This window comes from Leptonychotes weddellii, chromosome 6 (assembly GCF_054177405.1).
Source record: "Leptonychotes weddellii isolate Sample4059 chromosome 6, ASM5417740v2, whole genome shotgun sequence".
In the NCBI taxonomy this organism is placed as follows: Eukaryota; Metazoa; Chordata; class Mammalia; order Carnivora; family Phocidae; genus Leptonychotes; species Leptonychotes weddellii.
The window spans coordinates 86,194,775-86,257,288 of NC_138374.1; the positions used below are offsets into that span (position 1 = coordinate 86,194,775).

Consider the following 62,514-nt stretch of genomic DNA (forward strand, 5'->3'; position numbering starts at 1 on the left):
ATCAATTTTGGCAAACATCTTCCAACATTGCTGTAGCAATTCTATGCATCAGGTTAGAACATTTAGTTCCTGGGGGGGGGGGCACCATTCTAAACTAATTTGTCCTACAGGATTTACCAGAAAACTATAGTTTAAAATTAACATCAGTCAAGGTGTTTTATTGAGAGATTTTTGTCCAAGTGAATGATCACTAGCATCTGCTTTGAATTTTTTTTTCCCAACTAGGATTATCATAGCCCCACTTTAAGGCAGAGTCTTGTCCCAATTGTTTAAAATGCACATTCACTGATCCACTCTAGAACAATGAAACCAAAATCTTGGGGCGAGGGTCCCAGGGCTCTGCATTTTAAACACTTGTTTAGTCAGTCTGCAATTATTTTGACATTATTTGACACCTCTTTTAGGAAAAAGCCTTTCTGACAATGTCCTGCACACATGAAAATTTGAGAATTTTTTGGTGCCTCTTTCTTTCTTTCATAAGCTGGAGCGACCCCAAACTGTTTTCTGAAAGAGATTTTGGCTCCAGCTTCTAGGTACTCTTTTATTTCACCCTCCGCTGAGATGGAGTAGGGCACCAGCCAGCTGTGTGTCTGGATGCAATTCTAAATTCTCTTCTCCCTTTTAGTTATTAAAAACACAACAATCTTCTTTTTATCAATAACACTGGTTCTTTTGAGGGATTACAAACTCATAATCTGTCTTGTTCGGTTTTATAAAATCCCAGTCAGGAGAAATAAGATGGGTGGTGGTAGATTTCCTAAGAAAATGCAGTCCAGGGGTGTCTGGGTGGCTCGGTCGTTGGGCGTCTGCCTTCGGCTCGGGTCGTGATCTTGGGGTCCTGGGATCGAGCCCCACATCGGGGTCCCTGATCGGCGGGAGGCCTGCTTCTCCCTCTCCCACTCCCCCTGCTTATGTTCCCTCTCTCGCTGTCTCTCTCTCTGTCGAATAAATATTAAAAAAAAAAAAGAAAGAAAGAAAATGCAGTCCAATCATTCTTGTAGCTATTCTGAATTTTATCCTTGAAATGTATCAGAGTAGCAGAGAATTGCCTCCTTGGATTATATTGTGTCGTCCCCCCACCCACACCGTTTGGTTTTGTTTTTACTGAACTATTCGCTGGAGTTACACTATCAGCCTTACCTTGAACTTCGTTGTAAGAAACAGCTAGAGGAAGTTTGTTACTGTAGCTAAGGCAGGGGCTTGGTGAGGGTGTCTCCCAGTGTAGCAGCGCGCCCCTCCCGAGAACCCATGGGGAGAATTTGTCCCGCCCCAACATCAGAAAGCACAGTCCTTCCAAAGAACAGTTGTTTGTTTTCACCTAATGAATATGATAAATCCAATTGCTAATTACTTGTTCCTCTTTGCCTTGGTTTCTGAGAGATTCCACAATGAAATAGCTTGTGACCCACTTTGAGCAAATGTGCATTACTTTGTGCCGCTCTCACCCCTGACCTTTTATATTATTACATGTTTTCCTACATCCTATCTCCCAACTTATACATTGTGTCATTTGTATGGCATGTGTTTTAATAAGTGACTGCTAATCCTCTGTGGAAAGAGCAGAAAGCGATGGGTAGATGGAGGCAAATCCAGACCTTTTCGCTCCAACTCTGATTTTCTCTGTTACATCAGTGTTTCCCTCGTTGCATACCCTCTCCACCAAAACACACATTCAAAAAGGAAGAGGCAATTTTTTTGAATAACATAAAAGGGAAAGACAAAAATGCTATGATTTATAGGGAAATAGAGCTGTTTCTAAGAGTAGTTAGGGAGAGTGCAGAGGGGAAGGGGAAAAAAGCAAATGAATGGAAAACAAGAAAAAGAGAAAAGAAATGGAAAAGCAAGTATAAAGAAAGAAAGGGAACATGTAAAGAAGTAAGGATCATTCTCAGATTGGAACAACAGAAGTTTTGATTTTCCAGGCTAGTACAGGACATCAAGTCACTCAGCAAGCGAGTATTCCAAGATCACTCCCCTCTGTTCTCTCCTGCTAGTCCTAGCAGTTAATAGTCATTTGCCTCTGGGTCAAGTTATGCAGCTTTAGCGATTTGTCATCATTTCTCCCCAGAATGTTTCAAAGACATAGAAGGAAAGAAAGAAAGAAAGAAAGAAAAAAAAAAAAAGTAAAAACTAAAGGGCCTCATAGTTCAAATGTATGTTGTTTTTCTGACGCACGAGGGCGCTGTTTCTACAGTTTACAGTCTTGTGAGAACCTAGGTCTGGAAATTGGGGCTGAGAGCAGTGAGAGAAAAGGAGTTGGCTGTGTGTTCTAGGGTCACCAGATTTTCTGGAATGGGTGGGACATGTTCTAATGTCCAGGGCTGGCCTTCTGCTACAGGGCTGCTGGCTGGAACCTCCTTCAGATCAGAAACCAACTAGCTGTGTCATGTGTCTCTGCAGCCACAGAATTAATGTATCAAAACACCACTTCTGGGGTCTGACCTAGAATCAACGATATATGGAGCAAGTTGCTTAAACTCTTCTTAGCCTAAAAAGGGAAGTATCATCTCCTAGAGCTGTGGGGGTGGGGATTAAATGGGATGGAGGATCTATCTAAAGCGGGCAAGACAGCACATGACACATTAGAGGGACTCAGTAAGGAGAAGCTAACACGAGGTGGTACTTAGTAGTGCTGACATACAGTGGTGCTCAATACATGTTTAAGTGAATGAATGAATGAATGGTGTAGAATCGAAAAGATTTGGAGGAAAGCTAACACTTTCAAGCTTTCCCCATGTGGAGTCAGCTGGCTGAGTCACCTCAGAGAGAAGCAACCAGTCTAGTAAGTGAGTGGTAAGCACTCATAGCTCTGTCAGTCTTTGCTTCTCATTTGACTGGCAAGAAAACAGGGGTCAGAGGGGAAAAGTGATGCGCCCGAGGTTTCAGAGCTGATTAGTGAATCCAGATAAGACCCCAGGTCTCCTGAGTCCGAGCACAAAGCTTAACCCTCAGGGAGCCACCAAACAGGCTGGGGCCTGAAGGGTGGGAGGAATGGGGACTGGGGGGGATCTTAATGGACTGATCCTAGAAACCAAATAGGCTCTTGACTTGGTTTGACAGTGCTTGTGAGAGGTACCCTTACCCAGCAGTGACCCCACCCAGGAGTGGAAAGAGCCAGAACCACAGAAGAACCTCATGCTTGCACTGGGGCCCCCCATGGTTGGCCTCTAATCTGAGGGATCTGCAGAGAGAGCTCTCACTTCCCCAAATGTGCTTCTTCCTGTGTCACAAGGAGACCTTGGGTCACCTCCTTCCTTTGTGCAATGAGATCCAAAGAGCAGTTTCTGCCTCTGCTTCTTTTCTTTCCTGTTATCACTTTCTGTAGCTTTTCCAGGACCCAATCCTCAGGACGCAGCCCTGCTCCAGCCCTAGTTGGCTTTCTCTAGGGGAAGCTGTCCCTGGCTTCCTGACCTCAACAGAATAACAGAATGACTCATGAGCCCTGGGGTCCCTCCCTTTGCCTGGGTAAAGCAGGCTGTCCTGGGCAGTCCAACCCCTCTACTTTTGATCTATAGCAGGAAGCAATAAAAGGCACCTTCCACATGCCCGCTGTAACCATATTTTCCAAATTCAAGAGCAGGACTCATTACTGGGCACGTGCCTTTCTCAGGACTTCTGAACAAAAGACATAAAACAGGGCCATTTCAGAAAATCCAGGATGGATGGCTGCCATGCACAAACATCATGGGAAATTCTCTGCTTTGGAGGATGCCTGCCAGAAGTTGCCATCTGCTTTTGCCACGGATTCAAGACTGAGTGTGACTCAGATACCAGACATAGCGGACCATTGGTGAACTCCTGCTCAGGGCCTGCCAATAATCTGGGCATGAACAGTTGTGTCCAGAAAACCCCTTTCCTTGATGTCACTTGTTTGTTGTATCTGCACAAAGACCCTAGTCCCATGAAGGCTTTGCAAGGTGCTTTTACCTTCAACTCTTGGAATGCAGTGATGATTCTTTTAAAAGTATCAATCCAACAACTTAAGTATGTCCAATAAATACTTGGACATAATGACCTGTTTCACATGTCAGATACTGTGCTGTAAACTGTCAGAGATGAAATGGTGAAAAATGCAATTTTTTAAAAGATTTTATTTATTTGTTTGACAGAGAGGGAACACAAGCAGGGGGAGTGGGAGAGGGAGAAGCAGGCTTCCCGCCGAGCAGGGAGCCCGATGCGGGGCTCGATCCCAGGACCCCAGCCGAAGGCAGACACTTAACAACTGAGCCACCCAGGCACCCATAAAATGCCATTTATTCTGACTCTTCTGGGTCCTTGTGGTAGATATGAAATCATGCTAGTAATGCCCAGAGGATGATCCAAGGACCGACCAGCTGATTGCTACCCTTTCACACTCAACTGTAATAAAAATAATTATGGCATTATAGAAAGAGAGCCAGACTTGGTGTCAGAGGTCTTGGGTTCAAATCTCGACTCTTCTACTAATGTTGTGTAGTCCTGAGCAAGGTAGTCCAACCTCCGACCCCTCCTCTATCAACAAGGAGTCATAAGCTCCCCTGGCAGTGAGGTTGGGTGAGGGACCAAAACTGGCAAGTTGTTTATGTGCCTGTGACATAAAAGATGCTGAGAAAACATTTCCTTCCTCCCATCCTTCCTTCCTTCCTTCAGGGCCTCAGAGACCAATCAATAAGATAGATTCTGCTATCGCTAACACACATTGTAGACCATCATACAAGCTCAGTGAGGGTTGCAAAAACATGCCAAGGCTGCCTTCTGTGGTTTGCTGCCTGTGGGGTAGGGGGAACCGCTCAGACTGGCAAAGCTGGGGGCCGCTCACTGGTTTCCTCCCCCCCGGTCCTGTTCAGGGGGTCTCCACCCAGATCCACTCTGGGAGAAGTAACTTCCTGGGCCTTCATCGGCCACACGTGATTAGAGCTCGGAAAGAACCGGCGGGCAGGTTGGCGACGACTGTCCCTCAAGACGAAGATAGGAGCCCCGGAGCCTGGGGAGAGGTGCGTGGTCACAGCGAGGCCAGGCTAACCGGGTGAGGTGACATACCATAGGACATACAATAGTATCCCCCTGTGAGGGGAAATGCAATTCCAGGAAATTTCAGATCCGTGGTTTCAGGTGTTTTCGCCCTAAACCAAGCAGGTCAGCCAGCACCAAGTGCTCACAACTTCAAAGCAATAACAAGAAGCCACCTCGGGGTGTCCCAGGGCAGTAAGTAGCATTCTGCTTTTCAGGTGACTGTGTCCCCTACTCTAGGTTCTCAGAGAAATTAGTGTGTTTGAGCCTCTCAACATCCCAGTGAGGTGGGCAGACTAGTTATCATTACCTCATTGTACAGCGGGGGAAACTGAGATCCAGAGATGTCGCAAAACTTGCCAACTCTGAGAGGCAGAGATGTGGCTCTAAGCCAGATACTCTGACTCTAAATCCAGACTTCTTAAAGAAAACATAAATGGCCTCTCAATTCATGCAAGAGCTTCCCAGAGTTATTGCGGTCGGTAGTGGTTATCTGTTCTGCCCAGGGTCTATTCTCTTTTTCTACAGCAATGGAAGTTCTTACTGCACACTGGCAACTCAGCTAAAGACTACATTTCCCAGTTTCCCTTGCAGCTACAGTTGTCCATGTAAATTATGTTTGGGCCGACGTGAAATATAAGTAGAAGTGATATGTGCACTCTTCCAGGCCAGCCCCTTAAAACAACAGCCTGTGCTCTCCTCTGTCCTGATGGCGGGGACACGGAATGTGATGGCAGGACCGAGGAAGCCATTTTGGAGTGTACCACCTCTGAACTACTCACCTGAAATTTGACGTGAGAGAGAAATAACTTAGTGTAAGTTATTGTATTTTGGTCTGTTTGTTACAGCAGCCTCACGTCTACTCTAACTCACCTCCCCCACCCCTACTGTCCTTTGTCTAACTAGCCCACCTTGGAAAAGCACACCAGGCATCCATCAGCCCACACCAAGGAGTCTGGACTTTGATAACCAGAGAGAGAGCTCAGAGGAATGCTGACACAATCCAGGGGTCTTTTTACAAGCAGTGTGGATCAGTGAAACCTGGAGAGAAGAGAGCCTTGTGGCATTTGGGAAACACAACAATGATGGCCATTATTTGGCTAAAGTGCTGAACTCATGAGCAGAGCCTCTGGGCTCTTGGCATGACCTTTGGGGTCAGAGGTGCCTGGGCAAGAATGGCTGGTTGGTTTGAGTTCAAGGCGCCCCAATTCCAATAGCTTCAGTCTTCACCAAGAAACCTGGGCAAACCTCTCTGTTGGACAGCCCAGGGACTGCCACTCACTTGAGCTGCTACCAAGTATCAGGAGACGCTTTCAGAACAAATCAGGAACAATTAGACATTGTGCACACAGGTAGATCGCAATCTATGTCCAAATCCCACAGCCAGTCTTCTGGGATATCAGTTTATAGTCCCTGGGGAAAGGGATTGCTTCCCTCGGGGAGGTCATGCCTCAACCCAACTAATTTGAAGCCAAGTTCTTGCCGGTCACCTGTCCCCACATAGCTCTTCTTGAGCAGTGGGGCCAGGAGAACCAGTCCCACTTGCCCATTTCTTATCAGGGGCTTGTCCGTCTTCTCCTAATCTAGAACAGTCTAGGGCAGGTCTGCAAGCACACCGGTTAGAGGGAGAGGGAGAAGCAGACTCCCCGCTGAGTACGGAGCCTTACTGGGGGGGCTCGATGGGGCGGGCTCCATGAGGGACTCGATCCCAGGACCCTCGGATCATGACCTGAGCCAAAGGCAGACACTTAACTGACTGAGCCACCCAGGCGCCCCCCAAACACTCTTTCTAACTAACAAGGGCAGTCTCTTTCCAGGAGGATTATCTACCTGGGAGATCGAATTAAGATAACAGTGGTTTAAGCAAATCAGACTTGCATTTTAGGGAAATGATTCTGAAATCGAGTTACCAGAGAAAATCCAGGACCCCCCAGTACAATTGGAACGTTAGATGAACTATTGCACGTTGCACATTGAGACTAAAAATTATTCGTTGATGATCTGAAATTCAAATTCATCTGGACCTCTGTCCTATGTTTTTGTTCAATAAATCTGGCAATCCTCCTCTGAAAGTTTTAGTTATTCTCAGCAACTCCAGCTTACCCCTGCATGCCAGTCCTAGCTAATCACTAAGACATTTGTAAAGTCTTTCAAACCCTCGCCTCTGTTCCAGGTTAGGTCTTTATCATGTCTCAGCTGACGTGGCCAGGATCCCCTGATTTGTTGCCCTGTCTGCAAACATATTGCCTCCAATTCCATCTGCGGCCAGAATCATCATCCCAAAATGCAATTCTGACCCCTGCAAAACAGCCTCTCCCGGGGTTGCCCCTTCTCCCACCGAGGTCCAAGGTCCTTAGCATGTCCAAAGCCAACCCCATTCTCCTCCACCATCCCAGCCGTCCAAGGCTTTGCTTTTCCCTCCCTAGAGTGCACGCTTTTATGTATCCTCTGGTTTGCTTCTGCTGACCTCACAGTCTGGAAAAATCTGCTTTGGGTCTCTGTCATTAGTCCCAGTGTCACCTCCGCAGCACCTCAGCGCTCTCTGCACCTGGCAGAGGGCATCTGGGGGGCACTGGCCACACCACGGACTCTGGATCTCAGCCATCCAGTGCAACACCTGAGAGGTGCGGTGGGGAGGGGGGCGGTCCTGACTACGGCAGGAGGAGTCTGGGGACCCTCAAGGCACTAGGAGGATAGGAAGAGAGAAAAGTACTATTACAAAGTAGAAGATGAAAAAAAGAAGAAACTTGGCCATGTTGCTTCTTCCTCCTCCTCTTTATTAGAGTCACCACGTATTGAGCAACAGAAGCTGCACCAGACACTGTGTGCACATGATCTTAGTTAATCCGCGTGACAGCCTGCAGGCTCACCACCCCCGATTCTCAAATGTGGAACTGATAACAAGAGATGGGGTCGCATGATTTGCCCCCGGATACCTAACTAGTCAGGGAAATAGCTAGACTTAGCACCCAAGTCTTCTTACTGTATGTCTGGCACTATTTAGAGAACTCTGCCACCCAACCCCCCCCCCACTCCCTCCCCACCCCCGCAACGCCTCACTGTCCCAGAAGGAGGTCCCAGACAACAAATCATTTCTTCTTTGCTGGCCGCATGCTCATTATTTTGTACATGACATCTTCATTTGGCTTGGTGTATTGAATTGGTGATGATCAGGAATTTGCCATGAATGTTTTCAGAAGAAAAACAAAATAGAAAAAAGAATGGGTTCTTTAATTGCTACTGAGGCAAACAGCTGGGTAAACAGGGCTGATGTATTTTGCAAAAGGGAAAAAGCAGGATGGAAGTCTGGGGTAGAACTGGAACCCTTTCCCTGACCCCGGTACTATAGAACATTCCACGCAGCATTTTCCTCAGAAGAGACTTGCTGTCAGAGTCAGGAACTTAGGTGTTTTTAGACCTTAAAATTATCTTAAATTACACCATCACTTAGGTCTCTCTTGGAAATTCCAAACACTTCAAAGTTTTTTTTTTCTTTTCCTATTTTTATTTTTTATTTTTTAAAGAAATTTATTTATTTATTTATTTATTTGCGACACACAGAGAGAGAGAGAGCAGGGAGGGGCAGAGGGAGGAGGAGAGAGACAATCCTAAGCAGGCTCCACACTCAGCACGGAGCCCAACGGAAGGCTTGATCTCACGACCCTGAGATCACGACCTGAGCCGAAATCAAGAGTGGGACACAAATGACTGATCACCCAGGTGCCCCTCTTTTCCTATTTTTAAAAATTACTTTTAAAATTGAGTTTTAGGGACGCCTGGGTGGCTTAGTCGGTTAAGCATCTGCCTTCGGCTCAGATCATGATCCCAGGGTTCTGGGATCGAGCCCCATTTTAGGCTCCCTGCTCAGCAGGGAATCTGCTTCTCCCTCTGACCCTCCCCCTTCTCATGCTCTCTCTCTCTCAAATAAATAAATAAAATCTTAAAAAAAATTTTTTTAATTAAAAAAATAAAATTGAGTTTTATATACCCTAGAATGCACAAAGCACACTGATCTTTTTTTAAAAAAATATTTTATTTATTTGAGAGAGAGAGTGAGCACAAGCAGGGGGAGCAGGGGGAGCAACAGAGGGAGGGGGAGAAGCAGGCAACCCACTGAGCAGGGAGCCTGATGCGGGGCTCAATCCCAGGACCAGAGTCAGACGTAGCTGCTCAACCACTGAGCCCCCCAGGCGCCCCCAGAGCATGCTGATCTTAAATGTCCAGGTTGATGGGTTCTTACATATGCACACACCAGACCTCAGATCAAGATATAAGACATTTCCATTTCCTCAAGAGGGTCCCTATGCCCCTTCCCAGTCAAACCACCACCCAGGGATAGCTATTATTCTGGCCTCTGTCAGGATACCCTCACTTAGTTTGCGTATTCTTGAACGTCACAGCTGTATTCTGTGTCTGGTTCTGCTCAGCATTATGTGTTTGAAATTCATCTGTGTTGTTGTGTGTCAGTCATTTGTTTCTCTTTACTGCTGAGTTATATATATTTTTTTGTATGAATGATACACAATCCGTTGATCTGTTCTTTGATACTTGGGTTGTTTCTAGTTTTGTACTATTATGGATAAATCTGATGTGAACATTCTTGTACCTGTCTTTGATAGATAGAACCACTTATTTCTCTTGGGAGGTTAGCTACGTTTGGGTTGCTTGGTCATGGAGCTGACTCTCAAAGTTTTAAGGAAATGAATGAAGTAACTCTCCCCATATCCTCATGAAGGAGACGGCCCTTAAGCCAACCTGTACAGTAGATAAAGGTGTACTTATTGATCTCAAAGTGTTCAGTGTCCCTTCCGACATCTACGCCAAGACCTATTTAGGATACCTAGTCAACTTGAGTGGGTTCACTGTCTTCCGGTTATTGTGGAAATTTGTAAGGATAAACAAACCCAGAGAGAATAATGCTATGAATTCCCACGTGCCACACTCTTTCAACAGTGGTTAGTGTATTCCCAGTCCTGCCTTGTCTATCCCCCTAACCATTTTTTTTCTGGAATATTTTAAAGCCAATCTTGGACCTCTGAAGTGCGGTGTATATACTTCGGTATATACCTCTGACACATAGAAGCCTTTGTATTTAACATCACTATCAGACCTAAGAAAAGTGACATAGATTTCTGCATATCATCTGTGTTCAAATTTTCCCATCTGTCTCAAAACCATTGGTGTGTTAGAATCAGGATCCAGCAAAGTTCTGCACATTGTATTTTGATACTTCTCTTAAGTCTCTTTCAATTTAGAACAATTCCTACTTTCCCTTTCTTTACTTTTTTTCAAATGTCATTTATTCATAGAAGAAACCAGTTCATTTGATCTATAGAAAATCCTATTCCAGGTTTTGCTGATTAAGTCCTCATGGCTCATACATGAACCATATGCTGTATTTCCTGTAAACTGGGAGTTAGAACTAGAGGCGTGATTAGACTCTGGTTGAATTTTTAATGACTTTTGCAAATGTCACATCGTAGGGGGCCCTGTGTCCTCCCTATTGCATCATATCAGGAGGCACGTAGCGTCTTGTCTCCTACTTTGAAAGATGCTAAGACTTAAAACATGCATCCCTTCCCCTTCCATTCCTCCCAAGGCTTTGCTCACTTTCTGCTCTACTTTTGTCCCTCCTTCAACACCTGTCTGTCCCGCCCCGCCGACCCACAGACACACACTGTAATCACTGTCCTACACTTTATCCACCCCATGGAGGCTTCAGTCCGTGGCTTCAGCAGTTCATTTCATGGCGCAGTCAGAGAGATTGAGGTAATGTGCACCACTATCACCACTTCTCAGCCCAATTTGTGGTTGAGAATCCTTGAATCTGCATCTTAGAGCTACCTAGAAAAAGCAAGCTGCTCAATTCTATCGAAGCATGGATGCTCTGGGGCGCCTGGGTGGCTCAGTTGTTAAGCGTCTGCCTTCGGCTCAGGTTGTGATCCCAGGGTCCTGGGATCGAGCCCCGCATCGGGCTCCCTGCTCAGTGGGAAGCCTGCTTCTCCCTCTCCCACTCCCCCTGCTTGTGTTCCTTCTCTCACTGTCTCTCTCTGTCAAATAAATAAATAAAATCTTAAAAAATATATATTAAAACAACAACAACAACAAAACCATGGATGCTCTATAGCATCTCCATAAGAGATTGCTTGAGATTGGCTTCTCAGTTCACTCGTTTTCACTAGTGGAGGACATGCCCCTTCTTATGAGACACCACAGTTGGAAGCCTAGTTGTTATAAAGGTGTTTTCCTGGTTGGTGCTAAATATGCTTTTTTTAAGATATCTTTACTCAGTCAGTCATAGGCCTGGTCTTTGACATAAACCCCCAGGTGTGGCACCAGTGAAGGTAATTTATGATTAAGCATGTTCAAGCATGTATGCTTCTACTCCCTCCCCACCCCGACCTTTTTTTAGTTTTAATTGTGGTTAAAATAAAAACAAAATAAAATTTACCCTCTTAACCATTTTTAAGCGTACAGCTCAGTGGTGTTAACTATATTCACATTGTTGTAGAGCCGATCTCCAGAACTTTTTCATCTTGCAGAACGGAAACTCTATACCAATTGAATAACAACTCCACTCTCCCTGTCCCCTCCCCCAGCCCCCGGCAACCACCACTCTACTTTCTGTTTCTGTTGAATTTGACTTCTCTAGGGACCTCATATAAGTGGAACCATATAGTATTTGTCTTTTTGTGACTGGCTTATTTCACTCAGCATAGTGTCCCCAAGGTTCATACACGTTGTAGCAGGTGACAGATTTTCCTTCTTTTTTAAAGCTGACTAATATTCCATTGAATATATATATCCCACATTTTCTTTCTCCATTCATTTGGTAGTGGGCGCTTGGGCTGCCTCCACCTCTTGACTAATTGTGAATAATGCTGCAATAAACGTAGGTGTGCAAATACCTCTTTGAGATCCTGTTCTAAATTCTTTTGGATATATCCCTCGAAGGGGGATTGCTGGATCATATAGTAACTCTATTTTTAGTTTTTTGAGGAAACTCTATACCATTTTGCACAGCAGCCGCACCATTTTACATTCCCACCAGCAGTGCACAACGCACATCCTCGCCAACACTTGTTTTGTATTTTGTGTTTTTTATAATTGCTATCCTAATGAGTGTGAGGGGATATCTGACTGTGATTCTAACTTGCATTTCTCTAATGGTTAGTGATGTTAAGCATCTTTTCATATGCTTGTTGGCCATTTGTGTATCTTCTTTGAGCAATGTCTATTCAAGCCCTTTGCCCATTTTTTAATTGAGTTATTTCATTTTTTGTTGTTGAGTCGTAGGAGTTCTTTATACATTCTGGATATCAAGCCCCTTATCAGATATATAATTTGCTATTATTTCCCCCCATTCTGTAGATTGCCTTTCACTCTGTTGATTGTTGCCTTCAATGTGCAGACATTTTAAAGTTTGATGTAGTCCTATTTGTCTAGTTTTGCTTTTGTCGCCTGTCCTTTTGGCGTCGTATCTGATAAATCGTTGCCAAATCCAATGTCACGAAGATTTTCCCCTGTGTTTTCTTCTAGGAGTTTTGTGGTCTTAAGTCTTACGTTTAGGTCTTTAATCCATTTTGAGTTAATTTTTAAATATAGTGTAAGGTATGGACCTAACTTCAATCTTTCACATGTGAATATCCCATTGTCCAAATACCGCATTTGTTGAAGATGCTGTCCTTTCCCCATTGTGTGGTCTTGGCACCCTGTTGAAGATCACTTGACCACATACACAAAGGTTGATTTCTGGGCTCTCTGTTCTGTCCCATCGGTCTATGTGTCTGTCTTTATGCCAGCACCCGTTTTGATTACTGTAGCATTGTTACATGTTTTTGTTTTTGTTTTTGCTCTTTTTAAAGATTTTATTTATTTATTTGACAGAGAGACACAGCCAGAGAGGGAACACAAGCAGGGGGTGTGGGAGAGGGAGAAGCAGGCTTCCCGTAGAGCAGGGAGCCAGCCCGACGTGAGGTTCGATCCCAAGACCCTGGGATCATGACCTGAGCCGAAGGCAGAGGCTTAAAGACTGAGCCACCCAGGCGTCCCTGTTACATGTTTTGAATGCAGGAAGTGTGAGCATCCAACTTTGTTCTTGTTTTTCAAGAATTTTTTTTTTTTTTGGCGATTCAGGCAATTTGAGATTCCATATGAATTTTAGGATTTTTTTCCCATTTCTAAAAAGAATGCCATCGGGATTTTAAAAGGAAGTGTATTGACTCTGTAGGTAGCTTTGGGTAGTATGGACATATTAGCAATATTAAATCTTCCAATGGGCAAACACATAATGTCTTTCCATTTATTTGTGTCTTCTTTAGTTTCTTTTAGCAATGTTTTGTAGTTTTCAGTGTATAGGTCTACCACTTCCTTGGTTAAGTTTACGCCTAAGTATTTTTTTTTTATGCCATTGTAAATGGGATTGTTGTCTTAATTTCCTTCTTGGATTGTTCATTGTTAGTGTATAGAAATGCAGAACTGACAACAGATCTGTGTATGGATTCTCTAGATGTGGTTTTCAGAGACATAAGGGACTATACCTGTATTATGAGCTATGTTAAGTTTTAAATGATTGACAAAGCATCCCCAGTCGGTGTGACTGTAAATCATTTGCCTCAGGTACTCCCTTTAAAACCAACCCTGACAGGGGTGCCTGGGTGGCTCAGTCAGTTAAGCATCTGCCTTCGGCTTAGGTCATGATCCCAGGGTCCTGGGATCCAGCCCCACATCGCATCAGGCTCCCTGCTCAGCGGGGAGTCTGCTTCTCCCTCTCTCTCTCCCTCTGCTCCTCCCCCAACTCGTGTTCTCTCTCTCTCTCTTTGTCAAATAAGCAAATAAAGTCTTTTAAAAAATAAAAATATAAATAAATAAATAAATAAAGCCCTGGTAGTTTACATGTATGTTTAATGGGCCAGCTACTATCATGGATGGGGGACACTCTTCTTGGGTCTGTTGAGGCAGAAGAACCTGGAGAAAGAATAATCACCAATAACCACCTTCGTTGTAGACATGAGGGTGCTTTAGAGACCCCAGTCTCTGAGTTTAGAGCTCTTTTCCCTCTAGACTTGAATGAGAGTCAGTAGAAGGCAAAGAAAACAGGACAGAAAAAAAAAGAATGCCCTGATGAGTCTTAGAACAGTGTTCTGTGAACATAATTTAGACATTCAGCAAGGAAGGACTGGTGAACTGCAGCTACCAAAGATTAAGAGGACGAAGTGGGATCAAGGTGCGTGTGTGAGCCGTGTTGTGGTTTCTTAGGTGATAAGCTGACAAGCGATAAAAGAAGGGAGAGAAGCTTCCTGAGTGAGAATAAGTGTGAGTAAGGCATCTGCCGAGTAGACACTCTAGAATGTTGAGGAAAGGAGACATGCCCACATGGTGATCTGAGGGAGACATAAGAACCATGAGGGGGTGAGGAAGGAGCTATGGGCAGGGCACATTGTTAATGATTTAGGAATTCCTCTTCAGCATTTATAGTTTCTCCTGAGTAATGATCCCTGAGCAAATAGTCACCTTCCTCAGCTCATCAACTGCTCTTATTACGGTCCCTAAAGTGCTTTCTTACCACCCCACTTCCTTCTTATCAATCCTAGTTCCCATTCCGGTCCACCAGCCTTATGGTAACCATGACTTGGTGCATGGGTGTGAGAGAAAAAGCACCACGCAGACAAACAGACAGACCCAAGAGACAGAACCAGAGAGAGAATTCATGAAGCCTTAAACACAGCTGCAGAATTAAAACAAAAATGTCAAGGGAATAGAGTGTTCCAGCTGACTTAACTTCCTGTTGATAAGTCTCCGAAGAGGAGGGGTGAGGTCTGGAGTTCTAGAATTGTGGTAGAGGGAGGGCAGGGGGCCTGGTCAGGGTGCAGGGGGGACACTTTGCAGGCATGGTCACTCGGGAGCTGGGTTCCATCTGCAAGGCTGTTGACACTCACTTCCTGAGGCTGGCCATGGTCAGAGGAGGCTTTCGGCTACTGATGTGCCCAACCTACAGAAAACAGGATGTTAGGTTTCGGATCTGATTAAGCCACAAGATGCAAATTCCTTCTCCACCCCACCCCCACCCTGCTCCCGATCACTGCCGCCCACACCATCCCCCTTTGAGCAGCAGAGATGCATTCATCTCCCTGTGTGACTCCCATCAGGGGCTGTTGGCCTCCTTTGCCCATTGCCAGCTAGGCTGTGTGAGATCAGATTTAGTGCCTACCCCATTTTCATTTGAGATTTATGGTCATTTCCATTAGATGTTCCTTCCTACGTCCTCGGGTGACTGATGAGACTCATCCTCAAATGAGGAAAGAGAACAGTGAAGTAGCTTTGCCCTTTAGGAAGCACACATGTGCTAGGGGCCTGGGGTCCCCAGTCCTTGGAGTGGCCCCTCTGCCCTCAGTTGCTACAGGTGCGTGGTCGTTCTGTCTCTCTCTCTCTTTCCCTGCTCACCCCATGTCTTTCTCTTTGTCGTTGCCTAAAATTCCCATCATAGTGCAAAAAGAAACAAGACAAAACAGAAGTAGTTCTGCTCAAGGTCAATAATCACCTATTTTTCAGAAGCAAATACCAAGCATAAAGCACTCCCAGAGGGCTCTGGGAGCAGCCAGCCCCCTATAACGAGCCCAGGGTGGATTTAAATGTAATGCCTACTCAAAGGGCTAATGTGTGCCCTGGTGCAGCAGACGCTCGCAAACCTGAGGACTGTCCAAGCTGGAATCTGACGAACCCTCATGTCCCTCTCCACCATCCTCAGGCTCCTGGAGCCCTTCTTCGCTCACGTGGTTCTTCCACCCAGAGCCCCAACATCCCCATCTCCACCAAGCTCACCTAGGCCTGCTTCCTCTTCCTCTTGCCCCCAGGCTTTCCTCAGGACCCAAGGGCAGCCAGGGTTAACACTGCTTCAGGGTATTTAGTATTTAGTTCGAAGCATGATTCAAATGTTCAAGGGTCTACTATTTACTGCCTTCTCAGATAAATGACACTCTTATAAGATCGGGACCCGGTGTGGGCCTCCCCAGGGCCGAATGGTATTGGGTCCACCAAAATGAAAAAAATCTTTAGAAGTCTCAAATACGGGGCACCTGGCTGGCTCCGTCGGAGCATGCGACTCTTGACCTCAGGGTTGTGAGTTTGAGTCCCACGTTGGGTGTAGAGATTACTTAAAAATAAGATCTTTTAAAAGAAAGTCTCAAGTACTATCACAGGTGGGGAAGCAGAAAAAGTGAATGAAGAAACACGAGTAAAGGAAATGTAATAATGACATACTCCAAAACTGTAAAATCACAGGAAAGCCTTTGGCACTTAGAGTTGTGAGGTTATCCGATGGGATGAAGGCAAGTAAACAAGTTGATAAGTGGTAACATTCAGAAAAATAGGTCAAATGCTTGATGATTCCAGAAAAACCCTATAGTTCCTATGCATGAAATGTATGTATTATTTAAATGAGGGTAACTTAAAACTAGTTTCCAAAATGAAAAAACACCGCTCAAGATAGTGAAATTTATTCACAATTGAGATACGGAACCCCTTCCTCCCCCCGCCCCCTGTTTTTTGGCACGTGCAAGCAAAAAAATGCAGAACTGAATCTGAACTTAGAATATTCAAGAACTGTTGAATAAAGTACGAACGAGGAGAAATGTGACAAAGATGTACCTGTCCTCCAAGGTGAGGCTGCAGCCAAGCAGAGAACTTTATAAGAAGTGGGTGGAAATCATAAGCGGATGGCTTAGAATTGGGAGATGGACATGGATGCACTCATGTTGGGAAGGAACTTGCCCCTGGTCATAATCATTCCTTCATGACACAGTACAGATCCTGCTCCCATTACTGCTATGTCAAGAACCATCCAGCACTCATCTCACTATTCACTGGCAACTATTTTAAGGATTTCACATGTATTAACTTACTTAATCCTTACAGCTCTATGTGGTAAATTCTATTACTTTACAGAAGGAGAAAAAGAGGGGCGAAATGGCGAAGTAACTTGATCAAGGTCACACAGTAGGACCCAGGAGGTCTGGTTTCAATGCTGGTCTTTATAAACCTCTGTGCTACCCTCTATGTTACTCTTCTTTATGTTCTTACCACATTTTTAGGTGGACGTTCAAGAAGTGGATCACAGTATGGATTGTCTACTTCTTTTGCATGGAGTCAGTGTCTACTCATTCATCCAACCTGTATTTACTCAACAAAGTTGAACCCGGCATTGATCATAGAATTCTGACCAAGGCAGAATGGAATGTGCCTTCATTAAGCTTCAAGTTCTGCAACAGGATAAAGAAAGTAAACAGGCAATTAGAAAGCAACTCTTGTAAAGACAGGAAGAGTCCAGGCAGGAGGTGCAAGTGGGAAACGTGTCCCTGGGGGCAGAGGGAGGTCAGGGAATGGGGGAGGGACAGCACGGTCAGGACCCTCTCCCCCGGGGAAGCCTAACCCAGAACTGAGGGATGGATCAGAGTTCACTTTGGGCAAAGCAGAGAACAGAGCTCTTTCAGAGACTTGAAAGCAGTTCAGGACGGCTGGAGTGTGGAGGACTGGGTGTTCTCTGTTGAGAAGAGGCCGCTGACTGAGGTCAGCAGGGCCTTGTCAGGAAAGGGTGTGGGTTCCACGTTGGAGAAAGACTGCTGTCTGTAGAGTGGGAACTGTGGGGGGAGATGGTGGGTCAGGCTGAGTGCAAGCACAACAATTAGGAAATACGCGGAGAGGAACCAGGACATCTTATCCAGACGCCCTTGGGGGTTGGTGGGGGGACCGATGGTAGGGTGTTTCGAGCTGGAATGGCAGCACCTGGTTGGTAAAGATGAAGGAAGAATCAAGAATGACTCCCAGGTTTCTGTCCTAACAAATGGATACCCCAAGAGGAAAAGAGAAACTAACAGGTGGGGACACAGGTTTTTAGTAAATTTTTGCAAATGTGCACTTTGCTGGGGTTGAAAAATGAGCATGTAGTGTGCAGAAAACTTCCCACTTCGGGACTCCTGGGTGGCTCAGTCGGTTAAGCGTCTGCCTTTGGCTCAGGTCGTGATCCCAGGATCCTGGGATGGAGGCCCCCATCGGGCTCTTGGCTCAGCTTGGAGCCTGCTTCTCCCTCTGCTGCTCCCCCTGCTTGTGCTCTCTCTCTCTGACAAATAAATAAATAAAATCTTTAAAAAAAGAAAAAGAAAACTTCCCACTTCATTCTTCGCCTGTTGTCCATGTCAAGAAAGCAAAGGGGAGGAGTGGTAGGTGGGACTCGGGTACAATTCTTTCTCATAACCTGCTTCACTTTATTGTGTAGAACCATTGCAGATATTTATTTTTAAGGCCATGTGGGTAACCTCCAGCTTTGGACAAGCTCCTGCCCAATCCAAGAAACTGATTCATATTAGTAAATGTCTTTACTGGCAAAACTGCAATAGCACTTAACATTACTAAAAATACCCTAAAAGAAATTGTGATATGAAAGTACTCTATGAAAATATACTTTTAAAAAAAGAAAGTGTACTTCTAATTCTGTAAATATGATCCACTTTCTTTCTAGGAGAAATCAGTTTTTTTTTTAAGATTTTATTTATTTATTTGACAGAGAGAGAGACAGCGAGAGAGGGAACACAAGCAGGGGGAGTGGGAGAGGGAGAAGCAGGCTTCCCGCTGAGCAGGGAGCCCGATGCGGGACTCGATCCCAGGACTCCAGGATCATGACCTGAGCCGAAGGCAGACACCCAACCCCTAGTTTTATTTCTTTTTAAGAATAAGGAAAGAGGGGCGCCTGGGTGGCTCAGTCGATTAAACATCCAACTTTTGGTTTCGGCTCAGGTCATGATCTCAGGGTCGTGAGATTGAGCCCCACATTGGGGCTCCACACTCAGCTCGGTGTCTGCTTGTCCCTCTCCCTCTGTTCTTCTCGCCTGCTCGCAAGCTCTCTCTCTCTCCCAAATAAATAAATAAATAAAATCTAAAAAAAAAAGAATAAGGAAAGATAAGGGTGCTTGGGTGGCTCAGTCTGTTGAGGGTCTTGGTTTTGGGTCAGGTCATGATCTCTTCATGGGTTGTGGGATCAAGCCCCGCATCAGGCTCCACGCTCAGCATGTCTGCTTAAGATTCTTTCCTCCTCCCTCCTGCTCTGCTCTTCCCCCTGCTTGTGCTCACTCTCTCTCTAAAAATGAGTAAATAAATAAAATCTTGGGGGGAGGGGGAAGAATAAGGAATCATAGAGGATTAGCCACATCTGCTGCCCAAAATTCAGATAGGAATTAAGACACTTCAAATTCTGACAGTGATTACTCTAATTTTTTCAAACTAAATTTTTTTCTTCCCCAATAGGTATTATTCAGTTCTCCCACTCTCTTTTTCTGCCTCATATTCTGCCATCTCTGTTTATCTGTGTGTGTGTGTGTGTGTTTCTCTGTCCTTCCATGCCAGTCTCTTTCTCCACATCTCCACTGAACATTTTTTTGAGGAATGCTTCTTTGCCTATGCTGGTATGGATGTCTGATTTTGTCTTCTTGTAAGTTTGTATCTATCTTAATCATTTGGATGCTTTCAGCTATCACAAAATACTGTGCTCAAATGGCTTAAACCACAAAGAAATGTATTACTTCACGTAAGAAGAAATCCAGGGGATAGTCCCTCTACAACTGGCCAATTCAATGCCTCAACAGTTGTCGGGTTCCTTATTTGATGAATATTTACTGAAGACCTATTTGTGCCTGGCCTTGATTTAGATACAAGGGATATACAGTGACCAGAAAAGAAACAAAAATCTCTGTCTTCGTGGAGCTTGTCTTCTGGCTCTTTCCAACTTTTCTCATGGTAGCAAAATGATTGCTGTAGTTCCAGGCATAATATTAGCTAAGAAAACACCCTAGATTTACAGGGCATCTCTTCCTCTGTGTTTCCTTATCCAAAAGCATAAAGATTTCTCCTTTTATCTCATTGACCAAAATCTCACTTATTTCTCTCCAAACCAATTTCTGGCAAGAGGAATGTTATTTCCACAATTGGCTTAGACTATTCAGGATTTACCTCTTTACTGAGGCTTAAAAAAAAGGGGCACCTGGGTGGCTCAGTCGGTTAAGCGTCTGCCTTCAGCTCAGATCATGATCCTGGGCTCCTGGGATCAAGCCCACATCAGGGTCCTGCTCAGCAGGGAATCTGCTTCTCCCTCTGCCCCTGATCCTTGCCCCCACCCCCGTGTGGGGCACAGGGTCTCTCTCTCAAATAAATAAAATCTTCAAAAAATATACATTTTTTAATTAAAAAAAAAAAAACACTGATACCAGGTGCCACTCCCTATTGACAAGGGTGGGGCCCAGGCACAGATTTTTTTTTTCAAAGCTCCTTGGGTCATTCTAATTTACAGCTAGAGATGAGGTTGGTGCTCTGGTGCTCTGCATGATACAATAAGGTTCCTTGGAGGGCTGCATAATGTCCTTTCTAAACATGGACTCTGCCTCAGGAGAAGAAGGCCACAAACTGTTGGGGCCTGCAGACTACTACCCCCTTTGGGTTTTTGTCAACACTATTCCTTGGCATTGATAATCAGACCAGTGTCCTCGCTGGGCTTCCCCCTGTCCCCCCCTGGGAAATCCCTGATGGGGCCTTCTCTCAGCTTTGGACACCCAGCCCCTTCCTCAGTTCCCTGGAGGTGAGCGCAGTCTCTGTCAGTATGTACAGCCTTCCCTCAGTCCAGTTTGGCTTTTCGTTTTCTTCTTTTAAAAAAAAAAATTAAGGGCGCCTGGGTGGCTCAGTTGGTTGGGCGACTGCCTTCGGCTCAGGTCATGATCCTGGAGTCCCGGGATCGAGTCCCGCATTGGGCTCCCTGCTCGGCAGGGAGTCTGCTTCTCCCTCTGACCTTCCCCCCCTCTCATGCTCTCTCTCTATCTCATTGTCTCTCAAATGAATAAATAAAATCTTTAAAAAATAAAAAATAAAAAAAAATTAAATATCTCCTCCAAAATCATAAAGATATGTGTGTTTGCTACAACCACGCAAAGATATTTGTACAAAGAAAGACTTGAATACTCTTCCCCTTCCTGTCTCCATCCCCTGCCATGCAAGAAGACTAGATGCTCTTTACCTGTTGTCTCTCTCCATCACTGGGGACACCAGGCCCCTGGCCACCCTGGGGGTGTCTGGGGTGGGGGTGGATGGGGGAGGAACAGACGTGGAGGGACCGGGCAGGGAGTCCGTTGAAATCAAACAAATGGGACAGTTCAATTCTTCCCCCACCACCTTTTTCCTTCATGTTTCAGTTTGAAATAATTTTAAACATCGAGAAAAGCTATAAGGTTAATACAAAGAACTCCCACATATCCTTCACCCAGGATTCCTTACAGTTTTGCCAATTATCCTAATAATTTGTCTTTTTTTCAGCTCTTTTGAGGTATAATTGACTAATAACACCCTAATATACTTAAAGTGTACATTGTCATAATTTGATACATGTATATACAATAACCCTTTAATAGACTCTATAGTCAAAGGAGCCAACCCAGAACCACACATTGAACCAGTGGTCCTGTCACTTTCATCTCCTTCAGCCTAGGACCCTTCCTCGCCCTTCCTTTGACTGTGTTTGGAAATGATTGACCAGTCACTTTGAGGAATGTCTTCCTATGTAGGTTCTCCAATGTTTCCTCATGTTTAAATTCAGTTTATGCACTTTGGGCAAGAATATTCCAGAAGTGATGTTATGTTCTTGTATCCCATCGGGTAGCATGTAATGTCAATTTGTCCCACTGTTGGTCATGTTTGCTTTGATCACTTGATTAATATGATGTCAGGTTTGCTCTCTGTAAAAGTACTTTTTCCCCTTTATAATTAGTGAGTACCTTGTAAGGGAGATATTTTTAAATTATGTAAAAATCCCATTCCTCATCTCATTTTTACCCACTAGATTTAACATCCAATAGTATTTTTTACCTGAAATTATAACTATGATGATTGTCATATGGCAGTTTTCTTCTAAACTTTGTTTTGTGTTTGTTCATTGGTATTGTGCTTTCTCTTCTCCTACTCACTCACCTGTTTGTATCAGTTTGGACTCTTGAACTTCTATTTTATTTCATGCGTTATACCTCACTGCTATCATTATTTCTTTTGATCCTTATATTATCCCCAAGTTATCCCAATATTGCCAGTGGGAACTCCTACAAACAGAGTTCTATGTCCTTTTAACACTTCTCTGTCATTCATTGAGAACTTCCATGTTTTCTGTCAAAACAAGATGTTCCAGGCTTCTCTTGCTTTTTTATCTGCCCCAGCCCTATAATCAGCCATTTTCTCCCAGGTGCCCTGGTTCCTTTAGTGGAGAATGGTATTTAGAAACCAAGATCTGGGCTCTGTGTGCACTGATTGCTACTGGGATGTCACTGCTCCTAGGTTCCCTCGGTGGCTCAAACTAAGAAATATATGCATGTATCTATATACATTGGTATTTACAGCTATCTAGAGACTGCAAACCATGATGTCACACCAATACATCCCGCTCCAGTCCAGCGCCAGAGTTCATCCTAGTCCAGTCTAGTTCATTCTAGTCCCCCCACCCCACCCCTGCATGTTTGTACTTCCCTCGCCCAGAAACCTGGCTCCCATAGGCTTCAATATATCGACTTATTTGCTCGGTTTCCCTATGTAGTCAATCTCCTGATCCCCAAAGGGCCAGTCAAAAGCCTTCCTCATGAGGTCTCCAATCCCTGCTGACTGTTGTCTGCACACATGAACATCTTCCCTGTGGTCCCATTGCTACCCTGCTGCCTTCCTCCTCAATTTACCTTCCACACATTAAAAACAGCTACCGGGGCACCTGGGTGGCTCAGTCGTTAAGCGTCTGTCTCAGGGCAGGATCCCAGGGTCCTGAGATCGAGCCCCACATCGGGCTCCCTGCTCGGCAGGAAGCCTGCTTCTCCCTCTGCCCCTCCCCCTGCTTGTGTTCCCTCTCTCGCTGTGTCTCTCTCTATCAAATAAATAAATAAAATCTTAAAAAAAAAAAAAACAGCTACCAGCTTCCATCTTCTGCCATCTGGGAAACCCTCCATTGCCACTTCTTAAACACATAAAAGACATGCTTTCATGTCAGTGTTTTCAACTCTGTTCCTCAATGATAGTCACTTATGGCAGAATTCGCTGTTTTGTTTTTACCACATTCCCAGAATTTAGGGCTGAAGTATATACATTAATATTTGCAGTCATGAAAGAATGTTTGTTTTTTGCTCTTAATTTTAGAAATGGTCAATCAGCAGCACGGTGTGGCTGCTTACTAAGAACTGATTGATTGGGTTCTTGACAATTCCGCTCAAAAACTAATTAAATTACAGCTTAACTTATCATGGCCTTCAATGATCTTTTCTCCAAGTGGGTCTTTTCTCCCGTTGGAGACCCATCTATGGAAGGGGCTTTGCCTTTGATTTAACAACAAAGATGCTACTAATCTGCTCCACTTATTCATTTATGCACCCATTCATTCACCAAATATCCATCGAGGACCTGCTATGTACCTATGGTTGTCCGCGGTAACGTGGGATCCACGACACACAGACTCCCCTGCCCTAGCTACGTCTCTAGTGTCCCTTGTCTTCATCCTGCACTGGCCTCTATTTACTGCCTGTCTGGTCAGACTGCAAGGGTGTGTGAAGGGGGCGTGGGAGAAAGTAAAGGAAGTGGGTCCTGGTGAGACAACCAGCCCCCCAGAGAGGGAGGGGATCCACCTCCTCAGAGCCACTTTCCCTTCCCCTTAGGCTGTCAGAGCAGCAAGTCACAATCCCAGGTGACCCAGCAAAAATAGAGTGTTCACCAGCTGGGTTACCTCCACTCTGGCTTCTGGGGATCTTCTGGAGGGGCAGGAGGGGGAAAAGAGAGGAGCACACCCCCCGCCCCGCACCTACTTATGGCTGCTGAAACTGAGCTCTGAGCTGTCTCGCCCCTCCACCCCTCTCTCCCCATTTTCCATTCCTTCCTCCAGCGAAGGCCTCTGCCTGCCTGGGGCCCAAAGAGCTCTGGAGCAGCTTTCCACTCTGCAGGTCTTGAGACCCCAGAGCAAAGCCCAGAGCATGACAGAGGCCGAGCTTGTTTGGGCTGTGGGTCACGGGTTCTTGCTGGGCAAGGGAAGGCCTGGGCAGGGCGTGTGGTGCTGCTGCAAGGTACTTCAGGTGGTTGTGATGCTATCTGGGCCTAACCATTTCCTTTGGGTCGGCACTTCCGCCCTTCTGTTTGCGAAGCCAGAAACCTGTGCTGGGGCAGCCCCATTCTGAGCCGAAAAAAAGACTAGATGGAGGCAGAAAGAAAAAGGCGCCGCCAGTCGGGGTTGGAAGACATGGTAAGAGACTAGGTTCCTATCACCCGCTCAGTCCTGCACCTTTAAAAGGAAGAAAAGAAAACGGTCACAAGCACAAGTACGTATTGTAAGGTACCAGGAAATCTCCTTTCCTGCTGCCAACTATGCCCTAGAGTGCTCGCCTCTCTCGCTGTGTGACTGAAATGGGAGGGGACTCACCCTTAATTCCTAAGGCCAGGGGGCCCTTTCGTGGGTCCCCAGAATGCCCTGCTCCAAATAAAAGAAATAGCTGGTCCCTATTCATTTGAGCTTGTACACAAAGCTAAGCATTACCAAAATAGTTACTCTTCTCAGAGTGCCGACTAAATTATATAGGTGAGGAAGCTGAGGATCAGAGAGAGTAAGTGACTTGTCGGAGGAAACCCCGCTAGAAAGTCGCAGAGCTGGAATTCAACTCACAATCCATTTCTGGAAATTGAGGTCTTGCCCCTATGTTCAGACCTGGAAAACACTTTGGCATTTGGGCTGTTAGTGTTTTAGACAGTCAGGTTTTAGAAGGTTCTATGATAGGAAGGAGGTCATGTTTCTTTTTTTTTTTTAAAGATTTTATTTATTTTTTTGACAGAGAGAGGCACAGCGAGAGCAGGAACACAAGCAGGGGGAGTGGGAGAGGGAGAAGCAGGCTTCCTGCCGAGCAGGGAGCCCGATGTGGGACTCGATCCCAGGACCCTGGGATCATGACCTGAGCCGAAGGCAGACGCTTAACGACTGAGCCACCCAGGCGCCCAAGGAGGTCATGTTTCTAAGACTGGTACCCAGAGCAGCAATCTAAGTGCCTGAAAGACCCACTGATGGTGTTGGGATGAAGAGCTGAATCAGAGCAGTTTTTCCTAGTGTGAGCAAACTCTCCACTTGTTTGCTTTTTGGGATTCTCCATATATTTCCCTTCACAGGGCTTACCCTTGCCCACTCTGCTATTGCCCTCTGACGCTGCTCGCCCCCCCTGTAGGGAGTGAACTTGGGTGAGACCTTGGGACGGGGGCAGGGCAGGCAACCGGACACGGAGGCACCCCTTCTGCAGTCAAATGCTCTACCACTGAGCTATACCCCCGGAGGCACCCCTTCTGGACAGCCAATCCCCTTCTATTCACAGTCCTTGCACGCATCTCCCCTCTTCTCTCTGTCCTGAGGAGAGGGATCCAGAACCCAGGGCTGGTGGCCAGTACACAAGCTGGTAGCCAAGAAAGCACCTACTGCAGATTCCAGGTCCCACATCCCTCCCATGCAGCCTCCTCTTCTTCAGCCTCTTCGCAGCTGGGAGGACTGGAACAGCCCTGGGGGAGGGCTGCTATGCTGGGTCTTATGGGAATCGGATGTTCAGGATCCTGCCCTTTACTCTATTTAATAGGAACGGCAAAAAAGGCCCTTTAGCAAGCAGCTTGTGGGAGCTGAAATTCCCACAGAATCCAATGCATCAATCAAATCAAGGGGAGAGAAAAAGATTTAATGCTACAGGGAACTTGAAAATCCTTGCTTGAACTCCTTGTGGTCCCTGATCCCACCCAAACACCTCCCCCCACGCCCGGTACACAGATAAGAGATGGACAGATTGATCGGTGTTTCCTGAAAACGTGACAGTGCACGTGGAGAGACCAAGAGATGAAAAATAGGAAAGGGGGTCCTGTGAGTTCCACACAGAGCGCTGAAGGCTCCGTTGGAAGAGCTCCGGTCCTGGGGCCAGGAGAGAACACAGCTGCATCGAAGGTCCTCTCAGTCCCACGCAAGAATGCCAGGAAACCCAGGTATGACATGAATGCCATAATTTTTTTTTTTTTTTTTAAGGAGGAAAGAAAGCAATAAGGATGCACGTAAAAGAAGGAAACAGAAAAGAGGGGAGATAAAAAGAATAAAAGAACAGCTTTAACTTTTAGGGCAAGAAAAAGGTATTTTAAAGGAGGGCGAGGTTGAGAAGGGCTGGGACCCGGGCAAAGACCAGGGTCCTGCAGAAACTTCGCGAGGAAGAGGGGCCAGACGGCTGTCCCATCCCCATGTTTGGGCACATTAATGGAGTCGTGACTCCCTCGCTCGAGTCCTGCCCTGGGAGGGGACAGTATCTGTTTAGATTTGTGTCTAAATTTAAACCCTGATCGCCGGCCTCCCTCCCCCGCTCCCCACCCCTTCCCCCTCCCGCGGCCTCCCCCTTCCTCGTGCTCTCGGGCAGGGCCGGGCCGCCCGCAGTCCCGAGCCAGGCAGCTGCCGGCGCGCCGCTCCACCCCCCGCCCCTGCCCTGCGCGCCGCAGCCCCGGGTCCGGCGGGCGCGGGGAGCCGAGCGGACAGCGAGCGCCGCCGCCGCGGAGCCGGCACCTGGAGGCCATGGAGGTAAAGCGCCGGGCGGGCGGCGCGGACGGCGGCCGGGGCGCACGCAGCTGCGGGGCTCGGGGCGGGGAGCGCGGGGCTCCGGCCGCCCGGGCGGGAAACGAGGGCAGATGCGCCCGGGGCTCCCGGGACACCCCTCCGGGCAGGCCGGGCGGCGGGAGGACCTCCGAGGGAGGGCGCGGGGACGGGGAAGGGGGCCTCCGGGGGTCCAGGTGCTGGGTTCAGGACGTCTGTGCTTCAGAAGTAAGAAGTTAGGTGCAGCGACTTCGTAAATGGGCGAACATGTGGGCCAAAAAAATCGCAATAAAGCAGAAGCCCCTGAATCTGGAGGGTCTGAAGAGATGGGTATTGAAAGAGAAACAGAGCAGGCGACGTGCGGCGCTTCTGTGCCAGGCTGCGGGCTTCCCCTTTCGACTGAAGATTGACCTTTAGGAGAGTCCTCTTGCTTCTCAAGTCCCTCTCTGGCCGTCACATCTTCTGTCAGAACTTTCTGAAAAGCTCCCCTCGCGGGCAGTCAAATGGCGCTGTTTCTGATCAAACTTGAGACTCCCATGTACGTCGCTGCCTCCTGAGACCGGCTGTGTCAAGGGGTGCTGGCCGCATCTGTGGGGTGCCCACGGCTTTTCTGCGTGGCTCTTTCCTGGCGCTCTTCCCACCCCAGTGGGGTGCAGGCGCCACCCGCCAGTGGAGGAATGCCCCGTGTGTTCCCCTGTCCCGCCCTTCTCCACATTTTGAGGCTTCCATAGATTTCCCCCTTGAAATGGAGACCTGACGTTTAGCCCTGAGCCAATCTTAACAGGACGGGGCTTTTGAAAAAGATGAAAGGAGAAGGTGCAAATGTTAATGTAGCTTCTAAGGTGATTCCCACCCACGCTCAAAAGGAAGACTGTTCCTCCTGAGGCTGTAGTCACAGTGTTCCTTCCTTCCCAGCTCCATGCTCTGCACGGGAGCCCTGGCTGGCTCTCCTGAGCTAGACCCCTGCTGGGCCTGTGAAGCCCTGTGACTCTCTGCAGGGTTCTCTGTCTGTCCTGAGCAGGCATCCTGCATTCAGGCATCCAGCTCAACTGGTTGTCTTCAAGGAACAGGGACCATCTTCAGGGAGCCTTTAGAGTGTGGGATCCACTCTCCTTGGAAACATTGGCAAGTCAGGGAAACTCATGCAGATTAGGGCTGGGGAAGGGTGGGGGGACCACAGAGCAAAGCTCAGCAGGTGGTGTGCAGGTCTGCTCAAAGACCATCTAAGCCCAAAGCATCAGGATTCTCTCCGGCTGGCTACAGCTTCAGGGCAGAGGAGGGAGATGGCCCAGCGGGCACCCAGCTTGTCAGGCGGGGTGAATGAAGGCTCCTAAAGAAGTTGCTTGAGAAGTGGGTACCCTCCTCTGGGAGAGTACAAGGGGCTTCAGGCCCTAGGCTAGAGGTTCGATATGATTTAGGACCCATCTAATCTCTTGCAGAAATGGGTTGGGGATAAGAGCAAAGCAAGCCTTAGGAGTAAAAGCATGTTGCTGCTTGGGGGGCCTAATGCGTGTGTGAGGCCAAATACGTGTGTGGACTTTGTTCTCGGAAGACACAGAGGGACTCATTCCACAGAGGCACTGTCTTCTCCCTCAGTTGAGGAAGGAATGGTATGTGGTAGAGGCCCTGAAATTGTCACCTGAGCAACTTCCTGTGTGGCTTGGGGCTGGGAAAAGACAAGGCCCTCCGGTCTACAAAGGGAGACGGGTCGTAACTGCTGGGGGGCATTTTACCAAGATGGGGGCTGGGAGGGAATTGCTCAGCCAGCCAGGAAGCCTGTCGGTTTGCCCTGAGTCTGCTGATTGGCAGTGACTGCTTTTGAAGTTTTCTTTGTCAAAACGACCGAAAAAAGAACTGCAGCTGCTAGCCCTGGAAAAGGAAGTAAAGAGGAAACCGAGAGGCTGGGGAAGAGACGATTCGTAGCCAGGAAGTAAACTTTTTATGGTGGGACATGATATGCAGGAGTGGGATTTGGGAACTCCTGACAAATCTCAGAGTAAACCCCTCTTTTGAGAGATGAAACCCACTTTTGAGGCATGAAGGCACCACTCTATTTGGAAAGAAACTGAGTTATATGACTTCTCAGTATTAGGAATTCAAGCCAGATCAACAAGGCTTACTCAACATTCATTCTCTAGAACCCGCTTACCTATTGGAAGTCTGTGGGAAATCTGTTCTTTTTTTTAAGTCACTGTTATCAATATCAGTCATTACTTCAGCCCTCAATAAGCCCTCTGGAATAAACAAGATTAAGATGCCTTTTAAAAGCTCACAATGCAGTAGGGCAAATGAGACTTACTAGATCCTGTCATGTATAAGTTTTCAAACATGTAAATGCCAAACGAATGACTACTGCAGATGGTAAGTATGCTGGTGTTTTGAGGTGAGACCTGGCAGAAGCCTTGAAAGAATAGTGGGTGGTGAGGAGGAGAAGGCATAGGAATGGGTACAGGGAGAACATGTCAGCTTTGTTCAGGAAAGTAGGCCAGTTGGCTGAGAGGAAGGTAGGGAAGCAGCAAGAGAAAAAAATGAAAGTAATAAGATAAAAACCACAGGGCCTCCAAGTATAGTGGATGCTGGCCAAGTGGGTGAGTGGGAGCTGGAATCCAAGCCATCTGGAGGAAAGGGTTACTTTTTCTTCATACAAAGTCTCCTTGTCTAGCTGTGCCCCCAAAAGGGTGCCTTTTTCTAATTCAGACAGAGGCCAGCTGCAGGCCTCCAAGGCCAGATAGGGGATGGCTCTGGGTTCTGCTCCACAGAGAGTAGGAAACTCTACAGGGCATTTAGTAAGATGGTGGTCATGAGGAAGCAGGGATGAACTGGCAGAAATGCCAACTCATAGAGTGAGCAAGGGAACCAGGCTGAGAAGCTTCTCTGAGTGTCCACACAGATTCTGCCTTCAAGAGAAAATAAGGATGGAAAAGATGGAAGAGTAAGGTCCGTGTGTCGAAGGAGAAATCAGAAGTGACATCTGTGTTTGAGCTCACCAGGGTGCCCAGAAGGGTGGAGTTCCCGAGACACCAAGGAGAATAGTGCAGCTTTTACGTAAGCCTATAAGCCCTTTGTAAGCAGGATCTGTCCTGTTGGTCCTTCGGTCCCCAGAGATTAGCACAGTGCCTCGAATTATAATCCTCTCACTTCTCAAGAAAAGTTTGCTCGGTAAATGAAGTAAGAGAAACAGGGAAGTCCTTGACATCTCAGTGCACAGCTCCAGTGCCTTCGCCTAGGAGGCCTTGGCAGATGCCCTCAGACCCTGCGGCTCTCTCCCCGAGCACTTTGGGCAAGCTGGGTCCCAGTATTAGGCCGACTTATAACTGCCCAGCTGGCTCTCTCCCTGGAAGGCCCAACAGACACTCAATAAGTGCTTTTTGAATGAGTAAATAAATGATTGTTGATGGGAGAAAGATGAGATTTTTTTTTTTTAAAGCAAGGTTTAGGTATATTGGTTTTGAAATGCCCAGCACTCCCTGAGAAATACAGACCTCTTAGGATGCAAAGAGGACTCTTCTTTAGAAGAGCTAATGGGGGACATCACTGTGGATAGGAGCCCAGAAGAGAGAAATAAATAGTAAAGAAAGACATGGAGACTTAGGACATCCAAATTAAATTAACATTCTTAGTTGTTTAACTATAAATTGTAGGCCCTACCAAATAACCTGAGAGTGCTTGCAAAGAATCTAATCTTCACGAATGAAATCCCTCGTTTGTTCAATAAATAGGAGACACATGAAAATTAAACTTATTTCCCACAACCACGTGTCTACTATTTAGTTGAACATATGAAGGATTTCGTCTGTGAAGATTAAACTTTCTTGCCACTGAACAGATAATCTCTAATTTAGATGGGGACAATTAATGAGCCCTTTTCTTCGAGGCTACGCCAAGTCCTTTCCAGATATCATTTGTTCTTCATCCATTTATTCAGTATTTATTGAGCATTTATTCCATACTGAACCTTGTGTTTGAAATGTTACTTAAAAATCACTGGGCTATCATGTCTTTTCCTCCTCACAGACTATCTCAGCCCATTAGTGACGATGACAGGGAAAGAGAGGGAGGGACAGAGAGTGTATGTGTACCCGTGTGTGTATAATGTGTTCAATTTGTAACCTACTTTTTCACTGATTTTTTTTTTAATTCATTAAATTTTTTTTACCACAATTTCACCAACAGCCTTTGCTGTTTTTGGACCCACCCTCTCGCTGAGCCATATGTTGGCTGCTGGCTAGAGCGTATGGGTCATAATTAGGGATTGCATGGCCTCTGGAAGCTGGGGTTTAGCTCGGAAGACTTGTGGGCATCCCCAAGTACCCTCCCATTCCTGTGTGGCTCCCGGGTGCTCTGCGGGACCCCCAAAGTAACACTGGCTTCCGCTTAGCCACCACCTTTCATTCACTGGCCTGCAATGACAGGGGGAATTTGGGGCAGTCCGACTGGAAGGGCCCAGGCCCGATCACAGGAGGGTGAGTGTGCATTCTCGGGATGGAGTCAGGTTTCAGAGCCTGATCCGCAGTGTGCCCCCTCGAGGCAAGGAGAGCCAGAGCCGGGTTCTGTGGGAAATCTGAACGCTGGCGGCTCAGGGGCCCAGTAATCTTATCAGGGCCACAGGCGAAAGCATTTTGGTTCCAGAGAAATCTGAAGGCAGCCCTGCCTTCCTCTAGTAATAGCTTTAGGTTTGCAGCCAGCCTGACCACCCCTACTCGACTCACTAGAATCGAAACATTTCAGAGCTGTGGGTGGAAGGAAACCTTCTCTAGCTGCCCCCGCCACGTTGTGAGGGAGAAAAGAGAGCCGCCGAGGCTGCTGGTGGACCTTTGGAAAGCCAGCAGCTTGCAGTGTTTCTCTCATCCGGGGAGCAGAGCAGCCTAAACCTTAAGAAGTAAGACCATCAGTTTCATCACAAAAGCAATATCCACCTCATGTTTGGCCTTCGGGGTGTTATGTAGACATGTTTATCTCTCTGTGCAAAAGAGGATACAAGGATCCTGCTGATACCGGCTCGGGCTTGGTGGCCACCATCAACCTCACTGCTCTAGGACTTTCCAGGAGCTGATCTCCTGAACGGATCTGTCCTTGTACGCCGGTCATTTGGGCAGTGAGCTCCCCATCTTCTTCCTTTCGGGCTTCCTGAATACCTGTCTTCTGGGAATTGTGGAAAATGACTGCCGAGCCCGTGAGGCCCCCCAGATCCTTTTGGGAGAGGAGGGGCTCCAGCCCCAGTAGCTCCCTGGGGAGGTGATGTGGACATGCACAACATGCAGGAGACACTTGTGAGAGGTCATCAGAGCCCATGCTTGATGGATAATGTTGGCGCCCCCAGGCTGGAAGCACGGAGAAATTCCAAACATTGGAACTCAACTAAGCATCTGCATTGTCAGATGTCCCCAGCCCTTTGTTCCGACACTGCTTATGCCATATCAGGGCCACCCTCCTGACCTCAGGGTAGCAATCAAAGCTCTTTCTCAGACTGGCTCTTCTATAATCCATCGCTAACAATTCACAGGACACCGCACCCTCACTCTTTAATTAGGTCCAACGGACATGCATTGAGGGCAGGCACCGGGGACACAAAGATAAATGCCTCACTCCGCCCAGCCTTGAAGAACTCAGGTCTAGGAGCACGGCAGGCACCTAACAGGTGAGTGCAGAACAGAGGTGTGAGCTCGCAAGGACAGAGGAGAAGCAGTGTACCCAGCCCAAGGTTCAGGGGGACTTCCTGTTAGAGGCAATTTCTAAGTTACGTCTTGAGGGATGAGTAGGAGTTCTAGTGCAGAAAATTGGGACAAGCATTCCAGTCAGAGGGAATGACAAGAGCAAAGCCTCTGGTTCTAGAAACAACATGGTGTGCCTTGGGGGGACTCCCCGCAGTTCATTCCTGGAGGACAAAGCAAGATAAACGTATTTGAAGTTGGGGGACTGGATGAAGGATACAGAGAAATAGAAGTTACAGTTCCTGCGTTAAAGGAGCTCTCTTCTGTTTGGGGAAACAAGATGTACACACATGACATGACATACAAAATATAAGATAGTATCTTGATAAGCTCACAGGTATGTAGGAGTTCAAAGTCAGCTTCTCTAATGGCAGCTAGAGAAGCTTGCTTCCTCTGCTGGGGATCCCCCCCGCAAATGTGGCAGCCTCCTGGCAGCCCTGGGGGTGCACGACCATGGGGATTTCAACCTAGTGATGAGGTGCACTGCATTGGGCCTGCTCCTACACACTCTTGCTCAGGAAATCCGTTTGAAACAGGCTCCAGGCCCCAAGGGAATGCCTTTGGTCAGGCTCACCAAAAGCCACTGCCATGGCACTCGCCTCGGTCAGAAAGAGGCCTCTGGGAATAGCCATGCTCACGAAAAACCTCCTCGTCCCGTTCACACCTTTACCTGCAGCCCCACTCATTCCTCCCACCGTGGTCGCACATCCTGTGCATGGTCTGAAAAGCCACCGTTTCTCCTCTTTGGCCCAAGGCAGCGCAAGGACAGGCTGAGGTGGGCCCAGTAACAGCGGCCAACCACAGGCACCAGCCCGGGCTGGGCCCAGCAAGCCCCGCGCAGCAGAAACAGGAAGCTGAGCCTTGCGGCCGCTATTACAGAAACCCAACTCCCACACCAGAGGTCACCGAGAATTTACATGTCACAATATGCCACAGAGGACTGCAGGCCTCCTTGGGACCTCCCCTCCAGACCCCCACGGGCTCGTTCATTCCAAGCACGTGAGCTAGAGGGCCGGTCTCCCACCCCCACCTCGCCCCACCTCTGAAATGCATTCCCAGGCTTCAGGTCCCTGGCTCGTCTTACTTTTGAGGTACATTTTGACGGAAAATGGGAAATCATTTCTGAGCAGCCACATCGATGTCAGTGTGGGGAGAAACCTAAAGCTTGTCATCTGGGTGATTCCTACCACTTGTTGAAAGCTTCCTAAATACAGATGTTTCGCATAAGTTTGTCTTTTTTTAGTCCTCATAAAGTCTTGTTACCTCTGTTTTCTAGAGAAGGATGCTGGGGCTTCAGTATGATTAAATTATGTGCCCAAGGCCTAGAAGGTGACTACCAGAAGAGCCAACATTGGAACCCAGCCTGTTGGGTGGGATCCTATGGCCCCTATTCTTTCTCCTGCACTGGGGAAGCTCTGGCCACCCCCGTCGTGTGTGTGTGCTCACAGGGAGACCACAGGCCCCTGGGCCTGGCGGGTCCTCCTCCAGCTCAGGGCCAGCCCACAGTGGAGGCCAGGTGGCTCAAGGCATGGGGCTTTTAAGGTCTGGCAGAGATTCACTCTGAGCCCTCACTACGTACCTGAAAGGTTTCTGAAAGGTTCCAGCTGTATCTGGGTGAGACTAGTGCGAACGTCTGTGGCAAAAAAAAAGAAGTTTAAATAAAAATGCAATTTTAGGGCTTAGAGTTTTGAGAGCAAGAAGGAATGTTAGCAATTTCTCCAGTTCCCTTGGTTTTAAAGATGAGGAAACTACACGTAAAAGCTTTACCGATGGTCACACTTTAAATCAGTCAGGGGCAAAGTCAGACCTAAGATGAAGGCCTCCCGGCCCTCAGCACAGGAACTTCCCCTGCACAGGGCACTATAGATCGTGTGTGGAAATCAGCTCATCATCACCGTCTCACTGCCCCATTTCTGTGTATCGTCTCCTTGAGGCTCTCCCAAGTCCACGCTGGGGGTGCTCAGTTCTCTAGGCTTTACCTAGCAAGCACCATTATCTCTGGGGTGACACAGGCAGGGAGAGGAATGGCCTTTATTGTCATTCTTCTAGCCCGCAAGGGCAAGAGATCCAGGGCTGAGGCTGGGAGGCCCAACCCCACAGGTGCAGCCCTGTGCCTTGTTCCTGCTGGCCTTCCTGGAGGGGTCTTCCTGGGAGAGCCCCTGACCCCTGTTTCCCAGTCGTGCCTGAATCACTTTCCGAGGGCCTGGACTGAAGTCCTTGGGAGGAGAAAAACAAGGTTGGTTCCAAGCCCTTGTGTTTTCGAGGGGACATGAATGGGAGACGCACGGAGATGGGGTGCCCCAGGCCACAGCAGAATGCCAGGTTGCTGCCCACATGGGGAATCTAGAGCCCGTGGAGTGGGCAGGTAGAGGAGTTGGCTAGGACTGCCATCACACGGCTACAAACTAGGTGGCTTAAAACAATAGAAATTTATCCTCTCAGTGCTGGAGGCCAGATATCTGAAATCTAGGTGCCCCAGGGCCACATTCCCTATGGAGGCTCTAGGGGAGAAATTTTTGCACGCCTCTTCCAGCTCCTGGTGGTTGCCTGAGGTTCCTTGGCTTGTGGCCACAGTAATCTCTGCCTCACACTCACTTCACCTTCTCCTCTGTGTGTCTCTCATGAGGACGTGTGTCATTGGATTTAGGACCCACACTGATAATCCAGGGTGATTTCCACATCTCAAATCTATAACCCTTTACTAAATAAGGTAACATTCACAGGTTCCAGAGATTAGGGTGTGATCATATCTTCTTGAGGGGCCACAGTTTAGGCCACCATTCAGCCCATGACAGCAGACAACTTGCTGTCCATTATAAGGGCAGGGGACTTGGGGGTTTGGCAGAGTGAATCGTTGGTTATTGCAGGCCATATTATGACACCACCATCTCTGTCACTGCCCTCAAGTGAATTACCAGTGAATACTCCTCGGTATCTGTCTTGTGACTGATTTCCTGCCTCTTGGGGAGCCTACAACACCCGTATTGGGGTGGGTTACAAACACAGTTCTTTCTGGTCAGACCCACAGTTGGGAGAGGAGGTCCACAGGGTGCTATGGAGCATTTCCGTAGGGCTATAAGGGTTATCTCTTCCCAATGAGATAAATATGGTGTTAGCAGGCTGGGAAGAGCTACTTAAGATCGTCCAGGATCATCGCCACCTTCAGAAAGGATTGTGCCTAGCAAGATTATAAAACCACATTTTGAGTGATCTCATTTGATATTCTGCTGTCAAATGCCTTATTCTTGATTCATCCCTTTATTCGTGTATTTAAGGACACGTTTTGAGCAGCTACTAAATGGGAACTAGTAAGACACAATACCTGCTCTCGGATCCATACAGTCTGGAGGTGGAGAGGGGGCAGAGACGGAAGAAGTGATACCAAATGATGTGATCGGCAAACAGTTTGGGGGCACATTGCCAGGTACCTCTCAGGGTTTGGACAGGCTCACGTGTGGCTGAAAACAACACAGGCTTATTTCTCTCGTGCTACGCGTCTGTCAAGAGTGGGGCTGGGGGCTCTGCTCCATGTCACTGTTGTCCATGTCCCTGCAACATTGTCAGTTGTCATGGCAGAGGGAAGGAAAGTTCTGGAGGCCCTGCACTCGCTGTGGCTCTGGCCTGGAAAGGTCAGAAGTAGCCCACAGCTACACTCAACCACAGGAAAAAGGAGGAGCGATCCTCCCATGTGCCCTAAGTGATGAGAGCTGGAAGTGTCTAATGCACATCATCGGGGTCCTGGAGGAGTCTGACAGAACTTCCAGAGGAGGTGTCATTGAATGGGGTCTGGAAGGAAGACTGTGTCTTTCAGGCTGGCAAAGGTGTGAAGGCTGAGGAAGAAAGCTTGTGTCTGTGCCCCTCACGCTCATTCCCTGGGAACTTACACAGGGAGTGTATCAGGAGATATTTTTCCTGATTTCCTATGGTTATTAATATTCATTAAGTGGATATTGTGGGAAATCGTAACATCCCTGAGTGTGTCTTCTGTAAGAATGTTCTGGTGTTCTCTTTGCCTAGTGGAAGGCGGCAGAGGGAGTGCAAAGAAGGTGACATTGGTGAATATGAGCAGAGCTAAGCCTTCCACTGTAGGTCAGGTGATGCACAAAATGGGAAGAAGGAAAATACAATTTTACCATGCTTTCTTTTTAAAACACTCTCCCATAGCTCTTAAACTAAATGATAAGCTCTAAAAATCCCCATCATTGGCGTTAGTTATCCTACAATGAGCATCGCAGGTATTCAACACACCCTTTTGAATGAAGACTAGAATACAGCATGACGTAAGGGTTAAGGGCACAGACCCAGGAGTCACACAGCTGGCTTTGAATCCAGATTTTTCCAGTTTCTACTAGCCTGCGACCTCTCTGTGCCTTGGTTTTCCCATCTGTAAAATGGAAATAGGAATCGTACCTACAGGATTGGGTTGTTCTGAGGATTAAATGAGTTAATATCTGTGTAAAGTGCTTAGAACAATGCCTGGTACATATTAGGTGTGACATGATTGTGTGCTGGGATAAATAAGTCGATTTTTATAGACGCCCTTGCTTTGACTGAGACCCAGGATGGACAAGAGGACATCTGAAGTTCTCCTCCAGGAGAGCGTGTGACTCCCTGAGTGTGTGTGGGTAGGGGGCAGTTAGTGCACACTGCGTGCAGACCTCTGCTGTTACAGCTTCTGGAGGAGGCCGGTCCTTGGGGCAGTGCTGGAACAGTAAGTCCAGACCAGAAACTGGGAAATGGGGGAGGCTCAGACATGGAACAGCAAATCCAGGCTGCAGGCTCCCACGGCAGCCAAAGCCTGCAAGAGGAAGGGAGTATCATTGGCTCAATACATGCATTTCAGGGAAAGGGAGGGGAAGAGAGGAGACAGCAAGCGTATTTTGTGGGTTCATCCTGATAGAGCAGCGAGTGAAATGAGGAGGGAGGAAATGGGAAGGAGACAGTCCTACCACTGAACTACTGCTCCCCTCCCTCTCCTCCCAGCCCCTCCCTCTCCGCTCACCCTCTCCCTCTCCCCCCACCCCCACCTTCTCCCCCCCAACCCCTCCCTCTCCTATACCTTGGTTACCTCTTCCCTGACCTGTCCTCACCTTTCACACCTGCTGGGGGGATGACCAGAGTGGGACGTGGGGATTCTGAGACTGCTAGGATAGCTGCAAGCATTGGAGGCTTTGCCGCTGACATCCATCTCAGCTGACATCGATCCTGAGCTGTTGGCTGGGCTGAAGGAATTGAGGGCTTTCACATGCCAACCAGGGTATTCCGATTTTTCAAACAGTTACATTACTTGTATTACGAAGGATTTTTTGGTAAGATGAATTCAGAGCAGGATGAGCTACCCTGCCCAAAGTGTAGTGAGCTACACTTTGCATCTCGGGTTTTTCCTGAGGGGTGTCTCCAGGGACAGGCTTTCCTTAGCCCTGGCTTGTTAAACATTTTTGTTAATGACTTGGATGAAAAATGGAAAGAATCCAGATGACCCACAGCCAGGATAGCTAATATGCTACATGACATATTCAAGTTCAAGATGATTTATATAGGGTGGGGTGCTGGGCCAAAACCAACCTAGTGAAATGAAACAGGGACGAATGTAAAGTCCTCTGCTTAGCTTTAGGAAAATGTCATGTAACTCTATAGGAGAGACCTGGCTTAGAAATACACATTCGTTTGGTCAGCCTTCCACATGTATTTATTGGGCCTACTGTAAGAAGATGCTGTTGGGATTCTCAGAGGGAGTCAAGTATAAGGATGGTACTCAGTAAGCTGAAGGTTTAGTAGTGGTGGTGGGAAGCTATACGATGCAGCTCTGAAGAAATGCAGGGCACAGGTTGTTATGTGAGCAACAAGACCACAGGGCTGGAGGACCTTCTCAGAGGAAGAGTATCCTCAACTGGTGCAACCGGACGAGGCTTCATAGGAGGGGTGACTTCAGAGTGGGCACTGAACACTAGGAAGATTTTTTAAACAGGAGGCAGGGTTGCAGGGGCAAAGAAGGAACGGTGGGAAGAAGCTAATGTGACGAGGAGAAGGGGATGAAGGACGTGTGTGGGCAATGATGGGTACCTGCAGTGACCAACATGGAGGGTCTCTTAAGGGAGTGGGTGTGCGTGCAAACGTGCATGTATGTGTACGTGCACACGGGGGCGTGCATACAAATGTGCACACATGTGTACAACTACACGGAGGGGGTGTTCCTGCATACGTGCGTACATGTGTACGTGCACACAGGGGGTGTCTGTGCAAACGTGCGTACACGTGTATGTGCATGCGGGGATGGGGAGAGGTAGGGTGGATGAAACCAGACTGTGCTCTGACTAGAAAGACAACGTTGGTGCTGTGGGCATTCTTCCGTGGGAAATGAAGGCCCTCGAGGAGAGGGGCTCCCGGGGTCAGGGGGCGCAGGAAGGCCATACATCTGGTCCCAGCGCGCAAGGGGGTGCAGATGGAGAGGCTCTAGAGGCCGAAGTACCAGTCGAGGGGCTAAAGCATCAATGAGAGATGGCCTTGAGACTGGAGAGGCGAAGAAGCTGTGGAATAAACTGAGGGAGGGATCCCCAGTGGTTGGTGTTTGGTTGAAGGCTGCGGTGGAGGCAGCGGTGAGAGAGAAAGGTGTGCACGGTGCACAGGGAGCGCACTTTCAGTCCGGGCGCAGGGACGAGAATGTTGCTGGCTTGGGCGGGGAGACGCTGCGTTTCGGTTGAGGCGTTGGCCGGACATTCAGCCCCAGAGCTTGGAGGGGCTTTGGGCGGAGACTCGGTCAGCGGCCACCTGCCCAGAAGTGCTCTCTGAAGCAGGGGAGGTGAGAGCAACTGCGTGGAGAGAATCAGGCCAAGGACGAGGCTGTGGACACCCCTTGCCTGTGAGGGACACCAGGAGACTAAAGGACAGTGAAGGAGCACTTCAATTTATAATGCAGAGGGTGGGGAGTTTGAACCCACCATTAACTTCACACAAACTCACACTCAAGAAAAGAAAGGCTCCATCTCAGGCTTTCCCTCTGTACTCCCACCGTTGTAGGACCTAGAGTCTCCACCCTGCACAAGCAGCCTCCCTAGGTCTCTCCTTGGTGGGACCCCACCTTCCTTCCCCTGGCTGTCTCTCACGCTCAAGGAAGGGAGGCCCTGGGGACTGGGACTGTGGTAGTCCAAATGGAGAGAGTGGACGGAGAGGGGACAGAATTCTTTATCCACTGGGCAAAGGTCTTTGAAGTGCTTTTAGTGGTAATCAGGCTACAGGTCCCACACCAGATCATTTATAGACCTCCAGCCACACATAGGGAAGGTCCGAATTAGGGATATTCTTGTTAGTATTTGTAAAACAATGTTAAAACCACGATTAACAAAAAATCCTTAGAAAACCCTAGGACTTTGTGTTCAGGGTATTTGCTTTAGCTTTAAAATGTTATTTTATTATTAAACTAATATTACGCATCTTAAGGTAAAATCGTAAACATTCATCCTCCTAACATAACTATTTTCTTCTCATTTCCTTGCACCTTTCTGATCTTCAATTTGAATCCCTTTATCATTAAAAAAAAAAAAACTGGGAAAGATAATTCCCCTTAATGCAACTACTTCCAACTTTGTGTGTCTTTATTACTTTCTGCCAGATACATAGTTCTTACAAAATTGTCATCAGTGTACATGCAAGTCTGTATCTTCTGTCTTAATATTATTTCCAAGACAATATGCTCGTTTGACGTGGTCCTATTTTCACTTTAAATATTTGAATGGTATTCTGTTATACAAATATACCATAATTTATTTAATTCTTTTTCTATTTTGGGACATGGCATTTGCTTTCACTGTCTCCTTATTGTAAATACAGAGCTATAAACAGTACATGTTTCTTTTTTGTTGTTCTTTTGAATTATTTCTTTGGAAGCAATTCCCAGGAGTGGAATTATTAGGTCAAAAAAATATGAATATTTTTATGGTTCTCAGTAAGTGTTGCCAAATTGGCCCCCTCCTTCCTTCCTTCCTTAAAGGCTCACTGTACCTGGTGGGCTCAAATTGTCGGCTCAGTGAGATGTGCCAGGAAGGGAATGTGAGCTGAGAGCGACCCGTGGGGCCTGGGTCAGCGCGGAGCCCTGTCCTCCCAGGTACTCCTGTGGGTCCCCGTCCACCAGCAGGAAGGGGCAGGAGAGGGCAGGAAGGGGTTGTGGGCACCGTGGGAAATGAAGCAACAACCTGGTACTTCCTGCTGGAGCAGCTGTAGATGGGGGGATATTATGTACCAGCGAGAGGGAGAGTGAGCAAGAACCACCAGAGCAGAGTGAGCAAGAACCTCCAGTGAAGGATGGGAGCAGAACACCCTGAGTGTTGGGAATGGCCTCTAGGGAGCTGAGGGCTTGTTCCTAGGAAATCCCTCAGGGTCATGGACAAGAGTGGTCTGGATTAGGGAGGAGAGCCATTCACGTGCTTGCTTCATGAATATTTAATGAGCGCCCACTGTGTCAGGTTCTGTGCCGGAAATTCTGCACACAAAAGGGAGTAAAACTTGAGCCCTGCCCTCAAGGAGCTTGCAGTCCAGTAAGGAAGTAAGGATTGCAACAGCGTGATCACCTCTCCTTCCAGATCTGTGCTCAGGACACAGATCTGGGTGTGACCTGCAGGGAGGAAAGGTTTCCCATAGGAGGTAACACCTGAGCTCAGTGCAGCAGGCTGAGGAGATGGGGAGCCTCTGAAGAGAAGGATGTTCCAGCTGGGGACGCAGGAGAGAGGGGAGTGCGTGAAGTGGCAGACCATGCAAGACCCCGGGAGCCTCTTTCAGACTTTGGTCAAGGGGGCATGAGGATTTCTCTGCAGGGGCACTTAGCTCACAATCACAACTGCAAGGGGGAGCCTGAGGGTCCTTGAAGCTGCATTTGTAGCTCATGCTTTTTAACGTAAATTGGATGTTTCTTTGGCATGGCTGATGAGATTATGGGGAACTTAAAGCTCTCCAAAGCCATCTCTTTGGGTCCCCACTCATTTGATTCTCAGAGCACTGGGGGGCAGGTAGTCATGTGATCAGATTTACATTTTAGAAAGTTTGCTGTGGCTAGGGTTCGCAGAATGGATTGGAGAGAGCACGGCATGGGGTCCTTCAGGGGGCTGGGCAAACCGTCTGGTAGAGATCAGGCAAGTGTGCGGATAGAGGGAGGTGGAGGGGGCCCCTCGTCCCAGGGCCAAGAACTTTCTCCCCACAGGCCTCACTGAGGACTAAGGGAGGGAGAAGCCTGGTTCCAGGGACCTGTGCTCTAATGGGGATGCCCAGGTGTGACCATAGCATTTAGAGGGAGGAAAGCCCTGGGGCAGGGTTTCTAGTGTCCATAATGGAAGGCAGCTCACCTGTGCCTCCGGGGCCTGTGAAGGTGTCCTGTGTGTGCTGGAAGAGAGCCAAGCGAGTGTTACAATCTAGATGGAAGAAGCCAGGCACGGTGGTGCCAGAGTTCAGGGCTCTGGACTAAGTTCCCTCACCGAATCGCTGTGGGATCTTGGATCAATGGCACAAGATTTGGGGTCCTCACCAGGATGATAATTCCGTCCCTGCCTGGCTTATTGGGAGGATTAAATGAGACAATGTGTTCGTGGTCAATGCCTTGGAGAAGGTACAAAGGACACCACAAATCCAGAGTGTTGTCACCGCTCCGCTTTGGAAAACACAGGGAGATATCTGGAAATAACTTGGTCCCTCAAAGAGAGGCAGGCGCCCTGGAGCCTGAGAGAGGGAGAGAGGGAGAGGGAGGGGGGTGCAGGGGGAGGGTGGGGCAGCCACAGGGTGTGCACCTCTGCTTGGGTCTCTGCTTCCTCCTCTTCTTGTGGTTTGCCTTTGAAGTTCTGAGCAGCTGTTAGATGAAAGACCAGGTCCGGCCCAGCCCAGGTCACTCGGCTGGGACGCAGAAGCCATGTTTGAAGCCACAGCGGGGGGACGAGCAGGGGGCTCGCAGGACTTCTGGACTCTCTAAGTGTTTGGACATCTCTGACCTGATGCCCCCAGGAGCCGCTGGGTCATGGGCCTGCTGTCCGTACCAGGGGGACCACTGCCCCATCACGCCAGCCGGGAGCTCCGTTCTAGCCGCAGTCAAGCGCGAAGTTCAGGAGCTCTAGGGACCCCTCTTCTACCCAGTGAAGCGTTTTGAGTTTTAGGAACGAAAGTCCCAATTAAGAACAGAGCAGGGAGCTGGGAAGGTCACAGTGCCAGCCCAGCCAATGTCTCTGCTTGTGTGAAGTTGGGCAGTTTTGACAGCGTAGGGGAGAGGGATGCGGGGCACTTTGGTCCTGACCCCATGCGTGAGCAAGAGCACACGTAGTCTGCTGGCGTGAGGGGGACGTTGGGGCACAGCCCAGAGGCAGCCTGCACGGGCCAGGGGCACGGCCTGTGTTAGCTGGTGGGGCTGCCGCAGACAGCGGGCTCACTCGACAGAAGCGTCTCCTCACGGCTCTGGAGGCCAGAAGCCCAAGGCTCACGTGTCGGCCGCGCTGCGTTCTTCCGAGGCCTCTCCTCTTGGCTTTGGGATGGGTGTCTTCTCCTGCATCTTCACGGGGTCTTCCCTCTCCAAGGGTGTGTCCTAATCTTTTCTTGTAAGGACACCAGTCACGCTGGATGAGGACCTACCCTGAGGACCTCATCCTGACTTAATTCTCTCTTTGAAGACCTGTCTCCGAAGAGTCTCATTCTGAGGTGCTGAGGGTTAGGACGTCAATGTATGAATCTGGGGGACATCATTCGGCCCATAAAAACACCCCCGGACCCGGAGCCTCACCTCCAGCTGAGGTGAGAATGGACAGGTTGCAGGGGAGGTCATGGCTCTGGACACCAGAGCGGTGGCCCGGGGCCCACCTTCCACTCCATGCCTGGCTCCTCGTGTGACCTCTGTCATGCCTGTCCCTGGGCCAGGTCCTGGAGAGAGGGCAACAGGGCAGCAGGGCACGCTGAACCCTGAGCTGGAAGCGCCACTGCCTGGCTCTCGCCACGCGCCCCACGCTCCGCTCATCCAGGCACAGCTTCCGCCGCCTCCTTCTGGCCCCCTCTCCTGCCTGTGCAGAGTGCAGGGCTGTGCGCTGCGCCCACGGCATTTTTCCAGCCCCTCTGGAAAATTCTCGCGGCCTCCTGGCTGGGAGGCCTTTGCTCGTGCTGGTCCCTTGGTCTGGAACTTCACTGCTCCTCCCCAGCACCCCGGGGGAGCTTTGTTACTACGGGGCTCTTCCTCCCCAGTCACTATCCCGTTCTGGAGGCCGTGTCTACCCGGAGGCCGGGATGAAGGGTGAGGCCTGGCAGGACGGCGGCCAGCATGGACCAACCCACTGCCTGTCTGCCCCCCGGGGGCCGGCAGGAGGCGGCAGAGCCTCTAGGCCTCTCCCAGCTGGTGCTGAAGGGGCTGTTCTCCTCCCCACCTCCACCCTTATCTGGGGGTGGGTCCCAGATGCTTCCTCTCACACAGACAGTCACCAGTGCCTTTGCCCACAGGAGGGCAGCGCCCCGTTTCCGGGCCCGGGGGGGGGGGGGGGGAAGGGTAGATTCCGCCGCCCCAGCTCCTGCTCTGCTCACTCTCCCCTCCTCCTGACCCGTGATTCCCTTCTTATCATCTGGACTGGCAACAACTTGAGTTTAAAAGGAACTGGGCCCCTTTAACGTTGAAACCTCCCCGCGGCCAGATACGGAGTGTATTTTCAGCCTGGAGGCCTAGGTAAGGATACGAGCAGCTGTCAGCCTGGAGCCAGGCCCACCCCTCCGTGGAGACACCCTGACCAGTGGCTGCCCTCGCTGGGGACCCACACGTGCTCTAATGATGAAGACTGTGAACGACTTCAGAGCTGATGAACATTACATTTTCTTGCCCATCCTTCCAAGTTCACTTCTCGTCTTTGTCAATTTTTTTAAAAGATTTTATTTATTTATTTATTTATTTAGTGCGAGCCAGGGAGGGGCAGAGAGAGAGAGAGAATCTCAAACAGACCTCCCCCTGAGCACGGAGCCCGACACGGGGCTCGATCCCACAACCCTGAGACCATGACCCAAGCCGGGAAATCGAGTCGAACGCTTAACCGACTGAGCCACCCAGGTGCCCCTTGTCTTTGTCAATTTAGATTTATGTGTTTCTGTGAGTCTCATCACTGCACACAAAACACCAAATTTCTCCAGCCCTTGTTTTCTTTTTGTTCCATACACATCTCTGCGTTAGGAACGTTGAGTACTTGTCATTTTGAATGGGAGCGTAGTGGTATATTGCCTTCATGCTCTCTATAATTTATTCCGACCGTTCTCTCAGATTTAATATTCAGATGGTTTCTAATTTTTCACCTTTATGTGAATAGCAGTGCTATAGATAATTTCGTAGAAACTGCATTTTTCTTCTTTATTTCCTTAACGTCTGTTCTAAAAATAGAGCGAAGCATTTTCAAACTCTTGTTACCCAGTGCCAGACTATTGTCCCAGGAGAGGGCAGAATTAATCAAGATGTAATGCTAACAACAATTTTTAAAGAATTTTCCCTGTAATCCTGGCAACTCTGGCTTCTTATCGTTGTGACATATTTTGCCAATCTAATGGCTGTGTGATGTTTCCTTAAAGTTAATTTGCATTTCAGTATTGACTGTCAACGTTCTGCGGCCTCCCAAATGATAACTTCAGGTCAGTATTTTCTCCCTTGGTTTTGGAGGTTGATCTGCCCCGTTGCCTTGTGGGTGCTTATTTTGCAAAGATTTCACATGCATACACATGTTGTATGATTTCCCTTAACGAGGATCTACCCCGGGAGCCTTGCCACCACTATGTCGTCTTTAGATTGAGCAATGGTTCTCAACGCTGGGCACATGTTAGAGTCACGTGGGAGAGTCTCTAAAACACAGACCTTAGCCCCGTCGGAAGTACAGGAGAGGATCTGTTGGTTTCCTCTAACAGGTAGAGGTCCCGGAGTCCCAGAGACTTGATCCAGAAACCAGAACCTCAGTCTTTATCCAGTGGCAGGTATCTTCAAACCAATAAATATTTGTTATACCCCTACTATGAATTGGCCCATTCTGCTAGGAATGGGGGAAAGCCCGAGTAAAGTCTATGGTACATGCCTTCAAGGGGAGTCACGCCAGTGAGAGGGACAGACAGTTCATTGTAGCCGGGGAGGTGCTATGGGAGAGGGCCTCGAAGGCTTCTTGGAGGAAGCAAGAAGCTGGGGCTTGGACAAAGAAGAGCTACCCAGGTGGAGGGAATAAGGGTGAAGGCTTCTGTGGTAGAGGAACAGCATGTGCAAAGACACAGAGGCATGAAAATGGGTGGTGTGCTGGGGGCATTGCAGGAACACATGGTGGGAAGGGCAGGGCGCGGAGTCGGCCTGCCAGGGCCGGGGTCCCAGGTCCACGACAGCAAGTCACGTAGCCTCTCTAAGCTCCCAGTCTGCCATCCACCACATGATGATCATAATGCCTGTCTGGCTGGCTGGGGATTGACCAAAGGAGATCATCTTTATTGAGCACTAGGCATTATTCTTGGCACATAGTAAATGCTCCAGATGTATTGGCCGTGTTAGTGAGAAGGTGTAATCTTTTAGGAAGGAGGGATGGACAGGGGCCTTAGATTCTGTACTGAGAGGATTTATCATAGAGTAGGGATGATAGAGTAGGTAAGCCAAGCAAAGACATGATCAGACAGATTTTATTTTTTTAATCATTTTAATTTTTTTTAGGATTTTATTTATTTTTTTGACAGAGAGAGACACAGCGAGAGAGGGAACACAAGCAGGGGGAGTGGGAGAAGGAGAAGCGGGCTTCCCGCAGAGCAGGGAGCCCGATGCGGGGCTCGATCCCAGGACCCTGGGATCATAACCTGAGCCGAAGGCAGACACCTAACAACTGAGCCACCCAGGCGCCCCCGATCAGACAGATTTTAGACAGATTGTTTGGGCAACAGAGGGGAGAACGGACAGGAGGAAGAAGAGCAGAGGCAAAGAAATCATGTGGCCATAATCTCTTTCCCAGTCAAAGGAGGGGTGAGGGGGGCCCTCAGGTACAGTGACCACTGTGGGAATGAAGAGGCCAGACCAGAAATACAAATTAACTAGAAGACAGCAACTAGGCTTGGTGACCTATTGGATGTGGGAAGGCCGGGGACAGAGAGCAGAATCTGATGTTTCCTAATTCCACCACCTGTAAGTCTGCTTCTGTGCTCGGCCTGATCAAGCAAATGCAGCGAACCCATCCTCTCTGAATGCGCCCGTTGTCCTGATCTTCCTGGCTCCCAGAGACCGATTCCCAGGGGTTAGGAAGACTGCAGAGGAAGAGCTTAGGGGCCCCTTGTTTCCAAAACTAGCTGGAGGCTACACCTCTCCCCAAGGAAGTGAGCTCAGCTTCCTCAGTCCCCCACTCCTGCAAAAGAAATCTCAAGCTTGGTGACTTGGAAGCTGCTCAGGACCTTCTCTGACAACCATCTCAGGCATCCGGATGTCTTGGGCTGTTGAAGCATATGGGCCAGGCACATCTCTGCCTGGGGAGCGTAGTCCATAGGAGGGAGGTGCTTTGCAGAGAGGAAATGGCTCAAACCAGATATTGCCTTGTTTGTTTTCCCTGTGAAGAAAAGAGACCATTTTACTTTCCTCTTTTATTTATTTTTTAGGGATGAGGCAGATATTTTTAATTCCTCTAGTTTCCTGCTGTCTACAGGTGTTTCCTTTGGTCTTGCTGTCAGAAAGAACAGAGCCCATGACATAATCAGCTCTGTTCCTGAGACTTCCAAAAATTCTCCCTGCTGTGACCTGCGGGCGCCACCTCAAATCCCCTCTGGGCAAGGTGAGGGGAATGCACGGGCCCCTCATACCTGCATGTGTTTTCCATCTTTCACCTGTGGTGCAGGCGGGGCTCACTCCTGAGAGCCCCTGGTGAGAGGTGCCCATGGGGGGACTGGAGAGGAGGAAGTCTCTGGTCTCCAGCAGCCCCCCGGTTTATGCATCCCTAGCTGATGTGACATTCATGACCGGGCTGCCCAGTAGCTCCAGTAGAATCATTCTTTACTTCTCATTTGTAGGACAGTTCTCCCACCTCCTACAATAGCTTTGTAGAACAGCTATTGAAAAAGCAGAATGCTTCTTTATTTTTACCCCAAAAAGTTAGGCACAAACTAAAATTTTGAGGAAAACATCCTGTTTTTCACACACCAGAGAAACCTTTTGGTGACAGGAAATCCTTTTGTAAAGTGAAGAGACCATCAGTAAAGCAACATAATCTCTCTCAGTGTATCTATTTTACAATATATGTGAATTTATGGAGCCTCCTATCTGTCTTTCACAAGGAATGGGACAAATATTTATTGAATACTTTTATTACACAGCTTCTCTTTTAAAACCCTCACTGCCATTCTGTGAGTTGGGTATTACTGGTCCGTTGTCCTGAATAGGAGACCAACGCTCAGGATGGGTAAGGGGTCTGGTTGCTGCTGAGGGGCAGGAACAGAAGTCTAACAGGTCCCTCCCTCATCCTGTCTGCAGTTCACCCTGATCCTCCTTAGAATTCAATGAGGAGGTCATAATGCCTGTGATATTATTTAATATTAAGAGCAATGAATCTGTGATGTCCCTAAAGAATTACAAATAAATTCACATAATAAACCCAAAAATACCTCCTGGGATTATCCAGGAAAACAGGTCAAATAGGATGAAACATTGTTCCCCTAAATCAGAAGTTGCAAACTCCAGGATCACATGCTGCAGGTGGACATGCTCTCTCCCTAGCGAAGCACCCCCACCACCCCCGCCCCCACTCTGTGCATTGCCTGCTGGCCTCTGAGGGCGCTGGAGTTTGCACGTGGGGTGATGCGGGAGAGGGGCATGAAAACTGTGCACGGAGGTGCACTCGGGATCAGAACAGGTGTCGCACCCTGGGAGCGGCTCCTGCTGACTCTGAAGGAGGTGGCCGCCCCTGGGTGGCTAGCTGCGTTCACAGAATGGCAGCTCTGGGTCAGAACTCACATCATTGATATCTAGGGTACAAATAGACTTCAGAGAAGGGAGGATGGCTGTGTTGTGTTCAGAGTCAGACTGGCCAAGTTTTGAACCCAGCAGCTCCACTATAGGGCATGGGACTGTGGGAAGGCTCTTCCATCTCCACGGTTCCTTGTCAAAGAGGATCATAGTGTAGTAAGGTCTTCTTCACGCGGCTGTTGAGGGGATTAAGTGAGCTGAACTCATCCTTGATGTGCCTTGCACAGAGTAAGCACTCAATCAGTGTTGATTCCTGTCCTCCTTTTCCTCTCCCAAACTGATAAATACATGACTTCCCGGCGACATAGTCTATTTATCACCAAGGATGGAAATGTCTCTATGCTGAGTTGTCCAAGATCTGTAGAAAATCGGAGTGTGGGGCCTAAAGGAAATTACCTGTTTCTCCTTTCTCTTGTCTTATGATTTGTTGTTTTCTGAGTATATTCTGAGATGGAAGAGGACGTTTTGGCTTCAGATTGATCATTTTCTTGAGCAGAGAGCAGTGTGTAATAACAAAGCAACAGCATTTAGGGGCGCCTGGGTGGCTCAGTTGGTTAAGCGGCTGCCTTCGGCTCAGGTCGTGATCCCAGGGTCCTGGGATCGAGCCCCGCATCGGGCTCCCTGCTCGGCGGGGAGCCTGCTTCTCCCTCTCCCTCTGCCTGCCTCTCTGCCTACTTGTTCTCTCTCTCTATCTCTCTGTCAAATAAATAAATAAAATCTTTAAAAAAACAAAAAACAAAAAACAAAGCAACAGCATTTAAAAAAAAATGTATTCGGGGCTCCTGCAAATGGGATAAATTGGCCTAGATTTTACTAAACCTAAAAACAGCTGCAAGGAGCATATATTTAAACCTAATGACACAGTATCTTTTTTTTTCTTTTTCTTTTAGTTCCAGTATAATTAACATACAGTGTTATATAATTTTCATGTGTACAATATAGTGATTCAACACTTCCATACATCACCCAGTGCTCATCACAAGTGCGCTCCTTAATCCCCATCACCTCTTTAACACATCCCTCCACCCCCCGCCTCTGGTAACCATCAGTTTGTTCTCTATAGTCAAGAGTCTGTTTCTTGGTTTGTCTCTCTCTCTTTTTTATTCCCCTTTGCCTGTTTGTTTTGTTTCTTAAATTCCACATGTGAGTGAAATCATATGGTATTTGTCTTTCTCTGATTTATTTCACTTAGCATTATAGTCTCTAGCTCCATCCATATCATTGCAAATGGCAAGATTTCATTCTTTTTATGGCTGAATAATATTCCATTGTATATATGCCACATCTTCTTTATTCACTCGTCTATCAATGAACACTTGGGCTGCTTCCATAATTTGGCTATTGTAAATAATACTGCTATAAACATCGGGGTGCACGTATTCCCTTTGATTTAGGATTTTTGTATCCTTTGGGTAAATACCTAGTAGTGCGATTGCTGGATCGTACATTAGTTTTAATTTTAATTTTTCGAGGAAACTCCATACTGTTTTTCACAGTGGCTGCACCAGTTTGCCTCCCCACCAACAGTGCAAGAGGGTTCCCCTTTCTCCACATCCTCGCCAACACCTGTTTTTTCTTGTATTTTTTATTTTAGCCATTCTGACAGGTGTGTGGTCATAACTCATTGTAATTTTGATTTGCATTTCCCTGATGATGAGTGATGTTGAGCGTCTTTTCATGAGTCTGTTGGCCATCTGTATGTCTTCTTTGGAAAAATGTCTGTTCATGTCTTCTGCTCATTTTTAATTCGATTATTTGGGTTTTGGGTGTTGAATTTTATCAGTTTTTTATATATTTTGGATACTAACCCTTTATTGGACATGTCATTTGCAAATATCTTCTCCCATTCTACAGGTTGCCTTTTAGTTTTGTTGATTGTTTCCTTCACTGTGCAGAAGCTCTTTATTTAGATGTAGTTCCAGTAGTTTATTTTTGCTTTTATTTCCCTTGCCTGGGGAGACATATCTAGAAAGGAGTTGTTCTGGCCAATGTCAGAGACCTTACTGCCTGTGCTCTCTTCTAGGATTTTTATGGTTTCAGGTCTCACGTTTCAGTCTTTAATCCATCTATTTTTTTGTAAGTTTATTTTGTGTAAGATAGTGGTCCAGTTTCATTCTTTTGTATGTAGCTGTCCAGTTTTCCCGATACCAGATGTTGAAGAGATTGTCCTTTTCCCATTGCATATTCTTTCCTCCTTTGTCCAAGACTAATTGACCACATAGCTGTGGGTTTATTCCGGGGTTTGATATTCTGTTCCATTGATCTGTGTCTGTTTTTGTGCCAGTACCATACCGTGATGCTTACTGCAGCTTCATAATATAACCTGAAGTCCGGAATTGTGATAACGACACAGTATCTTTATGGAATTACTGACTTCATCTCCTTCTCCTCCTCCTCCTCCTCCCCACTGGGCATATGTGTCCTGTCCGCTGACACTCAGGCCCTGGTTTTGGTATTTGGAGAAGACTGACAACTCACTCCAGAGTTGTTTTCACATATTTATTTCCCTGCTCAAACCATACCTTCCCAAAAGATTTGGAGAGTAGAGTTTAAAACTCTCGTTTCAGTATTTCAAACATTTTTCTTTATGTTTACCTTATTATACATCTTGGCAACTTCCCTTCTTTCCTTTGAAACCAATCATGGGTGGGGCGCCTGGGTGGCTCAGTTGGTTAAGTATGTCCAACTCTTGATTTTGGCTCAGGTCATGATCTTAGGGTCATGAGATCGAGCCCCACGTCGGGTTCCATGCTCAGTGCAGAGTCTGCTTGAGATTATCTCTTTCTCCCTCTGCCCCTCTCCCCACTCACACTCTCTCCCTCTCAAATAAATGAATAAAATCGTTTAAAAAAGAAAAGGAAAGAAAACAATCATGGGCAACTCTATAAATCAGTTCTAGTTTACTCATTCAAATACACATACACAATTTGACATAACTGAAATCATAGCAAGCCTGCTGGGTTTTTACAGGCCGTGTTTTTCGTTTGATTTGCCTCCTCCAAATCAGCTTGCCTCCCCACACCCCAGCCTCCAGAAATCTCCTATAACACTTTCTGTAGGATACTTCATATTCTGTAACTATGCAAATGATTGCATATACATTATACAAACACACTCATGTAGATATACACATACACACAATATGGGGGTGGCTTGTTGAGTTGTTGCTTCATAAAACTGGGGCCATATCAGACAGACTTCCGTGCAGCTTACTGTTCTCACTTTGCAATTTTTCATGGAAGTTTGGAGGGCTCTAATTCATTCTTTTTAATGGTTTCATAATAACCCGCTATGTGAATGGACCATAAACCATTTCCCTCTTTATGGGTATTTGCTTTGTTCCCAGTAACAGGGAATCAGCCTCCACGTCCTTATATACTGGGCCTTTTATGTTTATGGAATAGATTCTCAGGAACATGGGGCTGAGTTGCAAGGTTTGTGTAATCTAACTTAATAAATGTTGCCAGATAACATTCCCAAAAGGCTGTAACAACTCACAGTCCCTCCAGCAATGTATGATGGTTCCTTTTCCCAATTCCCAAATAGCAATAGCTACTTCTCTCTCTTCCCTCCTGCCTCCCCCACCCTCCTGCCTGTCTGATAAGCATGAAGAGAAGTCTCAGTGTTAATTTAATTCATAGTTCTCTGACAACTTATAAATTTGAGCATCCTTTATGTTTCTTGGACTTTTGGGGTTTGCTTTTTTCTGTGAACCGCTTATTTATAGATACATTGTTCTTGTCATTTTGTGAGAACACTTTATATAACAGACCCCGTGTCCTCTTCATCCATGTGACACTTTTTCCAATCTATTGTTTTCTCTTTGCTTCATTTACAGTACTTTTGCCATAAAATTTTTACTTTTTTTATAGTTAGAGGGCCTTTTTTAATAGCTTCTAGGATTTCTCTCTTGGTTAAAAAAGGGAAATACTTCATGTTAACACTCTTTTATCCTGTACTCTGCTGTTATATCATATGCTTCAGCCAGCTAATCTCAGTGCCTTCAAAATGTCATGAACCCCAGAGCCAGGCGTGGGAATTTAGCAAAGCATGCTGTTATTCCAGGCTCCCCTCAGGCCACGTGTCTATTCTCTGGCTAGATCCTATCGCTGATACCAGTCTGGAATTTTTCTATCTCCAGCTCTTAGCCTCTGTCTTCTCTTCCCACCCCTGACAGCCCCCTCCCCCATTTGCTCCTTAAATGGGATTTTTTTCCTTCCCTTGTCCCAGCTCTCTTCTATATTTTGTCCCTCTTTCTGCCAGGATAGATATGGAATGTCCCTGAACCCTCCATGCCCTTGCTCCAGGGCCTCCGAGGTCACAGGGTTGGGGGGGGAGGGCCCTTCCTGCTGCCTGAGCCCGGTCGCCCACCCTTCCCTGAACATCCAACCTTGTCTCCAAAAGGATGTCTTCAGCACCGTGGGGGCTGCCCGAGTGCCTCTTTGCGGAGGGGGTTTGCATTGTAAGAACTCAGGACAAAGGTTTTTCTTTCAACTCCCTGCCGGATTTAACCCTTCAGGATAAATTCTCACTACTTTGGCTTCATGTTTACTAACAACCTGCATTTCTCGAGCACTTATTCCGCGCCAGACTCTGTGCTAAGCACTGTACCCGTGCTCTCACTTGATTCTTAGACAAGCCTGTGATGTAAATGTTGCTATCCTCACTTTCCACATGAGACCCCTGACACTTAACGAGGTTCAGTCGCCTGCCCACGGTCACATAAGGAGCAGGGTGGGTATATGCATCAAACATGAGGTCTCCAGAGCACTGTCTATAACAACCTTCTGATCCTGTCTTACCCCGCATCCTGACCCCGTTGTCACTTCTCCTTCCTGGGGCCTCAGATGCAGCAACACTTACAGCCTGTCTTACTCCACGGGCCCTTCGTCATGCCCCGCAGGGATACAACTTCTGTACCATCGTCTTCTTAACTCACTCCTTATTTACTCCACTCTTGTTTCAAATTTCCCCAGCTGGACTCAACAGAGCAGGGACCATGACTGAGTTTGTCTGTCACCACACCCTCCAACTTTGTTGATTGATTGCTTTTGTTTTTTAATTTCCATTATAGTTAATATACATAATATAATATGAATATAATATTCATTTCAGGTGTACAATATAGTGATCTAATGATTCTATACATAACTCGGTGTTCATCACAATAAGTGGACTCTTAATCCCTTTCACTTCACCCATCCCCCCACCCTCCCCTCCAGTGACCACCAGTTTGTTCTCTGTAGTTAAGAGTCTGTTTTTTGTTCATCTCTTTTTTTCTTTGTTCATTTGTTTTGTTTCTTAAATTCCACATATGAGTGAAATCATATGGTATTTGTCTTCCTGTCTGACTTACTTCAATTAGCATCACAGCATCTAGATCCATCCAAGTTGTTGCAAATGGCAAGGTCTCATTCTTTTTTACAGCTGAATAATATTCTGCTGTGTATATATACCACATCTTCTTTATCCATTCATTTATCAACAGACACTTGCATCGCTTCCATATCTTGACTATTGTAAGTAATGCTGCTATAAACAGAGGGGTGCATGTATCTTTTCAAATTAGTGTTTTCTTTTTCTTTGGGTAACTACCCAGTAGTGAAATTACTGGATCATAGGGTAGTTCTATTTTTAATTTCTTGAGGAAACTCCATACCGTTTTCCACAGCGGCTGCACCAGTTTGCACTCCCACCAAAAGTGCATGAGGCTTCCTTTTTCTCTACATCCTCGCCAGCATTTGCTGTTTCTTGTGTTTTTTATTTTAGCCATTCTGACAGGTGGGAGGTGATATCTCACTATAGTTTTAATTTGCATTTCCTCGATGATGAGTGATGTCGAGCATCTTTTCATGTGTCTGTTGGCCATCTAATTGCTTATTTTTCAGGAACTTCTCCAACCTTCACTAAGATGAAGTTTAGCTACGACTTCTGTGGGGATATTGAATCTTCTTAAATCCCACTTGGCTTTAAAACACGTGCAATGATGAACCTACAGAGAAGTCCTTGCTTAACTTAAATGTCTTGACTCCCAAGCAAGCTCTAACAAGGGCCAGTTCTTAGCAATATCAAGTAAAATCAGTGGAAATTAGGAACAGTAACTATTGGCCTCTAAGACACTTCCCACACTCATTTTATTTAATCTTCATAATGATGCTATGTAGCCAGTCTCCTCATTGTACAGAGGAAGAAATGAAATCTAGAGGAGATAGGTCCCTGCCAAGAGGAGCAGATCTTGGGACTAGACTCTCCTTGGGACTCTCCTTGGGATTCCTCACACTGCATCTCACCAGCTAGTGCTTGGACGTCTGACCTCATTACCAGCGCCATGCTGACCCTGAGATGGAATTGAGCACCACTTCCTCTCTGCTTTCTGTGGGCGTCAAGGGGGTCCTGTGGCATTCCCAGCTCCTCTGTGTGTGAAGGGGCCTGGAAGTCACTGAGAGTGGAGCCACCTCTCCTGGAAAAGCCGTAGCAACGGCCATCCTGGGCTCCCTGCAGTCAGTGAGCAAGCGTGTGGGGGTGTGCTGGAATGATGGGGTTAAGTATTGCCTGAGATGGCCACAGCCCCATTGTCAAAAGAAAAACCAAATCATCCTGTGAGTCATCTGCCCAGATACCTAGGTGAGGAGCGAATTGGCCGGTGTCTAAAGAGCCTTCTTGTGTGCAGGCGGTGGGGACGGAAGAGGATGACAGGAGGAGGTGGGTTTATTTGTGTCTTGGGCCCTGTACTTGCTTCTTGGGCTGGGATCCGTGAATTTGTGTGCTCACCACTGGAAGGACCCTTCTCGGGTTTCCTGTGAGGAGCTTCTGCTCAGACCCTGGGAGCCCCCTGTAGAAATGGAGATCCCTCCTCCTTCCCACGCAGGGGGTCTGCATCACCCCCCAGGGCTTCCCTGTGGGCCCATGAATTCTTAGAGCCCTGGTTCCTGCCTCAACCCTTCCTGCTTCAGACCTGGGACGCTCTCAAGCTGGCCAAGGCGCCGAGCCTGTCCCCTTGGTGTAGGCAGACAGCAGTAAGATAACATGCTGAGGGGCGTGAAGGAAAGAAAACCAAAACCGTCGTCATTTCTTTGTATGACCTCCCCAATACATAAACTTCCAAGAAAACCAAAGTGAGGGTTATTCTTTGCCCAACTGGGCAGCAGCACAGGGAAGAACCCGAGTTCTCCATGCACGTTGACTTTCCCCCTTTACAGTTGTGTGTCTCTCAGCCTTGTACCCCAGGATCCAGTGTGTGGGTTGTTCTTTGTTCCTGGGTTCTCACCCACTCTCTCTTTAAGGGCTAAACGCTTCCTCGGCTGTTTGAGCCATGCCGTCTTGCTGCTCTTAGACTCTTCTTGCCGAAAGAATCACTGGCCCCTGGCTTGCTAATTTGGAATGAAGGGATTATATCGCATTACCCGTTTGATTCCCGGATTGAGAGTGGGAGAGGGTTCCACTCTTGGACTCATCTTTGGGAAGAGGAGGAGAAGAGCTGTATGCAAAGCTGTTCAGGGTTACCACGGCATTTCCTTGGGATTCCTGAGCTTCCTGGCAGTGTGCTCCCATTCTGCCCGAACTCAGTGAGGCTGCCTGCCCCCATTGCCATCTACCCAAGACAGATAACCTAAGAGTTCCCCGTTCTCTTCGTAGTGGTGTTAACGTGAAAAACCAAAGAGCGAGCTAGCTTAGGGGGCCTTGGTGAGCCCCACATTTCACAGATGAGGAAACAAAAGGGCAAGGAGGGGCGGGGAGTTCACACAGCTCCCCTGGCCGCTGGGTCAGTGGCCTTCCCGCCCCCAGGCTGCTCAGCTCTTGAAATAACTCATCTGGATCTCCCCTTCTGCGGGACAGAGCATGTCTTCCCAGGAACTTAACCCCTTATTCCCACTCCCTGCACCATCCGGACCCATGCATGTTCCCCGGAGAGCTGCCCAAGCCATTCACCTATAGTAGCCCCAGAGGGCATCTGCTCCCACTTGAGACACTGTCCTGCTCGGACTTGGACCTGCTGGGGCAGGCACAACCCTCGCACTCTGGCTATGGGGCTTTCCTTTTATGGCCCCTTCATGGTGCAGGGTCCTGGGAAAAAGGCAAGACCCTTCCCCACCTACAGAAGCCTGGTCCTGCCCGCATCATCCCACTTCACATCCTCGAGACACCCACGTGACCCCAGCGCATGAATGGCCCTGCCGTGAGTTAGGCTGCTCATGGCTGGAGTCCAGAATCACACTTGAGTTAGCCAGTCTGCTGTTTTGCGTGATTCAGAAAATTCCTGTTTGTAAATTCCTCTGACACTAAGATGCGGTGCCAACCCACCTGGTCTGCCAACTTGTTCTGCAGGGTGAGAGGGAAAATGACTTGGCAGCGGCAGAGCTCCACCCAGCCCTTGCAGTGCTTCAACACCAACTGGCAGCCTCCTGGCATCCCTGTAAGGAGTGCAGCAGGGCCGCGTCCCAACTAACACTGACCGTGTGGCAATCAGTACCTTAGGGGACAACAACGTGAGGGAAAGCTTGTCATGTGCCAGGCACTATGTGCATTATCTGCTCTGGGCTTTATAACCCAAATAATATAATATAATCAGATGAGATAGGCCTTATTTTACAAGCGGGGAAACTGAGGCTCAGCGAAGTTAAGTGTCTTGCCTAAGATCACACTTCTGGTAGGGGGAAGGGTTTGGATTTGAACCCCAACTATCTGATCAAACACTAGCTCTTAGCATCCCCACGACCCCGTGGGGGCTGTTATTTTCCGCATTTTACAGATGAGACTCTAAGCAGGTGAGTTGATTGCCTGAGATTCTACCACCCGTGGTAGTAAAAAACCTGGGCTTCTCAGGCTTCAAATTCTGTGCTTTCTTCACCATTCTTGCTTGCTTTATCACATTCATAAGGTAAAATTTGTACACGATAAAATTCACCTGTTTTAAGTGTACAATTTGATGTGTTGACAACTGTGAACAGTCATGTAACCACCACCACAAGATACAGACCACCATCGAGAGATAGAACATTTCCATCACCTCACAAGTTGCCTTGTACCCTTTGGAGTCAATCCCCTGTCCTACCCCTGGTCCCGGGCAATCAGTGATCTGCTCTCAGTCATTATAGCTTTGCCTTTTAAAAATATGTAAATGGAATCATACTGGTAGTGTTTTGTGTCTGACTTCTTTCACTTGGCATACCGCTTTCGAGATTCATCCATGTTGTTGTGCGTATCACTGGTTCATTCCTTTTGTTTGAGGAGTACTCTGTGATACAACACACAATATGTTTGTTTACCCACTCACCAGTTGGTGGACATTTGGGTTGTTTCTAGATCTGGGCCATTAAGAATAAAACTGCTCTAAATATTTGCACGCGAGTTTTTATGTGGACATATGTTTTCATATCTCTTGGGCAAATACCTAAGAGTGGGATTGTTGGGTTGTTCAGTCAGTATACATTTAACTTGATGAGGAGAAACTGCCAAAATATTTTTCTAAGTGGCTATCCCATTTAGCATTCTCACCAATGGTATGAGGGTTCCAGTTGTTCTATAGCCTCCCCAACATTTGGTATTGTCTGTAGTTGCATCTTAGCCATCTTGTGGGTGTGCAGTCGTGTCTCTTTGCAGTTCCAGTTTGCGTTTACTTAATCACTCATGTGCTTATTAGCCACTCATATATCTTTTCTGGTGAAATGTCTGCTCAAATCCTTTGCCCATCCTTTTACTGGGTTGTTTGTCTTATTATTACTAAATTTGATGAGTACTTTTTAATCTGAAAATGTGAATTGCCAAATGCTTTTCTGCTGGAGGCGAAATGGTATTGTGGTTAGGAACACAGGTTTTAGCAGAGCATCTGCACGTGGATGCGAAGCCTGCGTGAGTAGCCCTGTGATATTGGACCAGTTACTTCAGCTCTCTGTGTTCTCATCAGCAAACTGGAGGTGATTATGAAACCCATGTCCCAGGGATGTCATGAGAATTGAAAGAGATGATCTTAGGGCACCTGGGTGGCTCAGTGGTTAAGCATCTGCCTTTGGCTCGGGTCATGATCCCTGGGTCCTGGGATCAAGTCCCACATCGGACTCCCTGCTCTGCGGGAAGCCTGCTTCTCTCTCTCCCTCTCCCACTCCCCCTGCTTGTGTTCCCTCTCACGCTGTGTCTCTCTCTGCCAAATAAATAAAATCTTAAAAAAAAAAGAAAAGAAAAAGATGATCTTAACACAGCACCTGGCATGATAAACATTCAGCAGATGAGCTGTTTTATTACTGTGGAGAAAATACGTAGCAGAAGGTTGCTATTACTAATTAAAAACCAGTTTCTAAAGAGACATGTGAGCGGTGGTAGTAGGTGTGGCTAGATCACTCGGAGTGTGGACAGCGCTGGCTACAACGGGGACCCGAGCAGCAATCCCCACCCCCCCCACCACAGTCACTACACGCAGGTGTAGATGCAGGTGGGACTGTTGTCCTGGAGTGTTCTCAGGTGGTACCTGGAGGGGACCCTCGCACTGGGAATCAGCCCCAGGCCCAAAGGGAGCATCTAGAGCGACGCGCAGAGGAAAAAGAGAGGTCTGGCCATTGACAAGCCTCTGAAGGCTGAAGGCCACACTCCCTACCCTTCCCAGTCTCCCCTTTTCATGCCGAGGAGGCCAGCAGTTTTGCTCTATAAAACCCAACAGACCTTTCAAGCGAAGCCACTGCACTCAGCTAGGCAGTTTTCTTTTCTCTTCTTTGAAGGATGTGGCAAGAGGAGATAGGAGCGATCAGTAAATAATAGCTTCAAGACCCCTTTGGCCCCATCCCAGCTGAGTAGGCTTCTAGGGCAGGTAGAGCCTGGCCCACGCATGACGTGTCTTTGAAGCACGGAGATTGGGGACTTCTGCCTAGAGCGGCCCAGGCAGCAAAGGCGGGGAGGACAGCTGCAGAGCCCAGACCAGGGCTGTGGATTTCAGATCCACTAGGGCAGATGTCCTTCTACTTCGACACGGGACTCGTGCCTCCCTTTGCCTCAGTTTGCTCCTTGAGGAAGTGTGTCTGAAAATATCAACAGCCAACGCAAAGATTCCACCATTCTAGATACAGAAATAGACACATTGTAAGTGTGTTTTAGGTATGTCATGTTTTAGGATAAATTGGGTTGTTAAAACTGGAGACGACAGATACCCAGGGATGGGAACCTGAAATTATGATGGATTGCCTAGCTTCGAGTAGAGACCAGAGGCTCAGATTGCTAAGTATTAGACCCAGCAAGGAAGATCTCATTCTCTGCCCTCTAGTTACTATTCCAGTGACCTTGGATGAGTCAATGAGCCTTAATGAAAATATTCAAGTGTGGTAAGCCCAGAGCCAACCCTGGCTGACACTTTGTTTCCATTTTCACTTCAAAGTCCTGATCTGTATTTATGGAACTTTCACAATGTCAGCCCAGGGGTGCTGTAGCACCCTTCATTTCTTCATTCACTCATTTACTGGCATTTACTGAGCACTTACTATGGGCCAGGCAATAGGCTGGGGGCGAGGGGGCATGAATAATACATGGTCCCCGTGCTCAGAGATTACAGCAGAAGGAGACAAGCTTACAGAACTGTGGGCATTGGATCAGCTCTCTGAGTTCCAGCCTCCTTTCATTTTCTCAAACAGCTGTTCTTCTGGTTTCTTGGCCTTTGTATCAACTCTCCTTGGAATGCTCTTGGCTACTCCCTCCCTTCCACACACACCTTGCTTGCGTCCCTTCTACTTCTCTCCCCCAGTCCTTTCCCTCTGTATCATTTTCTGCCCTGATGAACAATAAACTGGGTAAAACTAAGGATGGTTGTCGAATGCATGGCTCCCTCACTAGCTTCCGTGAGGAAAGGGCCAGTGTCCTCTGGTTCGTTGTCATATCCCAGCGCAGGGCCCAGAGCACAGGAAGAATGGAAGGATGGATGGATGAACGAATGAGTCCTAGATGTAAAACAACAGGAGGGAGCAGAGGGCCCAGCACTGCGCCCTGCCCATGGTGACCTAACCCACAGAGTCCAGCTTCAGCCTCGGTGGGGAGGACGGGAGGCCAGGGGAGTTACTGTAACAGGAGAGACTGCGGCTGACGGGGGGCAGGCCCAGGTCCTCGGGTGACTTTTTCTAAACTTAGAAGGTATGTCTCGGCTTTCTGCTGTGGCCCGAAGGACACATGTCCCAGACCCCAGGACACACGCTGACAGTCACTGTCACTCGGGAAGCAGAAATGCCTCCCCGGGGGGGGGGGTACTCGCAGTGGCTCAGGTGGCTACCGCTAGCCTGGGTGGCTCCCTGGCCCCCCCCCAGACTTTGAGGGGCCCTCAGTGAAATCAGCTTTACTGTGGGACTAAGCAGCGTGAGAGGGGTACAGGGGAGGGCATTTCTGGCCTTACTTCGAGGAGCCAAGGATGGCAGGTTGATTTGTCGACTTCGGTGGGCAAAACCCCCTAAATCACCCCTGCCGGCTCGGCAGTCACTTCTTTCATGCCCTCCCCCTTTGCCCTACAGAGAAAAGACAAAAGCGAAGAGAAGGCCCGCCGTTCAGAGGCTGCCTGCCGGACAAGGCTGGGGTTGACCTGCTCCTCTGCCCCACTGTGGGAGGAGGGGCGGGGACAGGTGACAGTGTGTGGGAAGCCCAGCCTGGAGGCCACCTCCTCACCCCAGCACCCTCTCCCTCTCTTTGCAGCCGTTGCCCACCATCACCTTGTAGCAGGAGCCGAGTTTCAAACCCTTTGGCCTCCTGTCACCAGACTTTCTGTTGACCTGGCCACTGCCCCCAGAAGTTGTCGGCCCTCAACGTTTCTCAGGGCTCAGCCCCCTTCCCGTTCCTCCATATTCGCTCTTCCCAAATTCACCTCATGGCTCCCCTGGCAGATCCAGAAGCAGCAAGGAGGCTTGGCCCAGTGAAAGCATCATTCAGGGCCAGGGTCGACCTCTGTGGGCAGCGGTGGGTTGTCCATGTGCTCACTGTCCCCCTTTTATCACAATGGCAACAGCCTCCAAACTGGGCTCCCTGTCCCCAGCCCATCCATTTCTCAGCCAGAGGGAGCATCAGAATAAATCCAGTGGTTTTGCTTAAAACGCTCTGATGACTTTGCATGGCCCTTAGAACAGGGCCCCGGCTTAGGGGGCCCTTCCCATTCCGGCTGCTCATCTCATCCCTCACGCCTCAAGCCCTGCACCAGGCTTAGGGACCTCTTGTGCTTCCTGAGCCACCCCTGGCCTCACAGGGGCCTGCTCTCCCCGGGGGGGAGAGGGACCAGCTGTGCTCATCCTTCAAGCTTGGCCAGGTGGGTGTTTCTTCCTGGAAGCCTTCCCAGATGCCTCTGGCTAGGCTGCTGCCCAGGCTGTCTTTTCACCCTGGCCTTCTCCAGTCACAGCATCCTCAACTCAATGTCACCTCTCCCCGCTTCTCCTCCTCTTCCCCACCCCCAGGGAGGTGTCCTGTGACCACAAGCACCAAAGCCGCGCCCAGCGCCCCCTCAGGACATTAGCACCACTCCCATACTCTGCATTCACTCGCTCATTTGTTCACTGCCGGTCCCTCCACCAAATGTGGGTCCCAGTGAGAGCAGGCACCTTGTCTTCACAACTACGTGCCCACAGCTCGGAGCGCACAGAGGGGGGATGCTCAGCAAGCCTTGGCCGGCTCACCATAGTCTTTCCCTGACGTAGCAAACTGTAGCTGAAACAGTGGAAGTCTATCACCTTGCAGATCCGGCAGTCACAAGTTTGACGTGGGTCTCATTGCACTAAAATCAAGTTGTTGGCAGGGCTGTGTTGCTTCTGGAGGCTCTAGGGGAAAAACTGCTTCCTCGCGATTTCCCAGCTCTGAGGCTGCCTGCCTGTCTCGGCTGTGGCCCCCCTTCCATCTTCAGGGCCAGCGGGGATGGATTGGGCCCTCCCCACAGCCTCACTCACTCAGACGCTCAGCCCCTTCCACCCCACTCTGCCACATCTAGGAAGCCACCTGACTGCACTGGGACCACCCAGCTCATTCAGGACGATCTCCCTATTTTAAGGGCAGCTGATTAGCAACCTGATTTCATCTGCTACCTTCGTTCTCCTTTGCCATGGAACCTACCATATTCACGGGTTTCAGGGATTAGCATGCGGACGTCTTTGCGGGCCATTATTCTGCCTACCATGCAGATCTATTACACTTTAAATATGTTTTAACTGTCCCTGTTTCCCAGTAGCGCATGAACTCTGGGGTGCAGGCAGCACCCATCGTGGCCATTTCTGTCTCCTCCACCCAGT

General features: G+C 48.1%; 1 long non-coding RNA gene across 1 annotated transcript; it reads left to right on the forward strand.

Moving 5' to 3' along the window:
* Positions 1-26,773: 26,773 nt before the first annotated feature.
* On the forward strand, positions 26,774-60,064 carry LOC145722275 (uncharacterized). The gene is made up of 2 exons (XR_014146415.1): positions 26,774-48,173; positions 48,215-60,064. It is a non-coding gene; the product is annotated as an uncharacterized LOC145722275 (long non-coding RNA).
* Positions 60,065-62,514: the final 2,450 nt, after the last annotated feature.